Raw genomic sequence first — 72,089 nt, forward strand, 5'->3', positions numbered from 1 at the left:
AGCTTTGAGTTGATTTATATCCCACCACGCCAAAGGATGCTCATTATAAGTTTCTTTGAGCTTCTTTTTTACATCTTCTAGGGAGACCTTGTTTTCTAACTCTATATCTCTATGATTTAGAGTTATCTTGAGGAATTCCATATCCTCTGTTTAGAGTTCTTGTTCTGTTTTTATTTTCAACATGGTTTGTCCAAACCTTCTTGAATATTTCATTTTTGGGTGAAAAAGTTGTCCTTTATCACCACGTTGGCTGTGAAATGTTATCGGCAATTGTCGATAAAAGTCAATTTATGATCATAAACTGTAGTAAACATAAGACGTCTTGACTCATTATCTTGGGTGTACTTCTTAAACATTTGTAAGAAGTTATTTCCGAACAGGATATCAGCCCTCGTATCATGGAAATAAATGGGTGGTGTCTTTACCTTATACCAAGGTGTCTGGCCAGCACCTCCCATAATGATCTCATCTTGTTTTATTCCTTTGCAAGGAATTAAAATTCTTTGAGAGAAATCTTGTCCAGCAATTTTTGGTAAGTTCTCTTCACATTCTGCTGGAAAAACTCCTTGTTTTGCTGTACAAATTCCTGCTCCTGAATCAATATAAGCTGCAAAGTACTCACCCTTATATTTTTCATACAACATCCCAATTGGAATGTATATGGAGAAATGACTTGTTGTCATTTTACTTAAAGGGATTACTAAATGGTCCTGCCATTTTTAACAAACTACATTGTAATTCAATAATTCGATTAAGACTATTCAGTCTTAATGTTTCTAAGGCCTCAGTAGGTAGAGTATGGTGACTCTTTTCTAATTCTTCAATGCGTCCTAGTAAATCATGTTCATGATTTACTAACTTTAATAGTTGTTTCTTTCTCTGTTTGTGAATAGATTTTTCGAATCTGATTAAGTGATTGTCCCTTATCCAATTTTATTGATTTTCCATCTCGTAGAATTCTTATTGAATTCTCCAAGTTTTTTTTTTGCCATAAACTATATTCCTTTTTCAAGGCGTTTTCAGGGTTTATGATCTTCCAGGAATTCTAAGCCAAGAATTAGTTGATCCGCTTCTTTTCCCGGAATTCCAAAAATTTGAACTTCCAATTCACTAATGTTTATCAATCCTTGGTAAGTTCTTTTTACCTGTTGTTTTAAATAGTAAATCGAGTTACAAGGGAATTGATTCCTATGACTTGTAATTTCGAATACTATTTTGAAATCTTTCCAACCTTCTGGAGATCTAAGTTTCCCTATTATAGAAAACTCATTTTCTTCTGGTTGAATTTCTTTAATCGGAGATTTTTTCCACTTTCGACTTGTAATTCTGTTATCTTGAAAAGATAACATTCGGGGTTCTATTTTGAGAACTCTGTATGGAACCGGTTTATCTTGAATTTGGATATATGTTTCATGTATTATAGGAAATTCGATTTTTTCTGGATAGATTGCTTGAGCAACTTTCCCAAAAATCTCTGAGATTTCAATAAACTCATTTCTAATAAATAATTTTGAATGGTGAGAATTAGAAAGAGCATATGAAATTTGGTAGGTAATGAAATATGGTTTATTACCTTCCTTCATTAATTGTTTTTCTTTGAAGTTTTGATGCAACGTCAAGGCTCGACTAAAGTCTCTGTCAGCTAAATTTTAGGCTATTCTTGGATAAATAACTACCACAATTTTTCGTTCACACAAATTTCCCGAGATAGTTCCCAGAACAACATCTTGAATATTCATCATTCTTTTATCGCATACTACAATATATATGGGTGAATCTATTCCCTCTTTAAAAGTAGCTTTGATCATAATCTGGATCGCTCCAATATGAATCCAAGACATTGTCTTTGCTACTTCAGCTTTCAAGTTTTTTAATTCCTCTTTAATTTCTTCAAAGGGAATTAACTGCATCTCAATTTGATTACTGGTTAATTCCATAGGGATCGTCATTTCCCTTCTGGATACCTTATAAATCAAATTATGTCTTCTTTGTCTAAGCCCCAGATTTTCTAAGACTCTTTCAACTTGTCCTGTAGAAAATCCTTGATACTTCTGTAAAGTAAGATTTTCTCTCATAATTCTTTGGATCATATTATGAGATATAGTAGTTTGACTAAAAAACCCAGCCAAAATTTCATGTGTTTCATGTCGAAACACTTCTTCTTTAGTCTGATTCTGATTCATCATCAGATTCTTCTTGGCTACATAGTATTTCTTCCTCATATATATTTTCATCTGAGGGTATCTCCTCAAACTGATATATTTGGACAATATCTAGGAAGAAGACCACATCATCCATGTCTGATGTTGCTTCAAAGATTTTGACTCCTTTCTTCTAATTTTTTGGATAATTTGTTGAAATGTGTCCCCTTGCTCCGCATGTCCAGCAGTTACAGTCTTTAAAACTTTCACTTGCTCTCGTATGAGTTCTTCTGAAAGTCCTTCTAGATGGTATTCTTCCCTTGTTTTGAGATGAGCGTGTTGTTGGGATGTCCTTGTAGCTCCACTTCTTTTCCCTGATCTATAAGATCTGGCCTTTTGTTTGAACCAAAATGTTCTTGGTTTCCAAGAACCTCTCATTATTTTATTATATGGATTATTTCTGAATTTCTTCCTTTTAAATCACTGTGATTTATTCTCAATGATTGTTGGGAGATCATTTTCTCTACAACATAAAGGAGTACGTTTATCTATACCCCTTATCTTTTTGTAGTTCTTTTGTAGTGCTGTCATGTGGCACCATTCTGTCAATTTTCCTTCTAGAAAAGAGGCGCTTCTTGTCAATGTATCTGGATTACCTGGAACGTATTCTTTTATTAGCATTTCTCTCCTGGGGCTTGGCATTTTTGCAAAAAATAGCTGAATAGATACGTTTTTCTCGACTCCCGAACTCCATATGTATTTAGTGAATAATGTATTCATCAACTAAACAGATATCATGCAACTCGAGACTATACAGAGCTTGAGTATATCTTCTCTTTTTCTTCGTATCTTGATTATTGAAATAGTCTACCCCTACAAATTCTGCTGTAAATAGGGTGATCATTCTTCCTCCAATCTCGCTTAGGGATTGTCCTGCTAAGACTGATTCTTTAGTCTCTGAAATAGTTATTTTTCAAGCTATCTTATCAGATCCCATTAGACTCATTTCTAGAAGTTTAATGAATCCTTCTTTATTGAGATCTAATGTTCCTGCTGCAATTCTCATAGCTGACGTCCAATCATCTATGAGATCTTTTTTGTTTTTGAAATCCAAAACATCAAGGTTTAACATAACCCCATAAGGATGTATTGGATCTAAAACAATTTTTCTGTAAGGAGTTTGATGGAGAGGAATTTTACTTCTTCTTATCCTTGTTCCTATTAGATGTGAATTTTCTTCAACATGGAATTCACTATGTGGTTTTTTTGTTTTAACCACATATCTTGGAGGATTTCCTATAGGTTGTTCACCTTCAGGGGCATTCATCTTTAGATCTATTACTTTAAGATTCGCAAATGAATCTGCAAGATCTTGTAGATCCTCAAGATTTAATCTTTCTAAAGTAGTCATCAGATAGTGTTTTTCTCCGATACTTCTTTTATAAGATTAATCATCATTTCTTCATCAGTTAAAGGTTTTTGCATCATTTTGGTTTTACCTTTCTGATATAACAAAGGTTCGGTACCAAACGAGGGCGTAACCTTCCTCCTGTATTCTCTTTTCTAGAACTAGCGGTTTGTTCTAGATTTAGGATTTTTGTTTGGAGATCCTTTAAAGTTTCAAGAATTTCTTCTTTTTTTTAAGAATTTCTCCGATTTTTTTGAGGTATTTCATACAGCTAACTGATGTAATATTGTACCATTTTTTGGATTTCTTTAAGATCTTCGGAGAGTTTAGAAGAGTTTGGGGTAATCTCTAGAAATTGAGAGTTAGAAATCATATTTCTTAATCCCTTCAGAGCTTACAAAACCCAGAGTCTCGTTACTTAAAACCTGTTGTAAAGAATCTATTTTAACTAGATTCACTTGTTCATAGAATTTCATATAAATGAAATTCATCTTGTTCAAACTTTCGTTTGAATTCATGTTTTGTTGAAAATCTTCTCCTCAACAAAGAAAATATGATTTAAAGAATAATATTACGTCTGAATAATTAACCTAAAGCTCTTATACCACTTTTACGCATAATTCTTCGTACCATAATTAAGCACAAAATCTTCAGATTTGACCATAAAACCTTTAGATTTTAAGTATAAATTAGCATAAATAAAGTTTAAAAATTAAATATTTAATTATTCAAACTTGGTGATCCTAAAAAGTTATTTCAAAAAATCTTTTGGACAGATAATTAAAATAAACTCAAGTTTGTGTTTGGGATTAATCATCAATTTACCCAACTCGTTTTAATTAACTTTTTAGATAGTCGTTTTATAATAAAAATAATATTTTTTTGAAATTATATATATATATATATATATATATATATATTGTATGAGAAAAAAAAACATTAATTACTTATTTATCTATTTTAGAGCCTGGAAGTGTAGAAGGCGAGCAGCCATGGCTGCAGCTCCACCACCACCTTCTCTACAGAGAATCCAAACCCCTAAAACCTTCTTTTCTCTTCTCCCCATCTCTCCTCTATCTCTCTCTGCGACCCATAATCTCTGCTTCGTTTCTCCGCTTTACTCAGTGCTTCCCATAAAGTGCTTCAAGTCCCTCCGTTTCTCCTCCCAGCATGTAAGCCAATTCGATTCTGAAGACGAGGAGGAAACCGCCGTAGGCGACTGTCTTGTCTTTGAAGAAGGCATTTTCGATGACCCATTTATTCAAAACACTGGGAATTTCACGAATGCCGATACCCAATTGGGTAAGGGGAAAAATACGGACTTGGAGCCTGAAAACTTGGTCCCGGATAATTGGGTGGATATTCAAAGGGAGCTTAACATCACGAAGAAGGAGAGGAGAAAGCTCTCGCAGCAATTGGAATACGGCAGGACGGTGGAGAAGAGAAGGGAAGCCCTCAGGCCTATTGATTCGGATGCATATGACAAGTTTAAGAACGAGAAACTCCAGCAGTTGAAACCAGTTGTGCTCGATAACCCGGAACCAAAATATTTCAGAGATCACGTTGAGCGGGAGGGTGATGATAGAACAAGTGAGGAGGAGATTACAGATAGCAGAGTGAGCCCAAGGAACCCGAGATTGGCTGTGTATGGAAAAGGATTGGATGATATTTCCGAGCTTTTCAATAGCGAGATCTATGACCCTGCCAATTCTAAAAAATCTGAAGGTGTATTTAAATTATCCAACCCCAAATCTTTGATGTTTGCTGATGAATGTGTGTGAGTTTGAATTGTGAGCATGATGGTGCTTCGTTCTATGGGGTGGTCTGCAAATTCAAATTTTCGAGTTCAGTGTCTTTTGGTATAACTGTGAGGAGGCTGGCATAAAATTCTAGTACTTTTTCCTTCTTGTAGGTTGAAGCCTTGGAATCTAAAAAGTTGTTCTTTTCCAATTCTTTTCAAAGTTTGCAGGCGACTCAGAATACTATTTGCTGCTGGAATGAAGATAGACCATAAATATTATTGATTTCTTGTGTTCATGCAAACTATTCTGTAATTTCAACATTCTTGAATGCATGTCCTCTTGCCCTTCGACGAGTGATGATATTGTCTGATATTTAACTCTAATAATTTGGGATGCACCCTCCACGGGATTGAAGGGAGAGGGGAGGGATGAATGTGCAAGATGTACTGCTTATTGCTTATTTTGTTTCTTCTTCTTTGTTTTCCTTTTGCTTTATTTCAATCTTTTAGACCTTTGATATTGGATCCTCAAAATTGTGATTTGATAGGTACTCGCAAATTGTTCTCAAAGGAAGAGAAATTATTGTTGAATAAGCGAGTTCCTAATTTGGCTGTTGCCACCTCGGTGAGCTCCTTCTTATCTTGTTGTCATCACCAGTTGGGAAGAATTCTTAATTATGGGATTTCCCTTCTCAGAAATTTAATCAATAAAGGGACTTATCCAAAATTGGTTTTCTTGTTTTCTTTTCGAACGATGTGAAAGGTCATAAAATTCTAATTCTGATGTAGAAATCATTTTCTCAGGGAAAATGGCATCCTCTACATGCCCTTGCGGCTTCTGGAGAATTTTACCTCTTGAATTCTTTGTTGAAGCATAACATTGATATAAATGCTCAGGACAAGGTGAACTGGCTGACAAATGTCAATCATATATTTTTGTTACCTAAAAATTTTGGTTGTGAGTTGTTCTCTTCTATCTATAAAATATTTTAGCCACAAATAAATTTCATTTTTGAAGTTTCTTTCATCTTTTTTTTTTTTAATCTGAAATCCTCTTGTCGTATCATGATATATTTCAGGATGGATTGACTGCAATTCACAAAGCAATACTTGGCAAAAAGCAGGCGATTTTTAATTTTCTTTTGAGGGAATCTATAAATCCCTTCATTCGTGACAAAGCAAGTGTTGGCTGATTCTGGTTTTGTACAATTCATTTTCCCAGATACATATATGCATTATGGTTTTCTTCATCCTGTTATTGTGATAATGCCTGTGCGTATATTAAGGTTGAAAGGTGTCTCTAAAAATAAAAACAACCATGGGCAGCAGGGGAAAGAAAGCTTAAATTCCAGTTACCCAACTTCTACTAAGTATTTAATTTAGGCATTATAACTTACACCTCTTTTAAGTCAATGTCTGGCTCCTTTGCTTTCACCCTGTGACTGCAAATGGTTGTTCACACGGACAAATCAACGTGCTTGCAAGAGTGGTACAATACTTTTCTGCAATATCAATTGCTTATTTTTGCAAGAGGAACTTTCTCCCCTTCTGTACAACACATTCTTTTAACTGTTCTGCTATAGGAATACCCTCTTCTTCCACACCACGTGTTTTATATAAGTTTTATTGCAATTGGTTCTCACAGTTTTTTGGCCCATGACAGGTGGGTGCCACCTTATTGCACTATGCTGTCTATGCTGTGTCAAGTCATATGATAAAAATTCTATTGTTGTACAATGTAGATATAAATCTTCAAGACAATGTAAGTTTGATAATCTTGATTGAAGCAACTTAACTTGGTGCAAGTTTCCGGGTACGTATTAATCTACTTATTTTTCATTTTCAGGACGGGTGGACACCATTACATCTTGCTGTGCAATCCCGTAGGACAGATATAGTGAGGCTTTTGTTGATAAAAGGAGCTGATAAAACTTTAACGAACCGGGTAAAAATTTGCAACTTAAATTGAAATTAAAACTTCAGTACATTTGCTGTGTACTCGCTTCATGCATCGATTTCATGTTCAATCATTTATCTAATGAAATTTTTACTTCATTATGAAGTCTGAATTGCATCTTAGGAAGTTTGTTGCTAGACATGAAAAGTATAGCCATCAACCACCAATTCTCTCGGTTGTGCCTTTTGAGTCCAACATTCTTGAGATTTTACAATCGTTTCTATATTTACGATTTAAATATAAATATTTTCGAGCAGCCATGGCCATCTTGCAGTCGCAATTAAAATGGTCCTCATGTTTCCTTTGCATTGGATATTTTTCCAGGATGGATTGACCCCGCTGGACCTTTGCCTCTATTCTGGCAGAGATATAAGAACATATGAACTTATCAAATTAATCAAACAACGTCCATAGCCTTCATTGATCAAAACGCTAAATTGGTTCCATACTATGATGGTCGAGGTGCTTCTGCTATCAGTAGTACTGCTCTGTGATCCATCATCTGCTTGAATTGCTCCTACCTCGTCGTGGAGTATTAAGCCACCGTCTTTTGTGAAGGTTCTGGTACCAACAAATAATGAAGGAAGCTGATTTTTCGATGATGTGGTGCGTTTTTTCGAGCTCCATTGTACAAAATTTGTGTTTTTCTTCATGTCATCCGTGTAGCTAAAGAAGATGTGTCTAGTGTACTATGAAGTTGTTTGAAGCACGCTCCTAATTAATCTTTGTACAGATAAAACATGTTTGGAGTAGCATCGCTAGATATTTTGTGACCTGAGATAACAGTAGACGACCACATTTCTAAATCCGCGTGACTCTGTCCAGTGCTGCATAGCTGCTCAGGAATTTTAACTCGATTATATTTCGGAGCACGAAGTATACTAATACTTCATAGCGGTTCAAGAATTTAAACCCGATTTTCTTTCGGAGCACGGAGCACAATTTAAACCCGATTTTTTTTAAACCCGATTTTCTTTCAAAGCACGGAGCACAATTTAAACCCGATTTTTAAACCCGATTTTCTTTCAAAGCACGGAGCACAATTTAAACCCGATTTTTTTTCGAAGCACGCGCTTAACACACTGTCTATGAAGGATTCATCCCTGAGATATTACAACTGATGATCTGCCACAAACATTGCCCAACGGTAGCTATTTATCCTTTTTTTAAAAAAAATTACTATATTTTAAAAAAATTCAAGTTTTTTTTATTCTTACTAGTGGATTGATGATATCATAAATCCTAGCCAGTCATAGAAGAAGAGAATCAATCAATATTGGCAACATATTTAACATTGGTACCTATACAATGTGTTACAATAAAGTTGAGTGTTCAACAAATATGATACTAGACTGTGGCAAACCTGATCTTAATTACATACAAACTTGATGTGCATCATTTGTCAAATCTAGAACAGTTGAATCGTTCAAAAAGAAATTTGTTTAAAAAATTTAAATTACAAAACTTGTGCCATCAGCAGCAACGGCAAGATAAAACATCCGAGCATGTGTATGGTCTTGACTTTTCCTCGAGTTCTGCTGCTGTTGGCAAAGCTTCCAACCTGTACATGCTTCCGCTTCTGGCACAACAAAGTAGCGACAAATTTCTGCAAACTCCTTTGTTGAATGGATGCACTCTCTCCGGAATCCCCCTGCAAAATTCAAATGCCGAAATGAAAACAAAGAAAAAGTTGTCACCGCTGCAAGGAAATAGGTAGTCTTATACCACCATATTAAAGCAGCATATGCATGTCTCGGAAAATAGATCCACAACAAATCATTCCTTGTCGATTTAATCGGTAATATTTCCAGGAACACCATCAACAGTTGTCATATGAAGGTTTAACATGAAACATGGACCTGGCTCCCTCCATGTTTTTCATGATCAAATTCCCAGTTGAGAACAAAAGCAGTGCCAAAAGGCATAAGAACTACAATATGGCTCAAAAAGTTTATTACAGGAAGCCCCAAGGAAAGTTTTAATAGCTCGTTAAGAGTCCTACGCGACATGGACTATAGGGAATCATTTGGTCACTGTATAAATGAAATTGATGAATAATCAGAAAAAAAATGTCACATGCTTAGAATTGGACGCTAGACCAATTTCCACCTCGAGGCAGTTTGAGGCTTTGAGCACATGACATTTTGTGCTAGGCACAAAAAAAAATGCTCATCACACCATAAGCCAGAAGTCACTAATGATTATTCACAAACCAGTTAAAAAAGCTAATCACAAATCACAAGAATCTTAAATATGATAATTTACCAAGAAAAAATTAGTGATTTAGTGTCCTTGTTAAATGTGATAATTTGCCAGACAAATTTAGCTTTCTTATTTGTTACTTCTAAATTATACGTTGAATCCAAAAAAGTATATTTCTACAACTGAGATAATAACCACATTATTTCTCCTTGAAAGCGTGAAGCCATTAATTTAAGCAACACAAAAGAAATATACCGGCATTGTAAACGTAATTCACACACCATAACAACTTAACATCTTTCAACACAAAAATCTGAGATGTCACAGCAATTACGAACTATAAAATATAAACCTTGCACAAAATAATACACCCATCTGGCATGTAACATGTAACACAGAAAATCTGGAGCAATAAACGAATTAGGAAATAGAGAAAAAAATCACCATAGTTTTTGAATAAAATAGGAGAGGCATGAGAAACCAACCTCAAATACACAATTCGCCGCCTTCTTACAAGTTCGTAAGTGGTTTGGTTACTCATAATAAGGTAGCTGTTCCATGAAAAAAATAACACAAATTTGATTTTCAAGCAAGAACATGTAAAAAAAGAAAAGAACACACATTGAAAAACTATTAGCTACAGTGCTAGCATATACTAGAAAAGAAGTAAAGATGCACATAAAGAGCCAGTTCGGATACAGAAACTGTAACTTAATAAAAATACTTGAACGAATTCAGTTTTTTTTTAAAATTCGTTTATTAAAAAAACAGAAGCAATTTTAACTTTTAGATAAATGTTGATAAGTGCTTTTGTTTTTATTTTTAAATGTAGTTAGAAGCAAAAGCCAAAAAACTAGAAATTCTAACTTCTAAACAAGCACATTTTTAAGTGTTTTTCTGAAACCGATTTTGTAACCAAAAGCTACGATTTTTAAGACCGTGAGTTTTTTTTTTTTTTTTTGTTAAAAAAAGTACTTTTGAACTCTTGGCTTCTCCAACCAAACAGGCTCAAAGTGTTTTAACTAGGATCCCTTCAGTTTTATCGCCATGATTTCCCCATGTTTATAGAGATCTTTCATTAGAGCTAGTGACTAGTCACTAGTGTTACCTAAAATTGACCAGAAATGACAACGCCAGCAAAAATACCTCTTAAAGATCGGACATACCTATGGAAAAGGAGGAGCAGCAGCAGAAAAATTAGGGATATTGACAAAGAAGCCAACATCAAGATCATAATTACATCTGCCCACCTGAAGGAAATCCAGTTCAATTATTTGCAATCAATGATGGAATTTAAAATTACGAGGTAATCATCTGCGTGAGACAATTATGTTAAATAACAAATTTATATTATATTCATGGGTGCAAGGTACAAAGTGCAAAGTGCATTACGTGCATCTTGTTTCCTTCATTTTTCAACAAGTAGAAAAATAGAGATGCTTTCTTAGAGATATGTACTTCTGAGATATACGTACCATGCCATTGATATATGAGATTTAAGGTACGAAACGTACAAAATCCACGTCCAAAGGCACAAGGCTGTTTCTTCACATATGTACCACCTGATGCATTAAAAAAACAATCACATACCGCAGCCTCCAACAACATCAAAGTAAGCCAATACTAGGAAACATTAAATTAAAAAGTATTAAATAACTGTATAGCAAATGAAAATAATACTCACCAAAAACGGCAATGGTTTCCCAGTCCTATACATGTCCCTAGCCAAACACAATGATGATCAAACTGAAGCACACACTTGTCACAATCATGACAATGCTTTGCCCGTGGAGGCTATTAACAAACGGAACAATGGCATCAGAACTCTGGCACAGGTGAAGCACAAATAATGAAAAAGCAAGAGAATAGGTACAAGAAATCTAAAATGTTGTGTCCAAAGTGGGATCATGCTAGGAAGGTCTTTTGACTTCTTTAAATATATTACGTATCAAGTGTCAAAAAGGAAGGGGAAGGGAAAAGAATATTGGTTCTGATATGATTGTTAAGGATTGACCACAAACGCAACATTTACCCCTGATCTCCACGAGCTGCTGCCTCAAATAATGTGTGCCCTCTTATATGGTGAGAATTCTGAGCGAAGGGGCTATTACTAATAACGAGGTCTTGAAAGATCAATAGCTCCGGTCTTGAAAATCCAGAAAGTTAGAAGTTTTCTTTTCTATTTTGATGGTTACGGAATTATAGATTATGGCAATTTTTGGTACGCACTAGCGAATAGGAGATAAGTTACCAGAGGACAAGAATGGGAATCCATAAAAACTGCTTTTGGGTTTCTTATTCTTATCAATAGCAGCCTCACGTAATCAACGTAAATATAAAATTCTATGCAAACATTTTGGAATATTGCTCAATATTGAAAGTGGGTTACTGCTGTTTCCAAACCAAAATTTTCACTTAAATGCTTGTACCAGCTTCTGATATCAACTTCCATTCGGTTTCTTACCTCAATTATATGTTACTCAACTGAAAGATCAGTTGCAATTCATGCTACCCGATTTGTAAATCTAAGGACCTTCGACATTGATTTGGATCTAGTTGGATTGCTATTATAACTGATATAATATATTATGAAATTATAGTGTAAGTTACAAGATACTTGGGGAATTGGAAACAAGATTTGAAAAGAGACAAAAAGGAATTAGGAAAAAGTTAAAAGTTCTAACACAGCTTCATCTGAATATAAATACAAGGATGGGAAAAGGAGAAGATAGGTAGCAAAAGATTATACCTGAACGACACTACAATATGTGCAGGTCAAATTTCTGGGGAAAAAAACAGATAAGAGAGATTATCAGCTGGAAATTGCATGCTTTTAATAGAAGAAAACGGAAAACTTCATTTCTCATATGATTGATATGGTGCATATCATGCTAAGTTTCTATTAGAAAAAGGAAGGACACCTTTCTATCTAGCATAGTCCTAACTCTTAAGAATGTTCACATATGTTTTAGCTTAAGAAAAACTACAAATATGGAGAAAAATAATCTTTGAAGTTCGAATACTCAGATGTATAGGATAGATCAATATTTGTATCTAGAAGTTTATTTTGATTAGGATAAGACTCCTTGTTCAAGTGAACTAGGAATATTGAACTCTATAATGTCTTGTGTCCTTTATTTTTAGACCAATAAAATTGGCTCTTCCCATCCCTCTTGTTTTCTTTTCTAATTACAGTTTTATCATTTATGAATGTATAGCTATAAAGCATTAAGCACATATACTGAAAACTATCTCAGTGGACAAATTTATCAAGTAACTACAAGAAAGAAATAAGCAGCAGATCTCAATTTATAAACACCTAGATATATAATTTTGCACGATTCATTTGCATGAAATGACAATTAAAGATACGACCAAGGTAAAAATAGCTCCAAATTTGGAAAAGAAATTGAAACTAACCAATTAGACCTCACTAAATCATATTTGGACAAATGCTTCATATTAACATGAAGAGGGCCAGTCATAAACAAATAAACAATAGACATGTTACAATGAATGCACAAAACAGAAAGCAAACAGATTATCTGATGGGCATATCACACAGTCCAACTAATACTATGCTATAGCCAACACTACGTTGACGCACATTTTTTCTTTATCAAGAATCTGAAACATAAATGTTTTTTTCCCACCAGTATTAGCATATGCCATGATTAGGAAGCAGGTCTCCACTTTATGAAGGAAACAAGATATATCAACAAAGAAATGTCCATACTAGAATGCAATTTAACATATCTCACATACAAATGCAATTATGCGCACAAAAGAACTTGATCTGGGGTTTCAAAATAAAAAAATAACAAACTTTTATCTAGGAAACAAATTTACATACATTTTCTGAAAATAATGAAATATCTAATAAACAAAGTACTTTATTATGTGAAGAAAGTCAAATCTTGCAACTCCACTAGTCAACGATCAAGCTAAAAGACAGAAGATGCTACACAAGTTCTAAAGGTGAACATTTTCTTTACAGAATCATTTTCAATAGCATTCATAAGTTCAGTTCCCTTAATTTTCTGGGTTATAATAATATTATGAAGGGACAGCTCATGATAAATCTCTAGCAACGTGCCATTCAACAAATACTATGTTATGCATGATTCATTGAAGAAACAATGTTTGAGCCATCAGCCATCATCAGTAAGAAGCTACAGACGGGATTTCAGTTTACTACTCCACCAATGTAAGAATTCGCTGCTACAATACTAGTGTAAAGAACCAGTTATGCACTATTACCGAACAGATGATCCAGGAGGGTAAAGATCCATCACTAGCTTTGTCCAGGCAGTCTCATTTCCTCTTTGATAGTTCCGTCCATCCACTGAGATTACAACATCGCCATTTTTGTTTGAAGCTGGAGGTCTTTCTTTGGCCATTGTGACAAGATAAACCCACAGACAAGGCAAGTAGAAAAGTACATGCTTAGAAAAAAAATCAAATCTGTGCGCAATATTGGCATACGAAATCATATAGTGGCTTCATCTGTTCTTTTGTACTTATGTAGAAGAATCAGAAAGGAACCTGCTTACTTTGAGGCCAATAATGTCCTTCTAGCTGTAGCATCTCTTTCATTGACAATCTTCTGTGCATCAAGTACATAGCTACAATTTTGCCGAAAGAAAAAAGCAGAAGATTCAACAGACTGACGGAATAAAATAAATAATATGTTGCAAGAGTAGATTGTCAATTCAATTACCCGGGAGAAGTTCCAGAGGTAACAAAGTATTGAGCCAGTGTAGCAACAAACAACAATGCATATACAGCAGTGTACCTGCGTTTGAAGAGAAAAGGTTGGTCATGAGAGCTGCAAGACCTTAGGAGGTCCCAAAAGACAACCAAGATGGTGACTTGTTGAGCTAAATGGAAAAGGCCAAGAAAGGGTTATGGTTCCACCTACAACTTATATCATATGTAATGATCTCCAAAGTTTCAATCGACTTTGGCTCAAAAAAAAAGTTTCAATCGACTTCTATTACATTATATTCTTTGACAAAGCAAGTCTTCTTAGTCCATGAATACAGGCTACAGCATAGAGCTACTTCACAACTTCTCCTACTTCCCGTGATTCAAGCTCCAGGGAACCAATAAGTTCCAGGTGCTGGAATTTGTTTGATACCATTGAGAGATGAGATCACTTTTTGGAAGATTTTCTTGAAGGACAGTGATGGGTTTCCAACATGTTTGATATCAGAAAACTTAACTTCCAAAGAAAATTTCGAGCTCATATTTGGTAAAATGCAAAGTAAAGTCCATTACATTTAGAGCTTCAGAAGACTATAATACATTTAAGAAAAAATCACATAATTATAAGCCCTAAGGGTAGAAGCTCAAAAAAAGTGTAGTTCTTACCATTTATTGTTCTATCTTGGCCACGTATTTATTATTGCTGACGGAAAAATTCAAATTAGTGGTTTCAATAATCATAATTGATTGCACACCGAATTCGATGGCACCAAGACATTGATAAACACTACAGTTTAAGCAGTAGATAATCAACTTTACAGCTTCAATCACCGACTTTAAACCCCAAAAAAAAAAAAATTCCTGAAAGTTCACCCTAAAATTTACGTATAAACCAAAATTGCAGAACACCAAGAAAAATACATTACCATGGTTCTCGTTTGGTCTTCTCAATCAAATCGTGGTCAAGCAAAAATAAAACCCCAGCAAAAATCAGATGCAGCCCCACCAATGCTAGTTTCAGTGACAGCGCAGATCGGCGAGCTAAAACAAAACATAATCTTCCATCAAAACTAAAATTGTCAAATACCCCAACGAGGTCAAATTGTATGAAGAATTACCAGGATCCGAAAGGCACGGGAAGAGGCGGAAGCAGCGGTCGAAGGCACGAACCCATGTGTCGCGGAGGGAGCCGCCGCACAAGGCACCCATTGTTCTCTCAGCTCATGAAGGGAAGTACTCGATGCTCGCTCAATTGTCGTGAATTTAAGACGACAACGACGGCGTATGGACTTTGGACAGGTGAGCGGCCTGTTTTCGGTAATTTATAATTCAGTCACCAAATTTAAAGTTAAATTGATAATCAATCTTATCAGAAAAAAAAAATTATTTAAATTCTTTGGGCCCACGTGTTTTGTTTCGGATAAAATTTGGTACAAAACAAGAAAAATATGGTACAAGTACATGATATTTGAGTATCAAATGTGTTAGATCTAGTATAAATATATGATTTTCGAGTACTAAAAAAATATTGATATTAATAACACATTTATCTTATTTGGATGAAAATCGGTATAAAACATTGAAAATATGGTACTCATATGTGATTTTTGAGTACCCAATGTGTTAGATCTGGTACAAATATATGATTTTTGAGTATTCAAACACATGTTGCAAGTTCACATTAATAAAGATGTTTAGATTTTATACTCAAAATTATATTTTTTGTACTCGGTCTTGAAAAATTAGTGCTCAAATATCATGTATTTGTACCATATTTTCAATGTTTTGTACTTAATTTTATCCGAGAAAAATAATGTGGGCCCAGGAAGTGCAAACAAATTTTTTCTAATAAGGGACTGATTCTTAATTTGATTTTGGATTTAGGTACTGGACACCAATTCAGCATTTATTTATTTGGGTATGGCCCATCAATAACAAATTTGGATGAAAATGGATTTCGGGTTTTATTTGACAAGATTGTTTAATATTTTTATTTTGCGTTATATATATATATATATATATATATATATATATATATATATATATATATATATATATATTAACCAAAACTAGAATTTGGATAAGGTATGATCAACTAAAAATTTTGATTGAAAATAAAATAATTTCGTGTTTGAATATTTGGTAAAAGAGGGATCCTATTGTGAAAAATTAAAATGTGAATTGGTGTTAAGGAGTTTTTGTATTGATAGAATGAATTCTGACTTTAATAAGATAATCATCTATAATAATAATATATTTATAGCATTCCCTCTTAGATGATTATTTGCACAAGCAACCAATTCTTCAAAATCTCCATTTGGCAAGATGTATGTCTGGGAACTTCATCGGGACTTAAATGTTGCCTCGTCAAAACCTTGACAGTAAAACCCCGTGGGAAAAAAATGAACGAAGGAAAAAGAGTACAACATCCTATACTTTCTTTGGATATCTTCTCGAAAATGGATGCGCCTCGTTAAAAACTTATCAGGAAAAACCCAATTGGACAAAATCTCGATGAAGAAAAAAGAGTACGACATCTCTTGATACTTGTTAATTGCCTCATTAAAAACTTGTTATGAAAAACCACGTGAGAAAAATCATAGACAAAGGAAAAAGATTACAACTTTAATTGTTCCCCCTCTTGCAAGCATCACTTGAATTTATTAACGGTTCTTCTTCCAATCTTGTGCACTTATTTGCCAAATATTGATTCAGATACTGATTTTACCATAGATATGGTAGTTCAAGACCAAATATATTTTCTTCTTCTTCAAGTTGGCAAAAACAATATTTTGAGCATCGAATCCTTCGAGGATGTTTCTATATGTATCACCATCAAATCAGTACATCCATGACAAGTGCAAATATTTTCTCATAATCCGTTTGAAATATTTTGAGAACTTTGCTAAAATTTGCTCATATTGCCACATATCATTGTTATTGAAAATTTCAACAAATCGTAGTTCAAAATAATAATCATTTTGCATAATAGCAAAACACACGAATAATTATATCATTTTGATCCCAAATAATTTGTGAAATCTCATATTTTAATATACTTGTTATTCTTCATGAATAGCATAATCCAAATTGGATTCATTTAAATGATTGGTCGTTCACGCTTCTAGCGTCCTTTTTCATTTACTTGCAAGTAATATAAGATATGATCCTGCAGGACGTCGATTTATTTCATAACGACCAGCCTCCATATTCTTTTCACATTGAGATATTCACTCATTTTCTTTAAAGGGGTTTTGTCACTAAAGACGATATATATATATATTTGTTTTACAAGAATAACAAATGAGAATTTCGTGTCATAAAATCTCATTGCTCAAAATAATTGATTATAAGATCCAATTTATTTTCAACATATTTATAATCTCTTCAAGAGATTTTTATGTAGTGCATTTCTCGCACAAACATTAACTTTCAATACATAATCATTTGACATAATATATATTTCAGATATCCCAAATATGACGATTTATTCTTATGGTTTAGTAGTTGATTGGAGACAAAATAAATCAACTAAACCAACATATTTATAATCATAAAATTGATATGCACATCCTGTTTTGATCAAGCTTGTCTTGATTATATATTCTGGAAGTTTTTCTCAATACGTATTTTCGCAAATATCATGTTTGCGTTTCGTGGGCCCACGTTATTTATTCATTTCAGATAATATGGGGATTCTCTATCAATTTGAGCTAATGATAGTGATATCAAATTCGATATGCCAATAAGAATTCATAAAATTTTCTGGATCTTTGATTCAAAAACATCCATATTTATCGATCCAGGAACTTTTGGCTTATTCATTAACATCTTTGCGCACTATCAATAGTTTTTCAACTATTTATATAACTTGAATGCTCAATTCAATCTATTATGTCAAACTTTGAAAGTATTTGTATCAATGATACTTCTGGAGCTTTCTAGCTCTTCTAGAAATATTGATTTGTAATATACTATTTAAACCAAATCAATATCTACTAGATTTAAAAATACACATACATCAATATTGTGTATCACTATTTTATAATATCAAACACATCATTTTTTCATCGTCAATCAAACGATCTTCAAGATCTTTCATACATTTATATCACCATACGATGAATAATTTTGGATAGACATCAACGGTCTCCAAAAACTTTTATATCTTGCTTGATAGATATCAAAAAATATTTTACGTACTTCATGTATGACAGTGATACGAGATACCAATGTACATTAGTACAATACTTGATTATGACGTATATCTCAATATTTTATGCCAAATTTATAATTCATATCTCGTTTCATACGAGATGACATATTCTTCCTTGAAAAATTAAACTACAGTGTATCAACTGTGTTCATTGACACTCTCACATTCACTTAAAAGAATGGACCACATTAATCAGACAACTTTCGAAATTGTCTTTCCTTGAACAAAATACTATAAATAAGATATTATAATAAAAGAATTGAAATTGAAAAATCGGACGTACCTTTTCAAATTTTTGTATGCGCCAAGTAGATCTTTTACCTTCAGCAATGACATTCAATCTATCACAAATATCATCTCACATTAAATTCATGTTCCTACATGTAAGATAATAACATGTGATAAAAAATACTCTATCATTCATTTAAAAGGTGATAGCTTAATCAAATGAAAAAAATTCAAAATTTATATCCACAATCAAAATTGAGGAATTTAAAATCCATAATCAAATTTTATGAAATAAAGATGTAACAACCCAATATATCCTTAAAATATAAAAATTCTCAAATCATCAAATTGCATAATCAATATTTAATGCAATATATTGACCAATAGAATAGATTCACAAAATTTGTAGATCTTATTTTTTATCATCAAAATAATTTATGTTAATCAAAACACATGCTAGAGTTTTCCAAAATTTAGTTTAAACAAATACAAAATTAATTTATCAAAAATAAATTAGTTCAATAAATAAATAAAATGACTTGAAGTTAGTCATAAATCAACCCATTGACATCATCATGCATAGGCTACCATCAATCCATCATTATCGTTGTCCAATATAGATGATGGTCCAATTCATTGGATTTAACATTTATTTTTGTTTTTCGATTGATAGTGTTGTGATCTTACTACCGCATATTCATAATTGTCAATCAATAGTTTATGCAGTTCATCATTGAACATCAAGTCGCTATTCATAAAAATAGTGACAAAAAATATATCATGCTTCTTCTAGAGCATTAAGAACGAATATATGATTTGAATCGATATCAAGTCAATATCCTTTGATATATATCTCACATATATCTTTAATTATGGATATTGACAATTTTAGATCATATATCGATATTCTTTGAGAAATTGTACTAAATTTTTCAATTCATGAAATTCTCAACAACCAAAAGAGCATCAAATTATATTCTTCGAGAATATTTCCAAATCTTGGATCTTATATTAATATTCTTCATGAATATTATCAAATCTTGCATCTTTTTATCAATATTTCAATATTGATATATTTTGACATGAAATCAATTTTTCAATGATATTTATAGATATTTGATATCATATCAGATATCAATCATGATTTATTCACTTTCTCAATATACGAAATCATATATCACATATTTATCATTAATTTATTCAGATTCTCAATATATTATATTATAATTAAGAATCTCTTTAGATTCTCAATATATTTGAACTTATATCAGATCTTAATCTTGAATATCTCAATATTCAATATATTATATCATGAATTCATGAATATCTTTTGATATATCAAAATTGTAATCATGAATCTCTCAAAATTCTCAATATATTATATCATGATCATGAATTTCTTCAAATTCTCAATATAAAATCATGTTGTGGTACTTTATAGCCATCAACATATTCATGATATTTCATGGACACCAATATATCAATTATTTTCATTGTGCTACTTCTAAAGCACCAATGAATATCTCTTTGTGCTACTTCTAGAGCACCAATGAATATCTTTCATAAATTTGAGTATTGACAACACATTGTGCTATTCCAATAACATCAAAATCATAATAGAAATAGAGATATGAGTAGAGAGAATTGATTATAGAAAAGAGAATCATATGAGTCAATACTCAGGTGCAATTATTATTGAACTCAATCACCCTATTTATAGGGAGAGATTACAAGATACAAATCTTCACAAATATTATCTTAACATATTTATCTTGATCATATATCTTTAATAAGATAATCATCTATAATAATAATATATTTATAACAATTCCATGGTTTTTTTCAGCATACATATTTTGAGAATGTATTTCTTTTTGTGTGTGTTATTTTGAATAAAACAATTATATGCAAAATTAACACGAGATAGACTGCTCATCTAAAAAATTCAGTCACTGCATTAAATTCTAGTGCAAAAAAAGCACATTAAACCGAAAATTTATGACTTTTTTTCTTTAGATTAATTTTTCTCATTCGATGAAATAAGGGAGATTAACTTTTCTTGCTCAATATGCTCCCCCAACTTTTCAATTTTTTTGTATTGATACAATACTTTCTGAATTTTAGCTATTTTGTTCTATTTAACATATTATTCTTTTTTTTTAATCGGAAAACACTAATTCGATGGTTGCTAAAGCTAATGTTACAAAAAAAATGTATGTTTTTTCTTGACTTTGGAGGAAAATCAATTTATTCGAAAGCAACTTAACATTAAAAAAAATCGAACAAATTAGACAAACTTTACACATTTTATGCATTCAATCAAAACTATTCAATGACTGTGACACCAAAATGTGTTTGTCATCTAGGCAATCAGCCTTTTTTGGGCAAAAAATGAATATTTATGTGGCAGATGGACCAAAGTAGCTGAAATCCAGAAGTTATTGTATTAATACCAAAAACTTAAAAGTTAATGAATCCAAACCAAAAAAAGATATTTTTCCGGAATTTATTATAAATTTAAATGGAATTAATTTATTTTTTTCAAACCAAAATCAAATCCTATTAAGAAAAAGAGTAGTTTAAATTCATCCGTTGAACACGGCCATCCATCACTAAACTTGGAATGTAAAGTTGATCAAACCTCTGTCCACCACCTCCTTCTCCCTTCTTTGGCCAATTTGTATGAAGTTGGACTGCTAAAAATAGAAACAAAACAAAGTTTTGCCGAGAGTTTTTCAAGAGAAAGAGGGAAAAGATAATGCAGGCTGCATCCCATTTGTAAACAGATACACCTGAATCACAAGAAATCCAATAGGTTCTTGATCTGTTCCAGTTTCACTAAAAATGGATAACTCAAACAACAGAGCATGTAACAGCGGAGAATTATTCAATCCCGTTCTTACAATGGGAACACAAGTTTCTTGCCTTCTGGTGATCTCACATTTCTTTCAACTTTTTCTCAAGCCCTTAGGCCAACCGGCGCCCGTGGCGCAGATTCTAGTAAGTATGTCATCGAAAACACATAGGTATTCTGTTAAGAACAATGAATTTCTTGAAAAATGTGTGTAAGCTACAGCTAGCGATGCAATCTTTGTTTCTGCTACGCGTTTTAACTCGAGGATGTCGTCTGTCTGTCTTTGTAACGCAGGCAGGATTCATGTTAGGCCCGTCTGGTTTATCACACATAGACCGCATAAAAAAGTTCTTCTTCCAAAACTTTGCAGCAGATTACTACGAAACCATGGCATTATATGCCAGGATCACAATCATGTTTCTGATAGGGCTGGAGATGGATTTTGATTATATGCGGCGAAACTTGCGGGTGGCAAGCATGATAGCGGGTGGGAGCTGTTTAATCTGCACGATTTTCGCCATAGCGTTAACTTCCTTTATATATGAAGAGACAGGAGCTCATGGCTCAGGTGTGATGATGGCTGTAACACTTGCAGTAATATTGTCAAATACAGCCTCCCCTTTTGTGTCAAGATTAGCACATGATTTGAAGTTTGCAAGTACTGATATTGGCAGATTGGCTATATCTTCTTCATTGATTGGTGATGTCTATGCTGTGCTTTTGCTGATTGTAATTGCAAGAAACGATGAGAAATCTGATTTCTCGTCATCGTTTTTCTATGCATTTATGTACATTATCATTGTTACATTGGCTATTCTCGTTAATAGATATGTGACAACATGGATGAATAGGAGGAATAGGAACCAAAAACACCTGAAAAACACAGAGTTATTCATACTTCTGGGAATTGTATATGTTGCTGCAATGATTATGGAGACTAGTGGATTCAGCAGCATAATAGGTTGTTTCCTCATCGGATCGATGTTTCCCAGAGGAGGCAAAGTAGCTCGCACACTCCTGTCTAAACTATCGTATTCCGTTCACAACTTTATACTTCCCATATACTTTGGATACTCAGGATTCAAAGCAGATGTGACTCTTATAAACAGTTTTCGAAACTTTGCCATTGTCGCCATCGTTATCTTATTGAGCATTGGAGGGAAGATCACTGGGACATTAGCTGTTTGTGTTCACTTGAAAATGCCTTTGAATGAAGGGGTTCTTCTTGCTTTCTTGATGAACTTGAAGGGGCACGTCGATTTGCTAGCCTTGACAATAAATGTGCAACATTATAAAGTAAGTTCTTCTAACTTAGCCTCTTCTTATGTTAGCGTAAATTTTTAAACATGTCATGCACTGGAACAATCATATTTAACATTCTCAAAATTAAGATACATGATTACTATTTGATTTAGAGGACATGATAATTTAGCTTCCGGTCATTGTGTAGTGCACAAGCTTTTGAAATAGAATCACATAAATATTTCTACTGTTTTAAGCAAAGGATACTTAAATGTGGTGCAGGCTTTGTCAAGCCAAATATTCTACAACCTGATGATGGCTGCAATAGTAATCAATTCTTTGATATGGGGACCCTTGATAGCCTTCATGGTAAGAAGAGAGAGTGAAATTTTTGGCTATAAGCATATAGCCTTTGAATTTCAATCCCCAAAAAATGAACTAAAACTCTTGGCTTGTGTATACGGCCCTCGCCCTGTCGCAACGATGATAGGACTAATAGCTACATCTAAAGGGCCAGAAAATGTGGCCATAACACCTTACTTGATGCACCTAATCGAGCTACCCGAAAAGAGAAAAACAAACTTATTATACCATCAAAAAGAAGAAGATGAACTAAGTGATGATGATGATTATGGTGGGAATGACGTGGTGGAAATAAACGAGGCAGTGGATATATTTTGTACTGAGACTGGGGTGACGATTCATCAGGTTAAAACAGTGTCCCCCTTTGTTAGTATGTATGCTGATGTATGTGAGTTTGCTGAGGATATAAGAGCATCTATAATAGTTCTCCCATTTCACAAACACCAAAGAATCGACGGAAAATTGGAAAGTGGGAAGGAAGGGATAAGGGCTACTAACCAGAAGATTTTGCGACATGCCAAGTGCTCAGTTGCTATTTTAGTAGACCGGGGACTCACTGCTGGGACGTCGTACACCTCAGGTTCTGGGTCATTGCAGCATGTGGCGACATTATTTTTTGGTGGGCCGGATGATCGGGAGGCATTGGGGTTCAGCGAACGGATTGGGATGCATCATCATATAAACCTTACTATTATAAGGTTCTTGCATATATCAGAGAAGATTCAAGAAATAGGGGTCAATGTAGCTCACAAGGAACAAGATGTTTTGATGGTGAAATCGACCCATGAGACGGAGAGTGACTTTGATAATGCGGCATTGGCTGAGTTTTACAATAGGTACGTCATGATACTGATCTTGTGGAAAAGTTGCTTTGCAAAGCCATCGATGCATGCAATTTCAGTAGAGCACACACATTACAGAAAATTCTTGTGTAGCACATGATTAGTATCTACTCAATACTGCTAGCACCATGTCATATAGTCACTGTATGAAATTATTTGTAGAATCTATCATTTTCCTTATAAAGATAATCATAATCATCAATAATCATATGAGTCGAATCTTTTAAATTGTACGGTAACACAAGAATCATATTTTGTCCGATGTATCATATAGATAAACACACCTGACATTACTCCTAGCAATACCTTCCAACAATTACATGTATATACCATACCGATTTCAAGATTAAGCATGTGTAGTTGCATCTAAAGCTATAGTTATTATAAGTATTGTATTTCAAATTGCATTGCATATATAACCACAAATGACTAAAAATAAAATGCTACTCGTGTAACTCACAACCTAAGCCATTGATGTGTGGAGCCTCCATCCCACCGACTTTCTGACGGGTCTTCTTCAAGTTATTTATCTGTGTTTTTAAGGGTTTTGTGAACATAACATATAAACATATATACACATTTTTTAACAGTAATCAAGATCTTGTGATTTTTTTTCTGTAGGTATGTAACATCAGGTCAAGTAGGGTATGTAGAGAAGCATGTGGAAAATGGTGGGGAGACAGCGAATGCATTGAGAGACATGGCTGATATGTATTCAATGTTTATAGTTGGAAAAGGAAGAAGAGGGAACTCGATACTAACAACAGGTTTGAGTGATTGGGAAGAATGCCCAGAGCTTGGTAAAGTAGGGGATTTGTTAGCTTCTACAGATTTTGAACTAAGCGGTTCTGTTTTAGTTATTCAACAGCATAGACCTTCTAACAATCAATACCAAGATCAGTAGGAAACTGGGCAACCCAATATAGTTTTGTAGTTTTTGTTAATGGTAAAGATTTAGAATATTAAATTTTTTCTGTTGCTTTAGTTCCCCTCTTTTTTCAGAGTTTTGGAAAAAAGTATATAGAAAGCCATGTTAATATTCAGTTGGTGGTGTTATTTTCTCATCGTGTACAACTGGAATACATACACACACACGTGTACGCATAATATGTGCATATGTACATGTAAAATGCAATCTGTGTGTGCTACATACTTTTGCTAGTTTCTAAAAGGTGTTTAGGGCCAAATCATAACAATTCGAGATTCCTAAAATGCTCATCTTTAGATAAACAAATATTAGATATGTGTGCACGTAGCCTGTAAATGCTACGTAAACAGTTTGTTAACTCTAAACTATTTTATGGTCAAAATACTTGATCCAATATCCTTAAACCATTATTTCACAAATATTAGATGTACATGAACCCAACATCATCTCCATTATCTTGTTCTTACATAAAAAGCGTCCCAGGCCAAACGATTCAACAAATGGTTTTTTTAAGTTACAATTGCTCATAAGTTGTGCAAGAAAAACTTTTCAAAATATATCTGATAATTGTCTGTCACAAATAACATAAAGACCTCCAGAAAAAAATGCCATATTTGGTGAACACGAAGGCATTGCACCAACTTCAAGTGACATTTTCAAAGAGTACATTAATCTTCTTAATTACCATATCAAAAGAGAGAGATTCACAAATCTTCCCCGGTTATGGGAAAAATAGCGAAAAAGATCTCATTCTAAAAGCAAATAGAAGATAGGCATACCTAAGTTGCTCCAATGGAACTCACTTACAAGTTACAACCTAATTTACAAAATAGTATACCTACAAATAGTTTGTACAATACAGATGCCAAAGATATTCAAATGCCATAATATAAGTGGATACATAAGTACAACACTTACAGATACCAACTGCCAACATTTCATATCAAATCTTGATTTATTAAGACGAAAGATAAAATAGTACATCTCAGATGAGAGAGTTCTCCTAGCCTAAACATATCACATGTATCTATGCAGATAAATGTTTCTTCATAGCAGTTGCAGATTCGTGAGCGAATTTCTTTTGGCTATAACATACATAAGGGTACCCAATTTGCGAGAGAAAGTTGGCAGGCTTGGAGAATGAAAGTATTTCATACCAGACATCTTCATTTTCGTCCATTGTGATTGAGAACCGTTCTTCTCCTGCCTGTATAAAAACAAATCAAGTGTTACCATTGGCTTCTATCATTTCATATGGTGTGCAATTCAAACAACAGGCTTGACATGCAAATGATTTCGGATACTGGGAAATATAATAAAAAAATGCAAAATGAAAAAGACTACGGTTAAGTAGCTTTATGCACCTGAACAAGTAAACCGAGTTTGATTAACAAAAGTGTAAAAAAGAAGTGAGATGATGTTCATAAATACACACAAATACACATGTTAAGAATCTTAAATCGAATTTATGGTCATAACATTGTCGTATCTTCTCATAGAGTTATACATTCTTTGCATATTTTAGAATGCAGACAGATCAAAACATCATAAAATATCTGCTAATTGATAACCACCATATTATTTCTATATGCAGGTGAGCAAGTGTAAAACAGATAGTTCAGTCTCACTAAAAAGGATCTGATCCCTGAAAAAGAATAAAGTAACAGCTCCACACTTTCCACCGCAACTATTGGCCTCATTGCCAAAAATTTTTTAAAAGAAATTAATCAAATGAGGATACACCAATTGCGGGATAAATATAAGTTCATATTGAAATATACGAACATATTGTGTATCGTAGACGTTCAAAAAAAGATGTGTTTAACAAAATATTTCATTAATATTTTGCTGGCAGAAGTATGGAAGAGAAACCATATACACAGAAATACAATGTATCTGTATCCAACTGCCAAAAGTTGGTTGACTATCCCACAGTAATCAGAGATCACCTCCAATAATTCTTTTTCTCAATCTGCTCTACAAGGTGTTATTTTTTAAATCATCTCTATATGTATCATCTGATATGCTAAATTTTGCCTCTCTCTTCTCAACCATAATTACCAGTGCATGTTTTTAATGACAAACAAAATATAAACTTAAACCAAAAACTGGACGCAACCCCATCATCAATAAAAAAAATTAAAAGCTCTCACAATGTGGTTGAAACCATAAGGAAGGTCTAAAGCAGAAAAAAAAAAAACCAAAGCAGTACTAGAATATACCAGCAGGTGTCCTTGAAGAGTTCCACTGCCAAAACTGAACGAAACGTTGGTGTTTTTTCGGTCCCTAGAATCATTAACATACACTATCTCCAAAGGCATCAAAATCCAGGGGAGAAATTGTTTAGTGCACACAAAAAACTTTACCCCACTCTTAATGGGAGTTTTGGGATCAACAAATGCCCAGTTCAAGCTAAAATGCCTGCAACATATGCAATAAAAATAAGAGTACTGATTTACATATGATGAAATATGAATAACGCCAAAGATCAATCCTGAATAGGCGAGGAATTCCTCACAAACCTCCAATTCTGAAGCGCACATTTTCCTTTCTCAAAAGTCTCCAAACCCGAACCAACTAAAACACGGGCATGGTTAACCAAAAAACCACTCTCCGACAGCTCCTTGTCTTGTTTAATAGCAAATGCAGGCTTAGCTGTGGCACCTTTATGACTAATATCATAATTAAGGACACTAGACCTGATATAAAGGCATGATACATAAAATTTAGGACAGAGATACTGTACTGCGGAGAAAAAAAATGTGCAGATTTTCAAAAAAGATAGAATCTTTTTACTTGTTTACGCATGTCTCCTGTTCTTGACTGGTGGGATGAGACCAGGACCAGAAAATCATCTTCCCCCAAACGAAAAGTTCCTATCAGAAACAAAATGTCAAGCATAAAACTACATGAAACTCAGCCTGAAATTCCATTCAAACATAAACACAACTCAACACCCATCATTCGGAGCTGTCAAACAGAGAAAAAAAGGGAAATAATCAACAAAAGGATCAAACAAATTTGTTTCATTCCTCCTCACTTACAATTACAATTTCTCCCGGCACGCCTACTCGCCAAAACGTCCCTCCAGACTCTCTATACAGCGGTTGGTATGGTGTATGAAGCGTTGGTAGTTCCCGAGCTACATCAAGTTTTATTTGTAAAACTGCGCAGTGTAATAGGTGTGGGGTGGGTGGGCAATCCTATTATATCCCATTCACAACGTAGCAGCTTACGCTGACTAATTATTAGGCGTCCTGGTGTGTAAGAAACTGAGTCGGTTATTATTATAAACAAAAATAAAAAATTATATAGTTCGATTTGAATTGAATATGTTTATGTTTATGTTTAAGTTTAATTCAAAGTTCGAAATTTTTTATTTGTTTTGCTTGAGTTTTTGTTCAAAATAAAGTTCGATTTCGACTCAAAATGATTACAAATTCGTAAGCTATTTGAACTATTGTTTAAACATTAAAGTTCAATAATAAAGGTTCAGAAGCTCGAAACTTTAGAAAGACTCGAATTATACATATATTTAATATATAACTATAGTATATTAATAAAATACTAAAGCTCGCGGATGGTTCACAAATTATAAAAGGAAATAATTTTGGTCGATTTCGGCTCGAAAAAAGTTCAAACATTTTCGACTTGAGTTCGATATATTTGAATATGAATCACCAAATATTTATAGATTCAACTCAAAAAATTTGCGAACCGACTCGATCCGTTATAACTCAGACACATGAGATGTATTTTTTTTTCCTTATCTCATCAACCATTTGTCCAATTTAGGTCTATTTTCGTAATTTTCCCCGTTGAGAGATGAGACCTACCTTATGTGAATATTTTTATTTTACATGATTTATTAAAATTTTTATCTTTGTTGGCACATGTTTATGGGTTTTTTTTTAAAAAAAATAAAATAACGGGGAACAAAATGTGGTTATAACGTCAAAATCAGGTGTGTCAAAAATGAATTCGATCCAATTCGAATTGAAAAATATCGGATTCGGGTCAGATTGAGTTTGACCCAAATTTTTTTAATTATTCTTTTATATATATAATATATAATTAAGAAAAAGATTTGTTGTATTTTTATATATTGTATGTTTGAAAAAAATTATATTTATATATATATATCATAAATATTCATCATGTAATATTTTAATTGTAAAATATTGATTGTTTTAAACAATTATTTATTTTATGTAGTAAATCTATTTTAAATTTTATACCATTATACTTTCAAATTTAAATCATATATAAGTGAAATTTTTATTATTATGTGTTTAAATTAAAATTTTATTATTATTATTATTATTATGTATTTCGAATTTTTATTTTTATTATTTTGTTAAAAATAAAAAATTAAAATCAAATCAGATTAATTGAGTTTGAGTTTTTTTTCGGATTGATTTGGGTTTGGATTGGATTCGGATTGTGAATTTTTTTTTTAAATACACCTTATGTCAACGTAACTCGAACTCACCAAATCAACCCCATCTTTGTTGGAACGTGTAGTTGGTGTTCATCGGTCGGTTCGGTCTGATTTTCGGTTTTTTTCGATTTTTTTGGTTTTAGAAATACATAATCTGATATCCGAACTATATGCCTTCGGTTCGGTTCGGTTGTTTTACTAATTCGGTTCGGTTATTTCGGTTGGTTATTTAGGTTTTGATATAATTATTTTAATAATATTATAAATATATTTTAAAATATAATATGTTATCTTTTAAATGGGTTTTTTGTAAAATATTTAAATTCAAAGTCTAAATGACTTAAATAAATAACAATCAACTAAAAATTATTAAAAATAATTATTTATTCACTAGATATCATCTCATAAAATATATAAGGTAAACAATTATAAAGAAGTTTTAAGCTGCCCAACAAATTCCTGCCCACTTCGTTCCCGACGTACCGGGTTTTAGTTATTTTTGTTTTTGATTTTTTGCACCACTGAAACACGGCACCGAGTTTTAGTGGTCGGGCACAAAGTGAACATCATTTGTTGGACAGCTGAAAATTTCTAAACAATTATATATATATAATTATTAATTTAATAAAATTTCGATTTTTTCGATCAGTTCGATTTTGAGATATATAATCCGAAATCAAACTAAATAAATTTTGATTTTAACATTTATATCTGAATTTTAAATTTCGATTTTTGATTTGATTCGGAATTTAGCTTTTCCGATTTGAATTTTCAATTTTTTTGATTTTATTCTAATTTTGAACACCCCTGGTAACGTGCCTGTTTATGAAATTACACAGTTGGAACGCGGAACCTTACGTTGGACATTTGGATCCGGCATCCATGTGAGGGTATAATGGTAAAATTGACAGATTTGTCTTTTTGGTTTTTTCATCATATCGAGTTGTCATCTATCTGACTTTCTTCTTTACACGTTTTTTTTTTTTTAAATTTTCAAATAGTGATTTTTTTTTTTGGGGAACTATTTTCAAATAGTGATTTGAGTAGGCCATGATTTGTTGATTATAGTTGCTCATTATTGCTTTTTTTAAAAAAAAAAAAAAAAAATTTATCACGTGAGATCCGCCGTCATTGTTTTTTAACCAGCAAATCACTTTAGTCGGATAAATCACACTGGGCTTGTTCTGTGTGACATGTTAATACAAAAAAATATTAATAGGAATAATCGAACATCTGATCACCGACCAAGTGATTATCTATTTTACTAACTTCGATACCCGTGATTGCTCCTTCTTGTTATTCTTGGTCGAGAGGGATAGAATTTGACCGAAATATGGTTGCAAAACCTCCACAACTCATATTTCATAGAATCATAGGCTTATTTCAAACATCAAAACTTCGTTTTTATAATTTTGCAATGCCATTATTTATTTAGTGATAGAAAAATTACGACAAAATGTCAATTTTAGTCTTGTATGTATTGGTGTTTAACATTTTCAGTCATATATATTTCACTGAATCATTTATATATAGTCCTGTAATTATATTTCGACAATCAATTGTAATCATCCTCACATAAAATCGTGTAATTAAATAACTAATATCATGTAAGCTTTTTATACCACATGGGTAAAAAAATATCTCATAACACACATGACGCGTTTAAAAATGTAATTATAAACAAAATTAGTGATGCAATTACATGATCAACAAACCATAGCCACATGACCATAACCGATTCAACAAAATATACAAAATAAAAAAAAATGTTACAACTAAACACATACATGATTAAAATTGACTTTTGGCCGCAGATTTTCCAAGAACCATAACTCAATTCATCACCTCAACAATTTAAACGTGTATATCTAAAAAGCCACCTCTAGACTTCAAACCTTTTAAACGTGCATACATATATTTTAGAAAAAATTGCAAATTTAGTCTTGTATGTTTGTCACTTTGCGATTTTGGTCCTCTATGTTTTCACATTTCAGTTTTAGCTCTGCATGTTCTGATTTTTTTGGCAATTTTGGTCCTTTTTATTCGAAAATGCTTACGTAACACTGTACACATCAGCTCCACATCATCACTGAATTAATGCCACATCAGCGGCACGTCGGAAAAAGGACTAAAATTGCCAAAATAATAAATATAGCGGACTAAAACTGAAATCTAAAAATGTAAAGGACTGAAATCGCAAAATAACAAACATACCGGACTAAAAAATCAATTTTCCCTATACTTAATTGACAACGAAACAGTCAAAACTCAAAAGCAAGAATATTTTGGGAAGATGATCATATCATTATCATATTATTCATGATCTGGACATTTCTTGGAAGCTTAGCTCTCGTCAAACAATGTGTTTCTTGGAAGAAATTTCCACCAATATAATACAACCATTCAACGCAACGCAACCCATGCCCCATATTTTTCTTGAGAAGACCTCCTCCATAATCCATTATTATATACTCCGATCCATAACTTTCAAGATCAAAGAAAATTATTCAAGAATATCAAGATCAAATCATGTCCCTCAGACAAAGAACGACAACATCCTCCGCCGAGGCAATCCCGTCTCCGCCCCCGGTCCCGGCACCAGCGGCGCCGCGAAGCGCCATATCTCAAGCCTTGGAAAGCTCCGCACACCTAGCCAACCTCCTTCCGACGGGAACCTTATTAGCCTTCCAACTCCTGACACCAGTCTTCACAAACGGCGGCTCGTGTGACCCCACCACGCGTTCTCTGACCGTCCTTCTCCTCTCCGTGCTCTCTGTTTCTTGCCTGCTCGCCTCTTTCACGGACAGTTTCAGGACACCAGACGGGCTCGTCCATTACGGGTTCGCCACGTTTCAAGGGCTGTGGCTGTTCGACGCCGCCGACGCATCTTCTTCCAAGTTTCCTGATCTGAGAAAGTACAGGCTCAATTCCATCGATGTGATTCACGCGCTTCTGAGTTCTCTTGTGTTTGGTGTCGTGGCTTTGAGGGACAAGAATGTGGTGAGTTGCTTGTATCCTACGCCTGGGCACCAAGTTCAGGAAGTTCTGGACATTGTTCCTATTGGAGTTGGGCTCATTTGTAGTATGTTATTTGTAATTTTCCCCACCAGGAGACATGGTATTGGTTTCCCTGTTACTCGGGATACATGATTCATTGTTTTGTTTATAATGGATTTTTCGAGCTTGCCCGGACCCAGATATCACAATATCAAATTATTCAGTTAAATTTCATGAAAGGATTTTGAGATGCTTAAATTTTCGAACAATATAATATATTTTAGAGTATGACCAAGCAACAATAATGTGATGAAAGCAAGGAGCAGCAGTTCTTTACGTCAAGTAAAGTGCATCTGACTTGAAAGATAATAATTTATTTAAAGAAATAGAAAATTATGTTGGTTACAACTTTGTGAATCAAAAAGATACATGGCATATATAAATCACCCTCAAATTTGTGAAAGCATTGTAGGTTGATGAATTAATACATATATACTCGCGTCAAAATTCAACATCATCGAGGTAATACATGGTTTCAAGTGCATGGACCTTAAAGAAATCATACCACAAAGTTCCCCAGCTAGCACACAATCACCCAAAAAACACGACTTTTTGCTCACTTTTCATCGAGAGTGATCGATCCCAATACATGTAAAGCAGATGCGTACGAAGTGCTTAGAAGACTAGAAGAGGATCCCCTTTTCCTAAACAACAGATCTCCAATGAGTGGAACAATAGGCTTCCTTTTGTTCAATCTCCTTTCCTTTCTCCTTCCCATAAATGAACCTTCCTCCTTTTCTCCATAACTTAACCAAGTATTATTTCTCTCAGTTCTCACAACCCTTTCCCTTTTCTTCTCTTCCTCCCTCGGTATATTTCCATTATCAATATCATCACCTCGGATTGATCTAGAAGAGGCAGCGGATGTCGTGGCTGTCTCTGCTCGTGCTAACTTCGACATGTTTTTGTGGAGCTCAGCTTTCAATGAAGTCAACCCAAACTCAGCCTCATTTCCTCTTTCCTTCAGTAACTTTAGTTCCACCTTGGTTTCCTCCAACTCAATTTTGAGTCTGTTAACAGTCTCTTCGAGTTTAGTACGACTATAACTCGAAACCGTGTGGCTTGGTGTGGAGGGCTTTCCAGAGTAAATCTTGTCCACCAATGACCGCTCACTGAATAAGGCCACCGCATCCTTAACAGAGCAAAAGGGGTGTGAGGTATCAATGTTGGAGCGGTAATCCAAGGTGGTGGCCAGTACTGGCTTTTCATTTTGGGATTGTTCCATTGTTTTCACAGTAAAATGTAAGGAAAGAGGTGGTGAATCTAAAGGCAGAATGGAACAAAAAAAACCATACGACATGATAATATAAAGTCGCGCGCACATACACGGCTTTCTTTGCTTGTAAGCCAATACTTTTTACTGAGTTGATAAGTAGTTGAAAATTTGAGTGATTAGGTGGTGAGAAATGAGATGAGTGAGACCCTGCATCTAATATTCACATTGAATAAATAAAATCAGTGGTAACAACAAAGTCTTTAATAAAAGTTGTGACCATGCACATCTCAAGATACATTTTGAAGATTTTAGTTCATATAATAAGCATATATTCAATTATCTCAGATTTTGATGTGGATCTTGATGATATTTTTTATTTTCAAATGTATCCAACATACCATACTTGCATGATGACACATAAAGTTAATGAATTCTATCTAAATTACTCTTAGGCATCAACCAACTAAAAACTTTTAGGCCATACAGTTGAAACCAAAATGCATAAATAACGAAGGATTAAAATTGCAAACCTAGCTAGCTTCATAGTCTAAAAGAAAAAGGAAGAAGCAATTTTCACCTAAAAACTGATTAAAGAAATATATGAAGCAGACATATATATGGCAATAATCTTTGTCAAAATTCATGATATCTGCAATTTCCAGGCTAATAACTAGAAACAAAGTTCTGATAAACCCAATTCAACCCAGATATACCTGAACGATAAAAGCCATTTAAAAAAAAAAATTCCAATTTCACCTAAGAATCTACCAATAATGTAACACATGATAATACAAGCAAGGAAACAACTTATGTTACATCTCTTTTCTCAAAATAATGAAATTCTCCCAATTGAAATGAGTTGAACAAATTAATCAAAACCGGATATTAGATACTTGTCAAGATATATATTTGAGTAAGAGATGAAGATATTTACTGAATTATCTTTAAATTCACATCAACAGTGGAGATTGCATCATATATAAGTAAGTGAAGCTCTGCATTGTAATTCTTGAGAACCCTGACCACTCAAATCTGCAACGATGGAGCTTGGTTTAGGAGTCTCTTTTTTACTACATGGCATTCTTTCTCTGATTGAACATCGAGTGAATTAGGTGATTGTAGGAAAATAATTTACTTTGTTAGCAAACATGTTTTTCTTTTCTGTTTTGTTGGTAAGATGGTTGAGTGAGTCTTCCTTTGGATTTGCTATTCAATTTTTTTTTTTTCTCTCAAAAAATAAAAAATAAAAAAGTTGTTTACTTTTTTTTTTTGTCTTTCATTATACTTTGCTTTTTAATTAATTTTTTCATCGAAAATAAGACAGTGTTTGAAAGAATTTTTAGGAAGCATTTCTAAGCTTTTTCTTCACAAAATTTCACAAAATTTGTGAAAAAAAAGCTAAGAAGTGCTCCGCAGAAGCTCTCTCAAACACTACCTAAGTGTAAATACGACGAAAATTTACTATTTTCTTCTCTAAGGTGAACATCTTCCGAATGTTTGATTGTACATTGGTTGAAAAAATCTCGAAACCCATCGGCGAGAACTAAATTTTAGGCACAAAAATTTGTCTGCAACCAAATTTTCTAGCCAAGTAAAATTCATTTCTCACTTTTGGTACATGTATCGGGTGATAAAATTAGAATTCATAATTTTATATCCATGACCACTTCTATTACTTTATGGTGTCTTTGTTGAATTTTTTTTTGTTTTTGGTCTTGTATGTTTGTCACTTTGCGATTTCAGTCCTTTATATTTTCAGGTTTCAGATTTAGTCCGCTATCTTTATTTTTTTGACAATTTTAGTCATTTTTACGACGTGACGCTGACGTGACACCAATTTAGTGCTGATGTGGAGCTGACGTGTACAGTGCCACCTAAGTATTTTCGAATAAAAATGATCAAAATTGCCAAAAATCGGAATATGCAGGACTAAAACTGAAATATAAAAATATAGAGGACCAAAATCGCAAAGTAACAAACATATAAGACCAAATTTGCAGTTTGTCTTTTTTTTTTCTTTTCAAATATTTGACTTCATTCGACCATTTTTATTTTTGTGTAAGTTGATGATTGTTTTTAATAAACCAGTAATTTGATCCTGTTCACATTTGGTTTTGTTGACTTACTTTTAGTTCATTTACATAATAGACCAATTTGTTATGATTGCGTTTGTTAATCGTTTTTACTCTGACTCTTTTTGGGCAACTTGAAAATAGGTATCCAAGCCAAACAAAAGTTTGAGTTTAGTATCTAGACATGTTTTTTTTCGAAAATGTATTTGTCTTAATGTTAAGCATTATTGTTTCCGTAATTATCAAGTGTGGAATCGGATTCAGAATCTGATCCACTTGATTCATCAAGATAATAAATATTTTCATCATCTAATGAAAATTCAATTGTTTCTACTGGATAAAATCCAATATTATATAATTCTTCAAGAAGTTTAACTTCTTTTTTCTTTTCATTTCGTTTTGGACATTCATTCGCATAATGTCCTTCTTCATTGCACAACCAACATGTGCAATTCTTTTCTTTACCTTTTGGACAAGGTGATTTTTTATTATCAATTTTTTTTATAAATTTTCTTCTGTAAGATTTTTTGAAGAAATTCTTTTTAAATTTCTTTTTCTTATAGGGAATAAATTTCCTATTAAATGATTTATAAGGTTTATTAGATTTATTTTGTTTCTGTCGTTTTAAATATTTGTGTGGCATGTTTGTTTTACAACCATATTTTTTTATTGTGAATTCCATTTTGTCACAACAAAGTTTATTGTTTTGTTTGTAAGATTTAGATATTCTTTTATTTATTGTTACTTCATGACATCTCTTTGTTATTATATATTTGATAAATTTAATAACTCCTCCCAAAGTTTTGTCATAAGGGTTAGTTAAAAATTCATCTTTGCTATTTATTGGTATATTAGGTATTTCATTAAAAATACTTAATTTATAATGTTCTTTTTTATCAGCATCTATTAACTGATAATAATTTGTTTCGTAATCACAGATAATTTCTCTAAATAACATAAATTGCATAATTTTATATCATCCAAGATAAAAATTGCTCTATTTTGTTCTATGGATTTTGCTACTAGATTAGCATCATTGTTTGATACTCCTAAAAATTCTTGATACATGACATCAACAAATAGTTCAAAATATCGATGCTCTGTCATCCCTTGTGGTAGGTTAGTTATTACTAGGTTTTCAGCCCAAGTTCTTACTGCTCTTACCAAAGTCATTTTTATCATTTCATGAGTTAATACTTGTATGTTCTCACTTTTATCTAATAATGGTGTTAATTGAATTTGTACTGATAGTTCAGTTGCCCAATGATCTATCCTTGATTTTCTTTCTTTTGCAGTATAACATCCTAAATCTAGAATGTTTTGTTTTAACAATCCTGAAATTTTTGATTTTTTAAGAATATCTCTTACATCTTTATATGTTCCAAAATATTGGTCCTTATTATATTCGAATCCTTCATTTTTGGTGCCACTTCCACTACCTACATTCATTCGTAGAGTTAATCGTTGTCTAGAATCATCTTCTGATTCTGGTTCTGAGATATCCATATCTCTATATTGTTCTGTTTCTTGATGAGAATGATACAGTTCTTCTGTATTTATTCCTATTTGTGCATAATCAGATTGATCTGTTTTACTAAACATCTCCATACTTAGTTTTTCCATAAATAAGAGAATTTCTATACCATGATTCAATTTTGAATGGTGGTTATTTTTCTGGTTTTTTTTTTTCCTTTATCTATTGGAAGAACTTCCTTAAGATAGCTTAATATTTCATTACTATGTCTTTCTTGTTCTATTATTAATCTGGTCGTAGCTAAATCAATATATTCTTTGAAATTTCTTTCTAATTCTTGTATTGTTAGATTGATCTCGTCAATTTTACTTTCTAATTCTCCTAGATCTTTTTCTAATTTTGTTAAGGATGTCATTACGATGAGGTTGATTCAGTAACAATGACTTGTTTAATTTTAAGGATTTTTTGATTCATGGTTCCAATATTTTCAAGGATATCTTCATCATTTCTAGCAAATGATAACGATCTTTTTGGAAGAGAATGTTTTGTTATTTGGAGGACATCTGAACTCCATTTTTTTTATAGAAATCTATTTCTTCAATAAATGCCTTTCGGGGATGTTCAATTATTGTAATATTTTCAAACATTCTTTCAACAGAAATTGTTGGTTTCGTTGAAATTATTCCTATTTGAGAATTATTACTCATTGCTAAATTGACAACATAGTTTATACTGATTGGATCGATGGTTTCCTGTTAACATAAGATTATTTCTATAAAAACAATAATCTAGTGTGAAAACATCATTTATGTTTTTTTTAATCAAAAAGAGATATATTGTATTGTGGATAAATACAAAATTTCATCTTTTTGTAACATAAGTTTCCTATAATTTTTTCAAGAATTGAATCCTCAAGATTACGTATCCTTTTGTCACGAACTGTGATTTCAATTGGTGTATCTATTTCTTCTCGGTAGTGAGCTGATACAATTATTTCAATTCCTCCGATATGAACATATTTCAGTTCAAATCTTTCTTTTTCACTGGCTTTTTTCATGATGATATCAATATCTTGAGTTGTTAATAACTTTAGAGTGTTAGATCTTAATTCGTTATTTATTTTATATGACCGTTCTTTTGTTCGTATCGAATAATAAATTAAATTCTTTTTGGGATTAAGAAGATTTGAAATTTTACTTAATATTCCAGGTTGATTTATTAATTTTTTTTTGAATTAAAAAATCATGTTTTCTGTATTTCAGCAAACTTACTTTGATTGAATATAATATTCAAATTATACTCTTGATGTTCTTCAGATTCATCAATCTGAATGTTTTGGTTTGAAATTGTCACCTCAGTCATTTTAACAGATAATAGAACTTTTTAATTTTTTTTAAAGCTATTAAAAGCTTTTTTGTTGAATCTATTTGTTCTAATAGATTCTGAAAATCTTCAAAATTATTAATTGAAGATTGAAAATTCTTGAGATGTTTCAAATTATTTTTACAATTTTCTATATCAAAATTTATATTTTGAGAATATAAATTAAAGATATTTGTTTTTGTATTTTCATACATTTTTCATTTAGTAAAAATTGTTAGTTTTACTATTTTGTTTTTGTTGATCAGGTTTCGATAATAAAGCTTATTTTTATACATAACAGATTGTTATGTCTTCAATTTCTTTATTTTCAGAAATTTGAATTATCATTTTCCAGGTGCTTGAAAAATGTTCTTGTTTATGGTTTTTGAAATAAAAGGTTTGAAGATTGTTTATTCTATTTCATAATTGATTTATTTGATGTAAATCTTTTAGTAAAATTATTATATCAAATAAGTTTTTTATCTCAACGTCTAAAGTTAATTCAGGCATTAATAATCTGCTTTATTAGCCGGCTCTGATACCAGGTTGCGAAATTCTTATGATTCTTTTGAACTTCTTATTCATCGGTTTACAGATCGGTTTACAGATCTGATTAATTTGTAATAGATAAATGATTTAATTCCAATTTGGTTCCATTCATTAGTTACTATTTCAAATTTTAATTGATAAATTGATTCGAATATGGTTAAATCAAAATTATTTATATGTAATTCATGAAATGTATCATATTCATGATCATCCTCTGTTTCAAACCAGTTTTTAGTTATTAATTTTCCATTTCTTATAAAGGATAATGACATGATTAATATATTTTAAATATTTCTTTAATTATTATTTTCATCATCAATTTCATTATATATATTTTTTTATACTATGTTCACCAAATCGAATAATTATATAATTTTCTACAATGAATAATCGTTGATTTATTGTACCCATTTCATTGTAGATCTGAATGTAGAGTGGATATGTATTTTCTAAATTTTGAATTTTGTTTCTCAAATCTCGAAACTTTCTATTTAACATTAGTACTTCTTGCTTTAGAGTCATTCTAGGCATGATAAATTTTTGGGTAAATTTTAAATCAAAGGCAGCAGGAGGTTCAGGAAGGTTACCTTGATTGATTGAATCTTGGTTTTGAGCAGAGGCCAAATCCTTAACGATCACCTGATCAGATGGATCTCCAGGTTTAATCTCACCTTGAATCTTCAATGGTTGACTTCCAACCTTATCCTCCTTACGCCATGCTTGTTTAGTTATTTGCCATAGAGCTTAGTTTTGTTTCTAATTTTTATGTTTCTTAATCTCTGATAGTTTTCATACGTCTTGTATGAACCAAATTGTAAGAAACTTAAGAAGAGAAAGAAATACTCAAACTTCGCTTATCATTTCACAAAACAGACTTTTCCTTAAATAGGCGTGGAGAAACGCTAAAGGCAAGAATTAATGTAGGGACCACTCCGACACTACATAATTAAAAATACAACATTATTGAAGACAATTTATTTATTGTCTGAATGGACGCCTTTACACGTGATGTGGTCCACGATTTGTAATTTTCTTTACATTGATTCGCTGCCTGTATCACTAGTGGCTTTAGACCACTTCTTTATTATTTTCTCTTCTTTGACAGCTGTTTTTTCTGTCTCTTCTTCTGTCTTTAGGCAATGTCCACATTTGTGAGTGAAAATTATTGTACTTAATCTCTTGCATAGCATCTGTTGTGTTTCTCTAGTCATGTCAACTTTTGCTTCATAGATCGGAGCTTCAAATTGAGCTAACAGGGCTTGATCTTTCTTTTGGATTGTCTCCTTGTGTCCAGTGGTTAATAAAATTTTACTAGATGCAAAATTTATTTTAACCTTTGAATTTTCATCAATCTTTCCAGTTTTTGAGATCATGTCGATTAATGTTTTTATTCATATCTCCGAAATTGTCGAGAGATCCATTACTGGTTTCTCTTCATTTGATCCTTCAAATAAGAACTTGTCTTTATTTCTTCGACATTGAATGTATATCATTGGTTGATAGAATTTGTCATTATCCCAATCTGGAAGGGTTGAATGAATACTCAATGTTAACACTGGATCTTCTTTGAAGACTGCTTTCTTGAACTGGATGTACTATTTCTCAGTTGATATGGAAATAGTTCTATCTCTTGATTGTTAGGACTGACTTCTAATCCACTTAATAATCCATTTGAAAAGAATCTTGCGACTTCATGCGCTGGAGCACCTTGCAGTGTTCTTGCTCTTGGTATGCTTTGTGTGTCACAAGTTTGTAGCCAAGATCCTGCAGATGGTTTGACTATTCTCAAATAGTTTAATGTTTCAAAGAACTCAGTCTTGAGTATTTCTGAAAAATTTGTTTTTTCAAAAATTGGTTTTTGTGGTCCCAGATTGACCATCTTTCTTTCTCTTGTTTCAAGGGCGTTTTTGAACATCCTTTCTTCTTTTCCATTTTTCTCAGTGTTGGCTGTGACCACCGGTTCTTTTTCTTTTCTTTTTCTTTGTTGTCAGTGTTGGCTGTGACCACTGACTGTTTCTCATTCATCTCCATTATTTTATCAAATGGAGTTGCTATCTTGATTGGTGTTCTTGGTGAGGATGATGATGCCGATGTTGTCATCTTCTCTTTTATACTCTGAATTTTTCCGATTACATTCTTTTCTTTTTGTTGAAGAATTTGAATTTCTTCTTGTATGTCGATCAATATTTCTTCTAATTGATTTAACTTGTCCATCCTGCACAAGAAAACATATATATATATATGTAATGGTTAGAAATTTAACTCTTTATCGTGAGTAATTCGGATAGTTTTATTATGCATATCATTGCATTTATGAATTCTTTTGCAAGAACTGAACCAATCTTCATGAGATTGATTATTTTACTCATAGAGTAATTCATGTTTCTGAATATAAATCTCTTTTCATCAATATATATTTTCCATGCTTTCTGAGGCATGTTCGGATGACTAGCTTGAAGCCATAAAATAATTCATGTTTCTGAATATAAATCTCATTTCATCAATTTATATTCTCCATGCTTTATAAGGCATGTTCGGATGACTCGCAGTCATTTTTTGGATCACTTAGGATCTCTTTGTTGTTCCATTACTACAGATAGTATAATTTGGATGAAGTTCTCTGGTTAATGCGTCGGGTAATGAATTATCCGTTCATTTGACATGCTGGATCTCGAACTGATAATGTTTCAATTCCAATTGCCATCTTATTAACCTTGCTGCATTTCTCCCTACATTTCTTGATATTTTTCTTGTCTTGAAATATTTTAAATTCATATTATCTGTTCTTACTAAAAACGGTTTAGAAATAAGATAAATTTCATAAGTTCTAATTGTGAATATTAAAGCTAATAATTCTTTTTCATTTGAGTGATAATTTAGTTGTGCACCTTGAAAAGTTTCTGATGTATAATTACATAATTCTTCATTATTCATGGTAGCTGGTTTAGTAAGTTCTTCTAAATTTCTTTATCCTGTATAAGTTTTTAAATATGCTCCCCAGTATTCATCTGAAACGTTTGTTTCAATTATTATTATGTCTTTATTTGAAGAAAAATATAACTCAGGAAGATTACTAATTATTTTTTTAATAGTGTCAATATAATTAGTATATTCTTTAGACCATTTCCACTTATAGTCCTATTTAAGTTTTGCCTCAAGAGGTTTTCTGATTTCTGCAAGTTTCTTAATGTAATTTTCAGAATAAGTTAATAATTCTAGAAATCTTCTTAATTGATCTTTATCTTTGATTTCACTAGAAAAATCATGAATTTTATTAAGTATATGTTGTTGTAAACAATGTTTTTCATATTCTATTTGTAATCCTAAATAATTTATTTTTGTTTTAAACAATTGTGCTTTCTTTTCAGAAAGTATAATTCCATCTTTATGACAAATATCTAATACTGTCATGAGGTCTTTATAATGTTGATCTAGTATTTTTGAATAAATTAATATGTCATCTATATAAACACAACAAAAATCTACATATGCTTTAAAAGATTCATCCATATATATATCTTTGGAAAATACATTGTGCTTGTTTAAGTTCGAAAGGTAATACAGTCCATTGATATTGTCCTTTTGGACAACTGAATGCTGTAAGTAATTGTATTTGTGGTTTTAACTGAATTTGTCAGTATCCTGATTTACAATCTAAACTGGAGAAATATTTCATTCCTCCTAAATAGTAAATCATTCTTGTTTGGGATATAATATCCATCCATAATTGTTGTTTTATTCATTTTTCGATAATCAATTACCATTCTTTTCTTATCAGTATCTTTCTTACTGACATAAAAGGCTTGTGAAGAGTGTAGACTCTTGCTTAGGATGATTATCTTAAGTTTTAGTAATTCTTTAACCTCTTTTTCGAATATTTTTACATCATCCATGTTGCATCTTCTTGGTGCTTCACAGATTGTGATATTAGGATCTTTAAGTTTTATAGAAGCAAAGAATTGTTTTCTTTTCTTAATTTTGTCCTAAGGATTTTCAGAACAAATATCATGAAATTTTTTCATGATTTCTTTTTCAAGATTAATCGTTAAAATATTTTCTATTTTTAGTTCTATTGGATTTGTATTTCGTTTATGAAAATTCTTTGTAAATCCTTCATTTCCTACACGAAAAATGCGCTGTTCGCATTTTAGAAATGTAAATCATTGATGATCCTTTGTTTAAAGTTATATGATCTTCAAATTGTGTAAAAGAAAGATATTATCTTAAAAAGTTATTTTTTATTATAATATTCATTCCTGATTCTATTTGGTATATTATTGGTATTACAAATTTTGTTTCCTCAATTTCAATTTTTAATTTTTATGCTACTGTATCTAGCAAAATAATTGATCCATATCCTATTCGAACTTTTAATCATTTATCATATATCTTCCAATAATGATTTGGAAATATATGTTTGTTTCCTAAACACATACTTGCTCCTGTATCAACATAAATATGTATATGATATGGTTTATGTTCTTTAATTTTAAATTAAATTTTTATATAAATACTATTTGGATTAGTTTTGTTTTTAGTTTCCATTCCCTCATTTTTTTTATTTTTTTAGTGGTTTAAGAGGAGGGTAATAGATAAGAGTATAAGTGGCATTTTTAAACAAAATTTTCTCTCTCCAGAGAGTGGAAAATAAGTTTTAATGGAGTAGGTATTGAAATGTAAATTGAAAAATGGTTTAGGTATTGATTTATAATTTACCCATTTAATATGTGCTAAAACTTTAATTTGTACTTTGCAAGAAAACAAAATGTATTATTAGAGCTATCGTATACTTCAATAAATATTTGTTATATTTTTTCTTCTTGGTCTATTATGATGATATTTTTAATATATTTGTGAATTGATATTTCCGTTTGATAATTAACTCACACTGAGAAATTGATTTTATATTGTTACTTTGTTCCAACTATATATCTCAAATACCAAGTTAATTATATTAGCCTATTAGTTTTATGTTTTCTTTCTAATAATTAATTTTCAACTACTAAATACTACGTACTTCATAAATAGAAACTCATAAAACATTCATATATTAGTTTACAGACGCAACATGTGTGTTTCTGCCACTAGTTTAACTCAAATATAAAATATTTTTAGTCTGGTATGTTGGGTTGTGAAACACAAACAATCTTGATTTTGATGATAACAAAACTTGTTATTGTATTTTTAACATATTTAATCAACCGTGTGGTTGGTAGATTAAAGTTGGAAGTTTTGTGAAGTTTGAACTCAAATTTATTCAAGCTGGAATTCTAGCGCAGTTGATTGATTCAAACATATCTCATAGCCCGGTGATCCAAATGACTAGAGGCCAAAACGGTTGAAAAGCCTACTCAAATATATACAAGTATTATTTCAGACCAGATCAGTTAGTTCAGACGTTATCCATACGAAATTGCAGTCGCAATATCAAGCTGGATGCAATTGATTGGTATTTTGGTCATATCTTCAATATCGGTTATCCAAATGAAACAATTTAGTATGCGTTACAAATCTAAGACAATGATCTACAAATCATATTCACAAGTAAAAGTTTGAATCGGAGCTTAAGGAGCTGATAAATTGCATTGAATTCTCTAGTTCGACATTGAAATTATACAGAGCGGAAATTCTGGCACAGCTGAGTATTTGAGCATATCTCTCTCATACAAACTCAAAATCGAGTGATTCTTAATTCCATGGAAAACCAAAACTAAGAGTTACAACTTTCATGTTAATCACTTTGCCCAAAAAATCATTGAATCAATAGCTATAATCAAGTGAACAGATCATATCAATCTAGAATAAACCAGATCAATTAAAATGGAACAGATCAACTATAGACCAGATCAGTTGGACCAGACCAGATCAATCAAACCAGTCCAATTAACAGTAAAATCATCTCAACTTCAGAAAATTACCAACAACTCGAATATGACTATTTTAACATCAGAAAGTGTTTAGAAATTTTTCAAACGATCATATTCTTGAATCTAACGTTCATATCATTATTTGAGGCTATAAATACAACACTTTGAAGATCAAACAACAGCTTTTGTTGGGAATTAAAAGAACGGGAAGATTATAGAAGAAAAATAAGCTATAATGAGAGCAAGTCCAAGGTGTGAGGAATAAGAAGAGAGATGAGCTTTCAAAGTTAAATCCTCCACACCAAATCAAGTTTATAGAACACTCTTCCACATCCAAATGTTGTTAAATATCAGTTGAAGAGCTCATTCACACACATACGATACATGTACTTTGAAAGATTAGTTGAGTGAGAGTCTTAACACAAAGATGTTAAAGATTGTGTTTGTGGTCTTGACATAAGAGACTTTAAACATTATGCGGATTGTGAGTGTGACACCTAGAATTTTTTAATTTAAGTTTCATGCCTAAATTAGTCTTTAATATTTATCATTTTAATTATTTTAATTTTTCTGTGTTTAATTGGCTAAATATTATATTCTTTCGCACATTGGAATTTATTATTTTTATTTTTTTTTGCGAAAATTAGCATTTTAATTCCCGGACTAGTAAAATCAAATTTAATATTTTAAATTAGGATTTTTAAGATTGTATTTTTATTTAGTGTGATTTAATTTGTAGTCCTAATTTCTTTATTGGTTTGGCGTTTTTTTAGTGTATAACACTTTTCCCTAAATTTCATAACACTTTCATTTTTCTAGGGTTTACCTACATGTACACTTGAATTCAAGATTCAATCCTAGCCACACACACAAAACTCACACAACACACACACACACACACACACACTCACTCAGCCGACTTGTCCTGTTCTTCTTGGAGAGAAGCAGCGGCTCCATTTTTATTCTTCATTACAAGCTTCCATCTTCATTTCTTTCAATCCTAACCAAGCTGGTCGAGATTTCCCCTGTCCTTGAGCTCGGTTTAGCTCCATTTCCAGCTCGACAACAGCTCTACTTCCGGGCTTCAGCGGCCGCAACAACAGCTTGCCATTTTGTTTCTTTAATTTCTAATCTAGGCAAGGATATGGATTCCTTGTTTCCCTTGTAGATTAACTTATATTATGTGTGCACTTCATGTCATTTTCGAATTATATGTATGTATGTGCCCTGTTTCTTTTTTTTTTGTTTTCTTTCTCGAAAAATTTCTGGAGTTCGTGCTAGCTGGGATCGGTTACTTGATTGTTATGTTTATTGTTGGAAATATGAATTTGATTAGTGTTGTTATGAAGGTCTTGTGGTGATCGAATATTTCAGTTTCTGTTGTCACAAGCGTGAGTTCGAATGCCCAGTTTTCTTCATGCCTTGTTGTTCAAAATTTTAGATCGATTGTTCTTAGCATGACTGGTTCGAACATTTCCAGATTTTCATGCTGGGTGTTCGAAATTTCAGAGTTGTTATCTCAAGCATAAATTCGAATGTGTCCAGAAATTTTTACAAGCATGTGTTCGATTATTTTCCAAAATTCTTCATGGCATGTTTGGTTCTGTTGTTGAGTAGTTTGATTGTGTTGATTTGGATGGTCGGTTAGGAGCTACCATGGGTGAAATGTAGTTCACATGGTGGCGTTAGGAAGGCTTGGAGTTGAGCTTGGTTTTGTTTTTGGAGGATGTATTCGAAAATTTGAGGTGTAGGGGTCGGTTTTTGATGGTGGTTAGGTGCTGCCTTTGAGCTGGGTTTAAGGTGATTCAAGGTGAGTGGTAGGGGCTGGAAATGAGTCGGTATATTGGTCTTGGTCCTAGGAGTAGAGACTTAGAAGATTTGAGGATTTATAGCTAAGTTTTGGTTAAGTTTGGAAACAAGTTATGAGCAGATTTTTGTAAAGTGAGTGAGCTGCTCGGAAATAGATTTTTAAACAGGGGTTAAACTCGGGTTTTGGCCAAGGGCTTGGGTCGGGAATTAGGTCCAAGCGGGATTCAATTCGGTTAAGTTTTGGGCGAGTTTTGGATTTTTTTTTAAATGTTAAGGTGCAGAATTTTGTTGAACACAAAGGGGCTGCTGCCCGGAAATTGTCCTTTCGAAAGATGGTCGCTTAGGAAATAAATTCCAAGGATGACTTCCCTACTTAGTTCTAAGTGTTGTGGAGTCGTGGTTTCAAGCGAAATCCTTTTTGGTTAAGAAACGAGCAAGTTATAAATTTTACGGGCTAACCGCTTAAATTAGTACGTCGTAAGTGCAAATTATGGGTTAAATCTTTCATCCTTTGGTTTAGTTCCAAAATCATCATCCCGATCATCCATGTGTGAGTCATATGCATGATTATCGATATATATTTACATTTACGTCATATTTACATATGCATGCTAAGTCCATGTTCAAGTATGAAAGAAAATATTTTAAGGAACAAAGTGAGATGATTGTGACTATAGAAAGTATGGGTTTGGACGGGCTGAGAGACGTTCTGGCTTTCCTTACCAAATTTATGGGTTTGTACAGGCCGGGAGAAATCCTAACTTCGCTTACCAAGTATGGGTTTGGACGGGCCGGAAGAAATCCTAGCTTTCCTTACCAAGTATGGGCAAGACGGGTTGAGAGAAATCCTGACTTCCTTGCGGCATAGTACACTGCAGCCATGATCATGATCGAAATCACAGAGTCACAATTCAAGGATCTAAGTTCAGATATTTATGTCTACGTTTCCATACAGTTTACTCAGTTATATCGTTTATGTTTGACTTAGCCATGCATATGTTTCATCCATATTCACGTCATTTATTCAGAAATCATTTATTTAAGTTTCAGGGCATAAAAATATTTTTATTATAAGTTATTTTTAATCTGTCTGTGCTTGTATTTATGTAGTACTCGTTATCCCCCCCCATATTTTTGCTTAGTCTTTTACGCTCACTACACTTATTGTTTTCAGGTGAGAAGTATTTCACTGAGATAGAGGGGCAGGATCCCCAGAGCGAGGTCACCGGTGGTGCAGGACCTTGACCGACGTGCTTTTAGTTGTTCCGCAAACTCTGATGTTTTTATTTATAAGTTGTAGTAATTCATACTCCGTCAGACATTTGCAGGATGAGTTTTCCCTGCTTTAGAATATTTGGCATATAAACTTAACAGTTTATTATTCCGCAACTGTGTGGGATTAACTTCCCTTTTCTAGACTCTATGATTATCGTATTTGGATTTTAAACAAGTGTTTATTTTATTTTAAATTGAAATGATGAGTGTCTCAGCTGGGCTTACAATATTTTAAAACGAGTCATGGCAAAAAAAATTTTAATTCCGCAAATTCTTTATTTATTATTTATATCTAGTGGATTAGGGTCGTTTCAGTGAGGTTGAAGTCTACAATTGAGTGTGCTAGGAGTTCTTGTCTAGGCAGTAGGTAAGTCCTAGACCGAATTGAGTTTGTACAAAGAGTTGTATAAATCAAAGTCTTCTAGTGAATCCTTTTAAGGGAAAGAAGGGGTGACGTGACGTAGGAGTTTTATCTCCGAACATTCATAAACAAATTCGTGTTTTTTTATTGCATTTACTTATTATTGCTACTGTTTTGTATTGCATTATTGATGTGTTTTATGTGTTTGATAAAATACCAACATGTTGCATACAAAGTGTTCGATAAATATTTCAAAAAAACTGTTTTTTATCATTTCAACTTGCATTCTTTTCAAACAATTTTTAAAATGTTTAATCGATTTTTAGAGAGATTATTTTGAGTGTTTTCCGCTCGCTTTGAAAATCGAACTCGATATAATCTCTCGGTGCTCGGTTCATTTTTGAACATTTCAAGAATGAGCTATTGTAGCTGTAATACCCCATATCTAAAGTAAATAATTAGATAATATATATATATATATATATTATTTTGTTTGGTTTCTAGACCTCCACTCCACCTCCCATCTTAGCCAACCCATGTTTGATAAGTGTTCTTGTGATATAATACATGATTCTTGGAATTCTCCTTTAAATAAGGTCATCCTCAGATGGAATTATCACTTTTTAAACTCATATTTTCATAGGGTTTGAGAGATTAGAGAGTGTTCTTCTTCTGTGAGGAATAGGGGAGAAAAAGAGTATTTTTAGTAAAAAAAAAAAATAGATATATATATATATATACACACACTAAAATCAATCCAAAAAATATAAAAATTTAGATCATAATCGGAATGGTTGTTACTAAACTATTAAATTCTACACATTTATATGAGCTTTGTTACTCCTAGCATTTATAACTATTTAAATGAAATACATTATCCTATGAATTATTATTTATTCTCACTGAGTACTTAAAGACTTAACCTCCATATTACTATCTATTGTAATTGCAAGAGCCAGGGTTCCCAAAAATAGAAAAGAAAGAAAATGACAGTGAATGATCCATCTTTTGCCGCAAATAAGTTATAGTTTTGTGTTTATGTAGTCTCAGTTATGTTCATCAGAGACGGTCTATCTAGTAATAATAAAATTAATAATGTCATTTTTAATATTTTATGTACTACTACATGATAAGAACGGTCTTATATTGTATCAAAGAACCATTTTGGAATTTTATTTTATATAAATTTCTCCCGCAAAAATTATTAGTTCAAATGATATATATGTTACTACCTACGTATAGGGCTGACAAAAAAATACCGAAATACCGTCATACCGCCTTTACCGTACCAAACAAAAATCAAAAATATCGAAAATTTCGGTATACCTTAAATTTCGGTACGGTATGATATCGTACCGAAATTTTTGGTAACGGTATCGGTATAAGATTTTCGAATTTTTGGTATTTCGATATACCGGAAATAAAATCGGTATACACGGTATACCGATATTTTTTTTTTAAAAAAAACAGTATAATAAATCGGTATACATGGTATCATACCGATACCGTACCGAATTTCGGTATTCGGTATGGTATCGGTATGGATTTATGTCATACCAAAATTTCGGTCCAAAATTTTCGGTACGGTATCGGTATCGAAAATTTCGGTATCCAAATTTCCGGTACGGTATGCGAACCACCCCTACCTACATACGACACTTCGAACAAGGACTCAATTCCTACAAGGAGTGTTGTTAGAGAATGTGGCATCTAACAACGGTTAGATACTGAGTCGAGTGCTATAGTAGCTCTAAAATATTTTTTAATTGTGTATTCACCCCCCTTCTGTCTACACACGCTCACGATCCTAACATGATATATTTGATTTTTACGATTTTAGTCTTCTATGTTACGTTATCAAATTTCAATTTTAGTTATCTATATATATCTGGTTTTTGACACTTTTAGTCTTTTATCATTGAAAGTGTTAATGTAACATTATATATGTCAGTGTTATATCAACACTGCATTGGTGTCATATCATCATCATGTTAAAGACTGAAATTTGACAATATAGAAGACTAAAATCGTAATGTAACAAACACGTACGATGAAAAATGAAATTTTTCATAAATTTAAATTTCATTGGTCTAATTATCTTTGCTCTGTTTGGACAAGTTACTTATATAATTTTTTAAAAATAAAATTTCATAAAATTTGTTTTAATAATAAATATGTGTCTAGACAACTATTCTATAAATTTTTTTTAACATTTCAAAACAATATTGTTCGTCATTGCCTTCCATAATTTCATTCTAAAAACATCTAAAAAAACATCTAATTTGTTCTTTAAAAACTATACCTTGAAGAACATATTTTGAAAAATATTTTTTAAAATCATTTTACAAAAAAATCTTGTCCATACACATATTTTAAGTGTTTTTCTTTTATAAAACACAAAAAACGTTTTTAATTAAAGTATACGTCCAAACAAAATCTTTATAATTTAATGATATTACATTGCTATATATTTTCATTTTTTTAGCTTTATAGATGACCAATAATTGTGGGTGGCATTACAATGATAGTTGCATGATGTTTGCGAGGTGAGAGGATTATAATTATCCATTTTTCAAGGGGGATAAATAAGAAATTTTACATGAAAATTTTTCGATAAAATTTAATTTTGGTTAATTTCCTACATATTCATGAATCATCTTATATTCTTGGTAATGTTTGGTAAGTGAGACAAGATAATTGTATAAAAAAATAATGTGGTTTAATTTTGATGCAATTGATTGAACAATGGGTATATATATTATATATGATTTTGTTATCTTGTGTACCTTGCACATTAGTATGCAAGGTAATATGGATGTCACTTGTAGATTTTATTTTATTTTTTTGAATTTTTTTTTTCAAACGTTCATTGTTCAAACAATTTTCGATGTTCGAGGTTTGAATCTCAAACGTTCATTGTTTTTTTTCGAACGTTCATTGTTTTTTTTAAACGTTCATTGTATGCATAGTATTTACACTTAAAAAAACGAGGCACAGTGAAACATAACTTGATAGTTATTAACTTAATTATTCGAGGGCTGGACTAGAAAAGCCTTATTCAGATTCGAAAGGAACAGCTATCATGTAACATACAACAAATGAACTACTTGGAAGGAGGTGGTGGTGGTGAGGCAAAGAGATTAGGGAAGAAACTGGAAAGATTGAATGGATTGATCACAAACGGGAATCCGAGATTCGGAACGCTTGGTATGGCTGGGATGTTTGGTATCAATGGTATTGTGGGTAGTCCTGGCCATAGCCACAGCAAACGACGGGCAGATTCACATTTTTCGACATAATTACTCGCCATGATCGCCATCGCAAAGAGAATCACAAGGCAACTGTATGCGTTTCTAGCCATATGCATGTATATTGCTTCAAGGTTGAAATAATGTATATATAGATACTTGAAAGTTATGCTTTATGTGGTGAAATTCTGGTTTTGACAGATGAAAATACAAGTGGGTTAGTGTTGGCCTATTTATAGACTAGTGGGAGTTCGATCTTCTTGTCACTAATTAACTTGGAATTTGATCTTGTTCGCAAGTGTCAAATTAAACATGTACGTGGCTGCCATGAATACCATATTTTTGCTTGCATGCCCAAAAAACAAAATTTAAGACGCCTTATTGAGAGGGGAATTATAATAATGAGCTTTCAAATTTTACAAGCAAGGACAAGCCACTAGCAAGAGTTTGGAATAATTTTATTGATTATATATGCATGCTAGCTACTTGTGTTTAAACTAGAACTAAATATGCAGGTTAAATCATGCCCGAACGTTGAAAAAGGGGTGGTTCGGTACGGTATACCGCATACCGTACCGAAAATTTTCGATACCGATACCGTACCGAAAATCTTAGGTATATTCGGTTTTTTTTCGGTACGATAAAGACGGTATGACGGCATTTCGATATTTTTTGCCAGCGTTGAAAAACTTTTAACAATTTTTCTAAGGCCCTGCCCCCATGGAATGTGCAGAATGAAACAACAACAATAATAAAACATAAAAAAAATTTATGTGATCGCCTCAATGGTCAATTTTGTGAAACAAATATCCATCTTCGACTCATGAAAAAAATTTAATATATAAAAAATATCCATCTCATACTCATGAAAAAAATTTAATATATATATCAAAATATTACTTTTCATTGCAGATGTGGATTTGACTGACCGGTATTGCGGGTATAAATTTTATGAAATCGTCTCACAACAAAAATATTCATCATGAATAATATGATATATATATATCCTACAACAACAACAACAACAACAACAACAACAACAACAACAACAACAACAACAACGATAATAAAATTAGAATTAAAGTTCCTATACTAACTAACTTTTAATTGATTTGATAGATCTTTATTTAAATTTATAATTATATCTCGCATATATCTTTATTAATGAAACTTTTTATTTTATTTTTAATTTATTTTCATGAAATAAAATTTTGTTTCAAATTTTTAATCCTATTTTTATTTATATTTTTCAAATCAAACAAAATTTAATCTATATTTTAGAATTTTTATACGTTCTATCAGTACTCTTTGAGAAAAAAATATAAAAAAACCATTAACTTGAAAATAGCAAAAAATATTATTTTTAAATAAATATTTCCACATGCAAATTACAAGCGCTAATAACGATAATAACGCGTACAAATGATCGACATTCATTTAGGTAAAACATCACAAATATTTGTTTGTGGGTAAATTTCATCCAATCGACACCCGTTGCGCTTCAAATTTGACTTGTTAAAACTTAATAGAGGATTCGGTATGGCAATGGTAGGAGCTAGCTAAGATTTGTACTAGCTAGATAGATACAATTATGCAACTATTAACACTCAACAATTAAAGTCAAAGTGATCATGAATTATGATCTAATTTGTCTATCTCTTGTGGATAAGATCAATGAATATAATCGATCCAATTGTGTTTAATCTTAATAATAATTATTTATTGAAACATTTTTTCAAGACTCATAAATTCAAAAAAATAAAAATAAAAAATAAGATCTACAATAGTATATCCACACAAAACTCAGACATCATTTAAAAAAACTCCACTTACATTTATACATTGTTTTTGATACTTTTTCCTAGTCAATACCAAAATTTCTATGTTCCTCATAATTTCCATATAAAATTCTATAAATTTCGATCAATGTAACAAAAAAATTATCATTTATCTGAGTCCCACTTCATTTTCAACTCTTCTTTTTCTTAATCTATACATATATAAATATATATATATTTATATATATGTACATTTATCTTATAAAAAATAAAATTAATAAATTTTATTTTAGTTAAATAGAACACTCTATATTTTATTTTTTTTTTTATCTCCTACTATTTCAATATATTAATAAATTTAAGAATCCAAAATTGCATAACATGACATAAAACAGCTAAGCCAGATAGAAACCCTGAACCTTAGAACAGAGCCTGTAGCTTTAGGCGAAAGACGATTTCAGCTAGCAGTTAGAACAACTTCGAAGAGTTCGTTCTATCAGCGGATTGATAGAGTTCGTTCTGATCGGCTCATGGTAAAATTTCTTATGTGTTCGATGTACACCTACTATGCCCACCACCATACCCACCAATAATGTGACACTATTCTATTGGATGTGATAAAGATGTGATAAACTGTAGGTCCAATAGAATAGTGCCACATCATTGGTGGGCATGGTAGGTGGGCACTTGAAAGAAACTCTATATATATATATATATATATATATATATATATATATATATAAGGGTCCGTTTGGAGAAATTGGGATTCCGCGGGCTTTCCAGTGATAATTGAAACCTAAGGTACCCAAAGATCTTATCTTTATGCATTTACTAACGTGTAATTTTAAGTGTCATGTGTAACCCAACGTGTAAGACTCCGTATACATATAGCATTATTCATGTATTATTTATCACATCACTAAAACCAAACGGTACCTTAATTGACTAATATTATTATTCATTTGCAACTTGAGAGATTTTTAAGTCTACTTTTGCTTAATTTAGTCAAAAGAATGCATATATATATATATATATATATATATATATATATATATATATATATATCAACAAATCCTAGTTTGAAACATGCATATTGCATACCACTCCGCTTACACTAACACCTAAATTTGAAACTTCGTTTACCCATTCCGCAAGGCATCCTAGTTCGTTGTTGCTGAATAATGAATAATGAAATAAGGCTACTTGTCATATGTTTGACAATATAATATGATGATATACTAAAAATCATATCATATTTTTATTTATATTTTATAAATATATCATATTATTGTATGAATATGTATGGATCAAGTTGATTTATATCGTAAAATTCTATATGGACTGAAACTTTTTCTATAAATAAGGAGTCTCTAACCCTTATTAAGACACATTAAACGTTCTTAGACACATCTTACATACGTTTTTACATGCCTTAAATATAATCTTAGACGCTCTTTTATACGCTTTTACAGTTTTCAATACTTCTCTTACACTTCTCATATATATGTCTTTTTCATACCTTGCAATTTCAAGACGTTTTCTATTGAATCATATATTGACTTGAGCGTCGGAGTGACATCGTCTTCGGGCTGTCAAAGTCATCTCAATTCACTACAAGAAAAACGGCCAAAGACAACGCTTTTTCCGCGTTGTTAATGTCCCCAAAAAAGCGTTGTCGTAGCCTGTGTTGTAAAAGACCACGCTCAAAGACAACGCGGAAAAAGCGTTGTGATTTTCGGAAAAGACAACGCTTAAAACAGCATTGTGGTATTTGGATACGACAACGCTTATAAAGCGTTGTCGTATCTATTAAAAGCGTTGTGGTATTTTGAATTTACAACGCTTTAGTGCAGTGAGAAAGCGTTGTCGTAGCTTCAATCCACAACGCTTTATATGCGTTATGATTTCTACAAACAACAACGCTTTTGAAGCGTTGTCTTTTATACAAGCTACAACGCTTTTAAGCATTGTGGTATACTAGAAAATACAACGCTTAAAAGCGTTGTAGATTGTATAAAAGACAACGCTTCAAAAGCGTTGTTGTTTGTAGAAATCACAATGCATATAAAGCGTTGTGGATTGAAGCTACGACAACGCTTTCTCTGTGTAAAAAAAGCGTTGTGCTTGGCAAATGTTGCTTAAAAAATCATTGTGCTTTGTTGTTAATTTGTGCCAAAATAACCAATAAAAAACGTTGTCGTTAAGAACGTTGTTTTCGATTTTTTTCAAATTTAAATTTATATATAAATAACACTATTAAAATACATGAAATTGCAAATCTGTGGCAAAATATTCTCATAAAAAAGTATAGAGTCATTGTGCCGCAATATATTGAAATTGCAAGGTATCAACAAGCATTTAATGCTAGCTATCCCCACAAAGATGGTGCTGCAATATTGAAAGAAAATTGTTCCTAACAATGCAATTTTTCTGAATGCGACCATAGTTAGCGACGATCTCCGCCACCAGTAAGAACCAGACGATCTCTGCCACCAGTAAGAACCAGATTTCTGAAATACAACATTAGATAACACATGTTAAATATAACACATCATATCAAACCATATAAATCTAACCATAAATCATATGATACAGCTCATCCAAAAGGGTAAACATGCAGCCTCAAATTCGCAAAGCTACCATGAAATCATTCTTTAATTTCATTGTTCTTTTAATCATCAATGGCCACGTCAAGCAGAGCACACATTTTTTAATTTCATTAAGTCATGCAGCAAATGCTTTCTCGATTTCAAAGCCCTTGAAATCGAGAAAGCTTCAAAATTTGATAGCTTAAGAATCCAACATATAGATCTAAAATCCAGTAGGGTATATTAAATAGATCTCAGGGCATTGAACAAAAATGGTATTAGTCAACCCAAAAACGTGCCCTCTGCACATTGCTATTATATCAAAAACTTCCACCATTCAGATTTCGTAGCATAATGATGCATGATTTAAAATATTCATGAAAGTGCATCTTGCATCTAGGCAGTGCAAGTATCCTAGCATGGATATCACCAACATTCAACAAATTAACATCCCACAGGAAAAAGCAAGGCATTCTTAATATTATTATTTTTTTGTTTAATAAGAATTCTTTTTTTTTTTTTGAGGATTTATAAGAATTCTTAAGATTAAATTTATCTAACACAAGGATGCAACTAACATTTAACAAGTAAACAATTTACAAAGCTCTTACATCAATCCATGCACCCCAAAAATCCCATCTCAATGATCATTAAGATACATTCCCATACCATGTTATTCAAAACAAATCGCAAAAAATACGAAGAAAACAGGAGAAACACAACAAAAACTTATGGTAATGGGAGCTGAGCTCTTGAATCATCAGCATCAAACAAAAGCATAGACATTAAATACAATGTCAATAATTCTCGAGCAACTCATATATATCATATATCATATGTATATCATGCATGCGCAGCAACTCATGATCATTAATTCTCTATTTTTCAGAGCTAGCCACTCCACATGCACATATATACTCGAGTATGATCGAACAAGGATACATATATAAACATATAAATTCAAGCAACAGAACAAGTTACAATGTGACCCAGGTACAGTACTTTCATGCTAAGATGCAAAAAATTGCCCTTCATTATAAATGATAGAAAAAGATTTTAGTGGAAAATTATTATATTAGCATCAATGCTAATCACAAAATTTTCAAACAAGAGCAATTAATGTTCATACAAGTGTCTCGAAATCAGCCCAAAACTATGAAACATAGGATGATGATGAATGTGCTTGTGGATGACCCAAACTCAAAAAGCAAAGAGTAGAGATCAATTCAAAAATTTGAAAACTATTAAATGTAACAGCCAAAACTAGAAGCAAAATAACCTGCATACAAATATATAAAAATACATGTGCATACCTATTCATAAACGTATTCTTGTATACATTCTGTCAACTCTGAAAGCACCTCTTTAATTTTTTCTAACGAGTACTCACCTTTTGAGAACTGTCACATATATTATGTTAATAAAAAATCATATAACAATAACTTTGCAAATTTAAAATAATTTAGTTGTAATTATTTTAGTTAAGAAATATTACTAATGATCGTAGTGAAACGTCCTCGATATTCTCAACTTCTTGAATAATTTGTCTCATATATCTCATCACATAAAGACCACATTGTTTTGCATCTGGCTGCCGAGGACCCTATGGTAGTAGAGAAAATTTTTGGTGACAAATTTAGATATTTAAAAATAATATATTAAACATAAATTATGCATACCTGTACTACTACCCACATAGCATTCTATCTACCCTTCCTTCCTTTGTTTGAGTTAAACAATCGCAAGGCCCTTCAATATACTTGATATATGAGTTTTTGTATGAGTGAATTAAATATTTGTTAAAAATAAATAAATATGAACTCACATTTCCACTACATATTTCCAATCATCATCACGAATGCGGTGACTTAAGGAATCCAACACATAAATAACATCCTTGTATGGTTGAATAACAGTGAGAATCCAATGATAGCTACGCAAAAAAAACATAATTAGTGCGTCTAATTCAATAAATAATCGAAATAAAGCAACCAAATTGATATTTAAATTTTTACTTACCCGATATTACATGGCGCCAAAACTAGTTGATTAAACGATTCACCACTCAACCAAATAAGAGATCATTCTTTGAGTTCTTCATCGCAGACCTTTCACCATGCCATATCCAAGTATGATACGTCAAATCTATACCATTAGAATACAGGGAACGCAAAACAAATAATCTATCTTCTGTTTCACCAATTGAGCAGCATATTCATTTAAATAGAAAACAAATAATTACATAGGTTAGCCAAACATTAACTAGAATAGCCATCAGCTGGAGTTGGTAGTAATTTGGTGAGAAAAATGAGGTATAACTCAAAGATCATCACCAAAAAAAAACAAAAAGGCTGTTATGCCAATTTAAAACAGTTGCCTTGCATGTTCAGGCATAATATATTCTACGGTTTTTATCATGTCAGCATGAACCAGAAAATGAATAAGCATCCACATTTAAAATACAAAATAAAGAATTAAAAAATAATTTTAATAGTCAGCTTAATGGTCAGCAACAAGATAAAGCAGTTCATAGGCAACTTAATGCATGTAAATTTAAATAAAAGTTTAATATAATCATAGAGTTGGCTACAGAATCGCCAAATATTGGAAGAAATATAATGTCTAAACAGAAGGGTACCTTCTTGAATTTCATATTTTAAATCAACAGAAAGATCTCTTAAACACAAAAGTTAATGGAAAAGTTAATGTCAACCCATGCAAACAAAAAAAAATTATATGTTAATGGAAAAGAAATCATAATTTAAACCAACTTGAATCAAACCCACGACATTAAGTTAATCATCAAAATTGATTTCTAATGATTCTCCTTTAAATTTTAATCTCCATATGGAAATAAGAAACAGGACAATGGGAAATTAAGCGTGCTTCCTCAAAAGCAAAACAAGCATACCTGCTGGCCTCTATCAATGGAAGATGATCATTGTGTGGTTTTTCTATCACATTTTGTACCTGGAAATTCATAAATCATTGCATCATTATAATCTGTTGTACAAGTTTTCCTAGACCATCTTTCTAGGCACATAAACTCATGAAAGGGTGAAGAATCTGAGACATATGAAGTGTTGAATCCGATATTTTGGTGATAACAAACAACAACTCATTGTATAGGAATGTGCTGCCAACCATTGTATTTCAGGAATCTACTACAACTTCTACCGGAAGCTTGTCAACCGCCTTTGCCCTCGACCGGCTGAAGTCACAAGCCTATCGACTGGCTATCAAAACCAGCAGAGGATAAATCTATCTACCGGAAGCTTGTCAACCGCCTTTATCTCTCGACCGGTTGAAGTCACAAGCTTATCGACTGGTTATTCAAACCAGCAGAGGACAAATATCTCTACCGGTAGAATGCCAACTGCCTATCTAGATATCTCGAGACAAGTACCTGTGACAAGATGTTCTTTGCAGGATCCTTTATTAAAAGCAGAACCGGCGTTTCAGAAGATTTGTTGACTCCTGCAAATCAAGACAACAGGTTGTACCAAAATGGCAAAAACACAGAATGACTGCAGATAAAGCATTCGACCGTTTATTCCAGTTTTGGACCCTGGAAGTTGTCTGCAGTGTACGATCCTCATGCAGAATCATCAATGCATTTATGAGCATTAAATGTGCATTCAATGCAGCATCAGAACGTTCAAAATAAAGACGTTGATGATTGACCTATATAAAGGGAAGATTGCTCAAAAAGAGAACAACAACAAGAACAACAACAAGTGATACGAGACAACGAAGAGAGACAAGCAACTCAGAAAAATTTCAATCACTTGACTAATATCAAAAGTCCTCATCTGATATACTTGAGCACACTTACAAGATCATTCATCTGCTGCTCAAATAAACCCTCGCCTACAGTTCACATATCTGATCGTCAAGGATCATCCTAGGGTTTTCAAGCCTCTCGACCGCTCTGCAGTCTGAGAAGCTCAACTCAACTATACTCAGTGTTGAAGAGACTTGAAGCTGCTCTGAAAGCTTCCACCAGTCTGATAAGAACTGAGAATCTTATCTGTGTAAATCTAGGAGTTTCGGATTAGGCATTGGATAAGTCCTAAGTCTGAAGTGGGTGTATTACAAGACGTTGTAATAACCAAAGTCTTCTAGTGAATTCCTTCCTAAGTGGAAGAAGGGGAGACGTAGAAGGATTAAGCCTTCGAACTTCCATAAAATCGTGCTTTAGCATTTACTGCCATTTATCTTACATCCTGCTCATACATTGCATTATAAACTTTGCATCACTAAAACCTCTGAACTATTTCCGCACTATTTAAGTTGTTCAAAACGTTTTAGAAGTTGAGAAAACTGATTAAGTGAACTAAACCTCACTTGATCATTTTAAAGAAGAAGAAGAAAAGTTTCAGAGTGTATTCACCCCCCCCTCTACCCTCTGAACCGATCCCAACAAGTGGTATCAGAGCGGGTTCCTTTCTCAACTGCTGATCTGAAGTTTTCAAATCATGACTTCTTTCAACAGAATTCCTATGTTTTCTAAAGAAGAGTATGATGATTGGAAAATTCGCATGCAGGCACATCTTGCAGCACAGGATGATGACATGCTATATGTCATAACAGACGGTCCTATCAAAATTATGAAGGTCAACCCAGCTCTAGCCGATGGTGCAGGACAAATGATTGAGAAACCAAGAGCTGAGTGGACCACTGAGGACAAAAAGAAGGCCAATCTTGACAATGTGGCCCGGGACATCCTATACAAAACACTGGACAAGAATATGTTCAGCAAAATCAAGTCATGTTCCACAGCAAAGGAGATTTGGGAGAAGCTCACTCAGCTGTGTGAAGGGAATGACCAGACAAAGGAAAACAAGCTCACTCTGGCCATTCAAAAATATGACAACGCCAAAATGAAGCCAGGGGAAACCATGGCTGAATTTGATGAACGGTTCAGTAGTATCATCTGTGATCTTATTGCTTTAGGTAAAACTTATACTAACCGTGAAATTGCTGTGAAGGTTATGAGAGCTCTGCCCAAAGAATGGGAGATCAAGACAGTGGCCATGAGAGAGTCAAAAGACTTGAGCAAGGTTGAACTGCATGATCTCTTTGCAGATCTCAAAGCCTATGAGTTCGAGCTCAACATGAGAACAGAAGATGAACCATCTACTTCTCAACCAACCAAGGCCTTAACCTCAACCGTGATATGTCCACCGGTCGAGGAAGCTCCAAAGAGATCAGCTGAGCAAATCAGCAATGAAGCCATGACACTCTTTGTCAAGAAATTTGGTAAATTTATGCGTAAAAACAATTCTAAATTTAAAAATTATCATAAATCGGACCATACAAACGATGGTCCTACTTGTTTTAACTGTGGAAAGCCAGGCCACTTCATTGCAGACTGCACCAAGCCTAAGAACAATGATCAGAAGCAATTCTCCGAAAGAAGAAGGGGTAAGGAGGATAAAAGGACGTTTAGAAAAGGAAGAGACCAAAGGGTTCTAGTAGCAGACGAAAGCAAAAGCAAGTGGGCTGAGTCTGACTCTGACAACTCCAATACCGGAAGCTCTTCAGATGACAGCGATGATGAAAAAGTGGAATGCCTTATGGCCGACATCGAAGAAGAAGCTGAGGAGGTATTTGACTTTGGCTCACCTGAATTTACTCACAGTGATTTAGTTACTGCTTTACACGAAATGGCTAATGAATACAAAGCATTATCCAAGGAGTTCGAGGAAGTAAAGGCAGAAAGAGCTGACCTAAAAGATAAGTCAAGCAAATCAAGCTGCATGCAGCAAAAAGAGCTTGATGGTCTTAAGGTCAAGCTAAGTCTGCTGGCTACTGAGAACGACACCTTGAAAAGAGTATTCCAAGCTACCTTGATTGAGAATAAAAAACTACTTGAAACCATTAAGGCTTGGAATAAATCTTCGGTAACCATTGACAAGATTCAAGAAATCCAAAGACCGGTACATGATAAAACCGGTCTAGGGTTTGGAACAAATGAACAGTCTATGGAATCCTGTATTCAGTCAAGCCTGGACAAAGGCAATCTTAACAAAATAAGATTTGTCAGGTCCAGCACGATATATGAACACGATAAGTGCAGCTTTGACAAAAATCAGAAAGTATCGAACGAACGAAGCTCTAAGCATAGAGGGCTGGGATATGTGGATCCCCAGACCTCTAATCAAAGAGGAACTTGGATCAAACCAAAACCTAATGAAAGAAGAAAGGGAAACCAATCTAATTTCAAAAGGCCATGGAATGAGTCTAACTACTCTAAGAAAAGATGGTCAAAGGAGAAGCCTTACCAGTACTTTAATTGCAGGCCAGTTCAAAAGAGGTACAGGCTAACTGATGAAAATAAAAAAGGCAAGCAGCACACAGCAACCTCACAAGCACACACATTTACTGCCTATCGACCGCACAGATTTCTGGACACACACACGGGCAAACCTGTAAGGGTGTTCCAGGTGTGGGTCCCGAAAGGGCTAATCCGACCTGGACCCTACTAGATATGGGTACCAAAAGTTCTTCACTCTTTGCAGGTACTAAAAGTCCAAACGGGCGAGAAAACCACTTCTATCAAGGACACTACCTGGTATTTAGATAGCGGTTGCTCACGACACATGACAGGGAATCCAGAACTTCTAACAGAAGTGGTGTTGTGCAAAGGACCAAAGATCAGCTTTGGAGACAACTCCAAAGGTAAAACCGTGGGTAAGGGTAAGATCATCCATGGTAACATCATTATTAAAAATGTGTTACTTGTTGACAAACTATGCTATAATTTGATAAGTATTAGTCAACTATGTGACAATGATCATTCGGTCGAGTTTCACAAACACACTTGCCTCATAAAAAATGACAAAGGTGAGACTCTTATGACCGGTGTACGAGACCTAAACACCTACAAGGTAAACTGGTCTTGCTCACATATTTCTTCACCTACTTGTCTTACTGCTCATCATGATAAACATTGGTTGTGGCATAAGCGGTTAAATCATCTAAATTTTAAGTCCATTTTTAACTTGAGGAAGCATGATTTGGTTTCTGGTCTGCCCGAAGGAGATTTTATAAAAGACAAAGTTTGTCCTGCTTGTCAACTAGGAAAGCAGGTGAGAGCAACTTTTAAAAATAAAGGGTGTATGTCTTCTTCCAAATGTTTAGACTTACTTCACATGGACCTATTTGGTCCTATACCAGTAAGAAGCATAGGGGGAATGAGATATGCTCTTGTTGTTATAGATGAATTTTCTCGATTTACTTGGGTCATCTTTCTCTCTTCAAAAGATCAAACTGCACCTCACCTGATTAAGCTTTTTAAACGCTTGCAAAATGAACAATCTACTGTGATAGATAGAATCAGGAGTGATAGAGGGACTGAATTTTTAAACACCACTCTTATGACTTATCTAGATGATCAGGGAATCAAGCATGAGTTGTCAGCTGCTAGATCCCCACAGCAAAATGGGGTGGCTGAAAGAAGGAACCGTACTTTAAAAGAAGCAGCCAGAACTATGATTGCTGATTCAAATGTTTCTCAAAGACTTTGGGCAGAAGCAGTTAACACAGCTTGCTATACTCAAAACAGATCTATGATTAATAAACGATTTAACAAAACTCCATATGAGATCTGGAATGGCACAAAACCTGATATTTCTTATTTCAAAATTTTTGGGTGCAAATGCTTTATCCACAACAATGGCAAAAACCATTTGACAGCCTTCGATGCCAAAGCAGACGAAGGAACTTTTATTGGTTACTCAGCCGTTAGCAGAGCTTATCGAGTGTTCAATCAAAGATCACTAACGGTCGAGGAAACCATTCATGTTGTTTTTGATTAATCTACTCTATGTACAGAACAAACTCAAGGGAGCATAAATGATCTGAGTCACAGATTGGAAAACACAAATCTACAGGAAGAGAGTGACAGTGATCTATATCCTCCAAAGAAGGATGATCCAGCTCCCTCTACCGTTTGTGATCAAACAAGGCCAGAAGTGGATCCACCGGTTGATAACGATCCTCCTGCCAATGATGATCCAGTAAACGAGGACGTTCATCAACCAATTGATGACAACCCTTTAGGGAATTATTTTAGGTGGAACAAAGATCATCCACCTGGGTTGGTCATAGGTGACCCTTCTGCTCCTCGAAAAACGCGTGGTCAAATGATTAATGAATTCTTGCATGCCGCTTTCATATCTCAGGTAGAACCCAAGAAAATAGATGAAGCTCTATCAGATGCCAGCTGGATTGAAGCTATGCAAAAAGAGTTGAATCAATTCACCCGCAACAATGTTTGGCATCTAGTTCCTCGACCGAAAAATCAAAATGTGATTGGAACTAGATGGGTGTTTCGTAACAAGCTCGATGAACATGGCACTGTTGTGCGTAACAAAGCTCGACTTGTTGCTCAAGGATTCAGACAAGAAGAAGGCATAGACTTTGAGGAATCTTTCGCGCCAGTTGCAAGACTAGAAGCAATCCGCATCTTTCTTGCTCATGCAGCCTTCAAGAATTTTAAAGTTTATCAAATGGATGTGAAGTCTGCATTCCTCAATGGTCTACTTCAAGAAGAGGTGTACGTTGAACAACCACCAGGTTTTGTCAATCCTACTCATCCTCAATATATCTATAAACTTGACAAAGCTCTCTATGGATTAAAACAAGCACCGCGTGCTTGGTATGACACTTTGCTAAAATTTTTACTGGAACATGATTTCCAAATTGGAACGGTCGATAAGACCCTGTTTAAATTTGTAAAAGGTGATCATGTGTTACTAGTACAAATTTATGTTGATGACATTATATTTGGGTCAACTAACCCCAAGTTGTGCTCAAAGTTCTCTAAACTGATGAAGGAGAAGTTTGAAATGAGCATGATGGGCGAGCTAAACTTCTTTCTTGGACTTCAAGTAAAGCAACTTGAAACTGGAATATTCATCAATCAGTCCAAGTATGCCAAGGAATTGGTAAAGAAGTTTGGAATGGAACAATGCTCAACTGTATCTACCCCCATGAGTACATCAATTAAGCTTGATAAAGATGAAGGGGGAATTCCGGTCGAGGTAACCATGTATCGAGGCCTTATTGGTTCACTGCTCTATTTGACTGCCAGTCGACCGGATATCATGTATTCAGTTTGTTTATGTGCTAGATTTCAAGCCGCACCTAAGCAATCTCATTTCATTTCTATTTTTTTTAAAATATTGACAGATTATAATTTAATTTGACGGTTGATTTTGACTTCGTACGCAGTTAACAGGTAATTATTGCAATTACTTTTCCTATAATTCTATTTGGTTAATTTTAATGAAATATAATATTTGTTGAATCCGATATTTTGGTGATAACAAACAACAACTCATTGTATAGGAATGTGCTTCCAACCATCGTATTTCAGGAATCTACTACAACTTCTACCGGAAGCTTGTCAACCGCCCCTGCTCTCGACCGGCTGAAGACACAAGGATAAATCTATCTACCGGAAGCTTGTCAACCGCCTATGTCTCTCGACCGGTTGAAGTCTCAAGCCTATCGACTGGTTATTCAAACCAGTAGAGGACAAATATCTCTACCGGTAGAATGCCAACTGACTATCTAGATATCTCGAGACCAGTACCTGTGACAAGATGTTCCTTGCAAAGATCTTTTATTAAAAGCAGAACCGGCGTATCAGAAGATTTGTTGACTCCTGCAATCGAGACAACAGGTTGCACCAAAATGGCAAAAACACAGAATGACTACAGATAAAGCATTCGACCGTTTATTCCAGTTTTGGACCCTGGAAGTTGTCTGCAGTGTACGATCTTCATGCAGAATCATCAATGCATTTATGAGCATTAAATGTGCATTCAATGCAGCATCAGAACGTTCAAAATAAAGACGTTGATGATTGACCTATAAAGGGAAGATTGCTCAAGAATCAACAAGTGACAACGGTGAGAGACAAGCAATTCAGAAAAATCTCAATCAACTCAATCACTTGAATAATATCAGAAGTCCTGATCTGATATACTTGAGCACACTTACAAGATCATTCATTTTGCTGCTCAAATAAACCCTCGCCTACAGTTCACATATCTGATCGTCAAGGATCATCCTAGGGTTTCCAAGCCTCTCGACCGCTCTGCAGTTTGAGAAGCTCAACTCAACTATACTCAATGTTGAAGAGACTTGAAGCTGCTCTGAAAGCTTCCACCAGTCTGATAAGAACTGAGAATCTTATCTGTGTAAATCTAGGAGTTTCGGATTAGGCATTGGATAAGTCCTAAGTCTGAAGTGGGTGTATTACAAGACGTTGTAATAACCAAAGTCTTCTAGTGAATTCCTTCCTAAGTGGAAGAAGGGGAGACGTAGAAGGATTAAGCCTTCGAACTTCCATAAAATCGTGCCTTAGTCTTTACTGCCTTTTATCTTACTTTCTGCTCATACATTGCATTATAAACTTTGCATCACTAAAACCTCTGAACTATTTCCGCACTATTTAAGTTGTTCAAAACGTTTTAGAAGTTGAGGAAATCGATTAAGTGAACTAAACCTCGCTTGATCATTTTGAAGAAAAAGAAGAAAAGTTTCAGAGTGTATTCACCCCCCCTCTACCCTCTGAACCGATCCCAACAAGTGGTATCAGAGCGGGTTCCTTTCTCAACTGCTGATCTAAAGTTTTAAAATCATGACTTCTTTCAACAGAATTCCTATGTTTTCTAAAGAAGAGTATGATGATTGGAAAATTCGCATGCAGGCACATCTTGCAGCACAGGATGATGACATGCTATATGTCATAACAGACGGTCCTATCAAAATTATGAAGGTCAACCCAGCTCTAGCCGATGGTGCAGGACAAATGATTGAGAAACCAAGAGCTGAGTGGACCACTGAGGACAAAAAGAAGGCCAATCTTGACAATGTGGCCCGGGACATCCTATACAAAACACTGGACAAGAATATGTTCAGCAAAATCAAGTCATGTCCCACAGCAAAGGAGATTTGGGAGAAGCTCACTCAGCTGTGTGAAGGGAATGACCAGACAAAGGAAAACAAGCTCACCTTGGCCATTCAAAAATATGACAACGCCAAAATGAAGCCAGGGGAAACCATGGCTGAATTTGATGAACGGTTCAGTAGTATCATTTGTGATCTTATTGCTTTAGGTAAAATTTATACTAACCGTGAAATTGCTGTGAAGGTTATGAGAGCTCTGCCCAAAGAATGGGAGATCAAGACAGTGGCCATGAGAGAGTCAAAAGACTTGAGCAAGGTTGAACTGCATGATCTCTTTGCAGATCTCAAAGCCTACGAGTTCGAGCTCAACATGAGAACAGAAGATGAACCATCTACCTCTCAACCAACCAAGGCCTTAACCTCAACCGTGATACGTCCACCGGTCGAGGAAGCTCCAAAGAGATCAGCTGAGCAAATCAGCAATGAAGCCATGAAACTCTTTGTCAAGAAATTTGGTAAATTTATGCGTAAAAACAATTCTAAATTTAAAAATTATCATAAATCGGACCATACAAACGATGGTCCTACTTGTTTTAACTGTGGCAAGCCAGGCCACTTCATTGCAGAGTGCACCAAGCCTAAGAGCAATGATCAGAAGCAATTTTCTGAAAGAAGAAGGGGCAAGGAGGACAAGAGGACCCTTAGAAAAGGAAGAGACCAAAGGGTTCTAGTAGCAGACGAAAGCAAAAGCAAGTGGGCTGAGTCTGACTCCGACAACTCCAATACCGGAAGCTCTTCAGATGACAGCGATGATGAAAAGGTGGAATGCCTTATGGCTGACATCGAAGAAGAAGCTGAGGAGGTATTTGACTTTGGCTCACCTGAATTTACTCACAGTGATTTGGTTACTGCTTTACACGAAATGGCTAATGAATACAAAGCATTATCCAAGGAGTTCGAGGAAGTAAAGGCAGAAAGAGCTGACCTAAAAGATAAGTCAAGCAAATCAAGCTGCATGCAGCAAAAAGAGCTTGATGGTCTTAAGGTCAAGCTAAGTCTGCTGGCTACTGAGAACGACACCTTGAAAAGAGTATTCCAAGCTACCTTGATTGAGAATAAAAAACTACTTGAAACCATTAAGGCTTGGAATAAATCTTCTGTAACCATTGACAAGATTCAAGAAATCCAAAGACCGGTACATGATAAGACCGGTCTAGGGTTTGGAACAAATGAACAGTCTATGGAGTCCTGTATTCAGTCAAGCCTGGACAAAGGCAATCTTAACAAAATAAGATTCGTCAGGTCCAGCACGATATATGAACACGATAAGTGCAGCTTTGACAAAAATCAGAAAGTATCTAACGAACGAAGCTCTAAGCATAAAGGGCTGGGATATGTGGATCCCCAGATCTCTAATCAAAGAGGAACTTGGATCAAACCAAAACCTAATGAAAGAAGAAAGGGAAACCAATCTAATTTCAAAAGGCCATGGAATGAGTCTAACTACTCTAAGAAAAGATGGTCAAAGGAGAAGCCTTACCAGTACTTTAATTGCAGGCCAGTTCAAAAGAGGTACAGGCTAACTGATGAAAATCAAAAAGGCAAGCAGCACACAGCAACCTCACAAGCACACACATTTATTGCCTATCGACCGCACAGATTTCTGGACACACACACGGGCAAACCTGTAAGGGTGTTCCAGGTGTGGGTCCCGAAAGGGCTAATCCGACCTGGACCCTACTAGATATGGGCACCAAAAGTTCTTCACTCTTTGCAGGTACTAAAAGTCCAAACGGGTGAGAAAACCACTTCTATCAAGGATACTACCTGGTATTTAGATAGCGGTTGCTCACGTCACATGACAGGGAATCCAGAACTTCTAACAGAAGTGGTGTTGTGCAAAGGACCAAAGATCAGCTTTGGAGACAACTCCAAAGGTAAAACCATGGGTAAGGGTAAGATTATCCATGGTAACATCATTATTAAAGATGTGTTACTTGTTGACAAACTATGCTATAATTTGATAAGTATTAGTCAACTTTGTGACAATGATCATTCGGTCGAGTTTCACAAACACACTTGCTTCATAAAAAATGACAAAGGTGAGACTCTTATGACCGGTGTACGAGACCTAAACACCTACAAGGTAAACTGGTCTTGCTCACATATTTCCTCACCTACTTGTCTTACTGCTCATCATGATAAACATTGGTTGTGGCATAAGCGATTAAATCATCTAAATTTTAAGTCCATTTCTAACTTGAGGAAGCATGATTTGGTTTCTGGACTGCCCGAAGGAGTTTTTATAAAAGATAAAGTTTGTCCTGCGTGTCAACTAGGAAAGCAGGTGAGAGCAACTTTTAAAAATAAAGGGTGTATGTCTTCTTCCAAATGTTTAGATTTAATTCACATGGACCTATTTGGCCCTATACCAGTAAGAAGCTTAGGGGGAATGAGATATGCTCTTGTTGTTATAGATGACTTTTCTCGATTTACTTGGGTCATCTTTCTCTCTTCAAAAGATCAAACTGCACCTCACCTGATTAAGCTTTTTAAACGCTTGCAAAATGAACAATCTACTGTGATAGATAGGATCAGGAGTGATAGAGGGACTGAATTTTTAAACACCACTCTTATGACTTATCTAGATGATCAGGGAATCAAGCATGAGCTGTCAGCTGCTAGATCCCCACAGCAAAATGGGGTGGCTGAAAGAAGGAACCGTACTTTAAAAGAAGCAGCCAGAACTATGATTGCTGATTCAAATGTTTCTCAAAGGCTTTGGGCAGAAGCAGTTAACACAGCTTGCTATACTCAAAACAGATCTATGATTAATAAACAATTTAACAAAACTCCATATGAGATCTGGAATGGCACAAAACCTGATATTTCATACTTCAAAATTTTTGGGTGCAAATGCTTTATCCACAACAATGGCAAAAACCATTTGACAGCCTTCGATGCTAAAGCAGACGAAGGAACTTTTATTGGTTACTCAGCCGTTAGCAGAGCTTATCGAGTGTTCAATCAAAGATCACTAACGGTCGAGGAAACCATTCATGTTGTTTTTGATGAATCTACTCTTTGTACAGAACAAACTCAAGGGAGCATAAATGATCTGAGTCACAGATTGGAAAACACAAATCTACAGGAAGAGAGTGACAGTGATCTATATCCTCCAAAGAAGGATGATCCAGCTCCCTCTACCGTTTGTGATCAAACAAGGCCAGAAGTGGATCCACCGGTTGATAACGATCCTCCTGCCAATGATGATCCAGTAAACGAGGACGTTCATCAACCAATTGATGACAACCCTTTAGGGAATTATTTTAGGTGGAACAAAGATCATCCACCTGGGTTGGTCATAGGTGACCCTTCTGCTCCTCGAAAAACGCGTGGTCAAATGATTAATGAATTCTTGCATGCCGCTTTCATATCTCAGGTAGAACCCAAGAAAATAGATGAAGCTCTATCAGATGCCAGCTGGATTGAAGCTATGCAAAAAGAGTTGAATCAATTCACCCGCAACAATGTTTGGCATCTAGTTCCTCGACCGAAAAATCAAAATGTGATTGGAACTAGATGGGTGTTTCGTAACAAGCTCGATGAACATGGCACTGTTGTGCGTAACAAAGCTCGACTTGTTGCTCAAGGATTCAGACAAGAAGAAGGCATAGACTTTGAGGAATCTTTCGCGCCAGTTGCAAGACTAGAAGCAATCCGCATCTTTCTTGCTCATGCAGCCTTCAAGAATTTTAAAGTTTATCAAATGGATGTGAAGTCTGCATTCCTCAATGGTCTACTTCAAGAAGAGGTGTACGTTGAACAACCACCAGGTTTTGTCAATCCTACTCATCCTCAATATATCTATAAACTTGACAAAGCTCTCTATGGATTAAAACAAGCACCGCGTGCTTGGTATGACACTTTGCTAAAATTTTTACTGGAACATGATTTCCAAATTGGAACGGTCGATAAGACCCTGTTTAAATTTGTAAAAGGTGATCATGTGTTACTAGTACAAATTTATGTTGATGACATTATATTTGGGTCAACTAACCCCAAGTTGTGCTCAAAGTTCTCTAAACTGATGAAGGAGAAGTTTGAAATGAGCATGATGGGCGAGCTAAACTTCTTTCTTGGACTTCAAGTAAAGCAACTTGAAACTGGAATATTCATCAATCAGTCCAAGTATGCCAAGGAATTGGTAAAGAAGTTTGGAATGGAACAATGCTCAACTGTATCTACCCCCATGAGTACATCAATTAAGCTTGATAAAGATGAAGGGGGAATTCCGGTCGAGGTAACCATGTATCGAGGCCTTATTGGTTCACTGCTCTATTTGACTGCCAGTCGACCGGATATCATGTATTCAGTTTGTTTATGTGCTAGATTTCAAGCCGCACCTAAGCAATCTCATTTCATTGCTACCAAACGAATACTTAAATATATTAAAGGAACTACTAATGTGGGTCTTTGGTATCCCAAAGATTCAAATCTTAATCTTATTGGCTATTCAGATGCAGATTATGCAGGTTGTAGAATTGATCGCAAAAGTACAAGTGGCACATGTCAATTCCTTGGAGATAGACTAATTTCGTGGTCAAGTAAGAAGCAGACATCAATTGCTACCTCGACCGCCGAAGCAGAATACCTTGCTGCTGGCAGCTGTTGTGCTCAAATACTCTGGATTCAACAGCAGCTTAATGATTATGGGATTCGGTCGAGTGAAGCTCCAATCTACTGTGACAATACAAGTGCCATAGCCATCACTCACAATCCAGTGATGCACTCTCGGACAAAGCACATTGATGTCAGGCATCACTTTATCCGAGATCATGTCTTAAAGAAAGAAATCAGGCTGGAATACATCTCTACCGATCAGCAAGCAGCAGACATATTCACCAAGCCTCTACCGGACGCTAAGTTTTCATATTTTCGAAATATTCTTGGCTTAGTAGATTTAAGTTAGTATGCATGTGTTTAGGGGGAATGATTGTCAATATGACATTAATAGATTAGCTGTTACGTTGCCATTAATATTGGCATATCATCCGCCTTTAACTAGTCTCTGACAGGCTTCGTACTAGCAGCTTGGTGCTTTGAACCAAATGACATTAATTGGGCGCCGTGATTATGCTCTTCAAAACTTTTTGAATTTCAAAAATACTTTTCATGACATCACCCTATGGCCCATAGGTTCCTATATATACTTCTTTACACTCGTATATCAATCT

The 72,089-nt window shown here is 33.7% G+C and overlaps 5 protein-coding genes and 1 long non-coding RNA gene across 8 annotated transcripts in view; 3 read left to right on the forward strand and 3 right to left on the reverse strand.

Moving 5' to 3' along the window:
* The first annotated feature begins 4,512 nt into the window (after positions 1-4,512).
* LOC140891199 (ankyrin repeat domain-containing protein, chloroplastic) lies at positions 4,513-8,018 on the forward strand. Its single transcript, XM_073299562.1, has 7 exons — positions 4,513-5,274; positions 5,839-5,915; positions 6,095-6,193; positions 6,370-6,468; positions 6,954-7,052; positions 7,137-7,235; positions 7,572-8,018. The coding sequence occupies exons 1-7, from the start codon at positions 4,542-4,544 to the stop codon at positions 7,659-7,661; spliced, it is 1,296 nt and encodes a 431-aa protein (XP_073155663.1). The 5' UTR covers positions 4,513-4,541; the 3' UTR covers positions 7,662-8,018.
* Positions 8,019-8,513: 495 nt separating this feature from the next.
* LOC140890560 (protein S-acyltransferase 10) lies at positions 8,514-15,429 on the reverse strand. Its single transcript, XM_073298435.1, has 11 exons — positions 15,275-15,429; positions 15,083-15,197; positions 14,170-14,244; positions 14,003-14,074; positions 13,710-13,835; positions 12,199-12,232; positions 11,134-11,243; positions 10,925-11,011; positions 10,616-10,699; positions 9,935-10,000; positions 8,514-8,898 (listed from the first exon to the last, which is right to left on the reverse strand). The coding sequence occupies exons 1-11, from the start codon at positions 15,363-15,365 to the stop codon at positions 8,721-8,723; spliced, it is 1,038 nt and encodes a 345-aa protein (XP_073154536.1). The 5' UTR covers positions 15,366-15,429; the 3' UTR covers positions 8,514-8,720.
* Positions 15,430-21,379: 5,950 nt separating this feature from the next.
* On the forward strand, positions 21,380-24,805 carry LOC140893192 (cation/H(+) antiporter 1-like). Its single transcript, XM_073302257.1, has 4 exons — positions 21,380-21,600; positions 21,749-22,750; positions 22,979-23,895; positions 24,523-24,805. The coding sequence occupies exons 1-4, from the start codon at positions 21,445-21,447 to the stop codon at positions 24,803-24,805; spliced, it is 2,358 nt and encodes a 785-aa protein (XP_073158358.1). The 5' UTR covers positions 21,380-21,444.
* Positions 24,806-25,632: 827 nt separating this feature from the next.
* On the reverse strand, positions 25,633-28,040 carry LOC140892024 (UPF0548 protein At2g17695). Its single transcript, XM_073300751.1, has 5 exons — positions 27,874-28,040; positions 27,626-27,705; positions 27,352-27,528; positions 27,052-27,250; positions 25,633-26,036 (listed from the first exon to the last, which is right to left on the reverse strand). Exons 2-5 carry the CDS (start codon positions 27,682-27,684, stop codon positions 25,857-25,859), a joined length of 615 nt encoding a protein of 204 aa, XP_073156852.1. The 5' UTR covers positions 27,685-27,705; positions 27,874-28,040; the 3' UTR covers positions 25,633-25,856.
* A 3,639-nt stretch (positions 28,041-31,679) lies between these two features.
* Positions 31,680-32,466, forward strand: LOC140891925 (protein DMP3). Its single transcript, XM_073300623.1, has one exon. It carries the CDS (start codon positions 31,800-31,802, stop codon positions 32,418-32,420), a length of 621 nt encoding a protein of 206 aa, XP_073156724.1. The 5' UTR covers positions 31,680-31,799; the 3' UTR covers positions 32,421-32,466.
* Positions 32,467-55,559: 23,093 nt separating this feature from the next.
* Positions 55,560-72,089, reverse strand: part of LOC140891200 (uncharacterized) — a 23,965-nt gene continuing 7,435 nt past the window's right edge. The window contains exons 3-9 of one of the 3 annotated variants that reach the window (XR_012152450.1): positions 58,838-58,896; positions 57,946-58,034; positions 57,752-57,859; positions 57,606-57,675; positions 57,422-57,529; positions 57,240-57,326; positions 55,560-55,848 (exon numbers count right to left, since the gene is read on the reverse strand). This is a non-coding gene — a long non-coding RNA (uncharacterized lncRNA). Of the gene's footprint in view, positions 55,849-57,239; positions 57,327-57,421; positions 57,530-57,605; positions 57,676-57,751; positions 57,860-57,945; positions 58,072-58,837; positions 58,897-72,089 lie in introns of all 3 variants that reach the window. The other 2 variants (XR_012152449.1, XR_012152448.1) reach the window with 2 other exon arrangements.

This window comes from Henckelia pumila, chromosome 3 (assembly GCF_033568475.1).
Source record: "Henckelia pumila isolate YLH828 chromosome 3, ASM3356847v2, whole genome shotgun sequence".
In the NCBI taxonomy this organism is placed as follows: Eukaryota; Viridiplantae; Streptophyta; class Magnoliopsida; order Lamiales; family Gesneriaceae; genus Henckelia; species Henckelia pumila.

Coding starts and splice junctions, on each gene's coding strand:
- LOC140892024 (XM_073300751.1), bottom strand. CDS start 27,684: ATGATTTTCTGGTCCTGGTCTCATCCCACCAGTCAAGAACAGGAGACA. Junction 27,251..27,351: donor TGTGCGCTTCAGAATTGGAG/GTTTGTGAGGAA, acceptor CATATGTTGCAG/GCATTTTAGCTTGAACTGGG. Junction 26,037..27,051: donor CTCTTCAAGGACACCTGCTG/GTATATTCTAGT, acceptor GTTTTTATACAG/GCAGGAGAAGAACGGTTCTC.
- LOC140891925 (XM_073300623.1), top strand. CDS start 31,800: ATGTCCCTCAGACAAAGAACGACAACATCCTCCGCCGAGGCAATCCCG.
- LOC140893192 (XM_073302257.1), top strand. CDS start 21,445: ATGGATAACTCAAACAACAGAGCATGTAACAGCGGAGAATTATTCAAT. Junction 22,751..22,978: donor TAAATGTGCAACATTATAAA/GTAAGTTCTTCT, acceptor AATGTGGTGCAG/GCTTTGTCAAGCCAAATATT. Junction 23,896..24,522: donor TTGGCTGAGTTTTACAATAG/GTACGTCATGAT, acceptor TTTTTTCTGTAG/GTATGTAACATCAGGTCAAG.
- LOC140891199 (XM_073299562.1), top strand. CDS start 4,542: ATGGCTGCAGCTCCACCACCACCTTCTCTACAGAGAATCCAAACCCCT. Junction 5,275..5,838: donor CAATTCTAAAAAATCTGAAG/GTGTATTTAAAT, acceptor GTGATTTGATAG/GTACTCGCAAATTGTTCTCA. Junction 7,053..7,136: donor ATATAAATCTTCAAGACAAT/GTAAGTTTGATA, acceptor TTTCATTTTCAG/GACGGGTGGACACCATTACA.
- LOC140890560 (XM_073298435.1), bottom strand. CDS start 15,365: ATGGGTGCCTTGTGCGGCGGCTCCCTCCGCGACACATGGGTTCGTGCC. Junction 11,012..11,133: donor GGAAACCATTGCCGTTTTTG/GTGAGTATTATT, acceptor TTAATGCATCAG/GTGGTACATATGTGAAGAAA. Junction 10,001..10,615: donor CTGCTCCTCCTTTTCCATAG/GTATGTCCGATC, acceptor TTCATGGAACAG/CTACCTTATTATGAGTAACC.